The sequence below is a fragment of the Brachyhypopomus gauderio genome, chromosome 3 (assembly GCF_052324685.1).
Source record: "Brachyhypopomus gauderio isolate BG-103 chromosome 3, BGAUD_0.2, whole genome shotgun sequence".
Lineage (NCBI taxonomy): Eukaryota > Metazoa > Chordata > Actinopteri > Gymnotiformes > Hypopomidae > Brachyhypopomus > Brachyhypopomus gauderio.
Genome location: NC_135213.1, coordinates 19,113,738 through 19,175,282, shown reverse-complemented (window position 1 = coordinate 19,175,282; position 61,545 = coordinate 19,113,738). Strand labels below are relative to the sequence as shown.

Below are 61,545 nucleotides of genomic sequence, written 5' to 3'. Positions count from 1 at the left end.
CTTAAAATGTCTTAAATTTAGTTTTCCATATTCAAGGCCTAAAAATGTCTTAAAATGTCTGGAATTTTATGAGGGGAGGCATTAAATTATTATAAGTGTGTGTTGTTCAGTTGTTCTGGCGCGATGTGAACTTTGCCGAATCTAGCGCTAATGCAGAAAATAACCGCTCCAGGGTCCTAGTGCTAGATTCCTAGCGTTGGAGTATACGGCCTCAACAACGTCAACAATTTTCGTTCGCCAACACCCCCACCGTCAACAATTCTCGTTCGCCACCCCCCCCCCCCCCTTTCTTGTGAGAGGTATTAAAAAGGTCTTAAAAGTCATTGAATTTGAGATTTTAAAATGTGCAGATACCCTGGACTCACTACCTTGCATGACTATCTTCAGTACATGAGGGAGACAAGTGCAGCTTTCATTTGGTTCCTGTTATTGTTCTGAAGTTGTGTAGGAGCAGCAGAGGAACACTGCAAACATAAACATGGTGCTTAAGGGTTCAGTACTGCAAACATACACATGGTGCTTAAGGGTTCAGTACTGCAAACATACACATGGTGCTTAAGGGTTCAGTACTGCGCAAACATACACATGGGGCTTATGGGTTCAGTACTGCAAACATACACATAGTGCTTAAGTGTACAGTGCTGCAAATACATACACATAGCTAGACATGCTAATAATTTATTATTTCACAGAAGATTCAAGATCATAGCATTAGTTTTGAAAGTTACTGCTGAGTGCTGAGTTTTTATTCATTTCAGTTTTATCACTATTCTATGCTAATTATTATTTGTCTAAGTTTTTTTTCTTTTCACAAACTGCACTTTGGTTGTTCTAAATGTGCTCTGTAAATCATTTCTTACTTTGCATAGAACCCAGGTTCTTAGATTCTACTTAGAACCCAGGTTCTTAGATTCCACTTAGAACCCAGGTTCTTAGACTACACTTAAAACCCAGGTTTTTAGATTCCACTTAGAACCCAGGTTCTTAGATTCTACTTAAAACCCAGGTTCTTAGATTCCACTTAGAACCCAGGTTCTCCATTCATATTTCTATGTTTGCTTCCGATCCAACGTACCTTCCTGTGTGGTGGGTTACAGCAAAGCTGTGCCAAGTACTTCTGAGTTCAAACATACAGAAAAGTGGATGCTCCCCGGGTTCCACATGCAGATGTGGGAGTATTTATAGTGAAACATTTCTGTGGTTTTCAAGCTAACCCTGAAATAAAATATTAGGTGAAGAATTAAAAGGCTTTCAGCTTGACCTGAGCTCTGACTCAGAAAATCCCATGATTCTTAGAGTTTATGGAACATTTTTGCATTTATTTATGTTTCATGGAATGGTATGGGATTTATAGGGCAGTTCCTGTACTCTTTGTGTGGCACCTACATTTTCAAGCTTGGGCTTTATGATCAACGTGTCTGAGTGTATCTGAGTTTCTGTTTACTTCCTGGTAGGATGCTAATTTGGGGCTCATTCTTTGCTCGATGTGTAACAAACTACACGTGAACATAACCATGGCCTACATTTTATGTAAACAAGGTCTTAATCATCACTTTACCAAATAATTTCCAAAATTACCAAATTTCCAAAATAAAGGTATTTCCAAATCCAGAAATAAATGACCCCATCCCAGTCAATGCCTGAATTACATTTTCTTTTTTCTTTCTTCTGTTTTCTTCTTTTCCACTTAACAAATCTCTCAAGTCTATTGTGTTCCAGGCCTGGTTCCGAGAAACAGAATCAGTTTATTGCGTGTCAGCGCATATGCCAATGTAGACGTCCATTTATTGAAAGTGGAAACAGAAATACATCGTATCTACGGTGATTAACAGGATAAGAGATTAACAGGATGTTCTGTAGCTTCGCTTTAGTCTTTTCAGCATAAACTGCATTATTTGAGTTACCTGAACCGTGTCTGATTGAAACCTTCTTATCATCTTCTTTCTACTTGTTTTTTTAACTAACATTTTCTTTTGTATACAGCAAAAGTCAAACGTGGTCTACATCTGCACTTAATACAATGCTGTAATGCAGACCAGTGTCTACCATGGAATAGTCTGGCTATGCGTTTGATACGATGTGGTTTTCTTTATCTGTGAGAACTAACAGGGGCATCCGGCTGACAAACAATGAACACAATTGATGCGCCCACATCAGTGTGAGAGTGGCACAGATAACGACCTCCAAGAGTGCTGGCTCATTTTCTAGCGTTCCCTAAGCCGGGTGACTCATGGGCACATTCTGTCAGTGAAGCGGAGATGGGCGTGTTCCTGGGGGCTCCTCGCTCAACGGCTACAGGCGAAGACAACGCTCCAGTGGCGAGGCCGCGAGGCGAAGGTAGCAGCCGTGATGACGTGACTCATGCTGATTCAGGGTGAGCGTGCTTATTAGTAACCCAGAGAGTGGAGAAGGTGAAAGCCTAAACTCTCTCATTCGAGTGGGTATGGAGCGACTTGTCTGTGCAAGCCTACTGACTGTGTGTATACAGATCTGATTATATATCTGTCATATGAGTAACAAGACAACCTCACAGTTAAAATGCCATAGGCACATTCACACGCGCACTCTCTGTATTGTTTTCAACAAGATGTTTCCACCACCTGCTATTGAAAGTTTATTTTGTGTACAATTGTACAGTCCGTATAATACAGTATATATAAAATGTAAAATACAAAAACCATTTGAAGTATCAGTTGCATGTAGATATTATAGAACCAAAGTGATAGCTATAATTAGATGATACACCACAGCAGACACTCCCATGATCTCAAAGGTATCATGTAAAAATACCAACCAAAAGGAGGTGGTATAGATGGGCAATGCTACCATGTGTTCCATCTTTGCAGCAGAATCCAGCCTCACAGATTTATGTTTTAGGTATATATTACAAAGTTTGTAAATAAAAGTTTAATATTTTTAATTATAATAAAAAAAACTTTTTAAAAGATGAAAACATGTTTTGAAAACTAGCAAGGTTCACCTCCTTTTGCTCTCCAAAATACAAAATTCAGAAATCTGGTAAAGAGTGGCCTTGAAGCCAACATAAACCATGTCCATCTTACAAGAAATTAAAGGAAATGAGTTCAGTTGCAAACCCCTCCTGCTCATGAGTGCAGGCATCTGTGCTTTCCTTGTTTTCTGAAAGCATGTTTATGCAAAGTAGCCTAAATGAAAATGTTTACATTTGTGGGTCAAAAAATGTAAGCAGCCATTCACTGACCTACTAATCAGACCTGAAGTGTGTATACTGAAATATTGAGCCTTTCTTCAAGAAAAAAATTGTTTAGGTGTTTGAGCAATGAACAAAGTGAACATCCTCTTTGAACTGTGAATGTTCTTTAAGGTGATATTTCAAACCAATTATCTTTGGTCATTTAGTCTAATATGACTCATCTTCTGCTGCCATGGTGATTGTGATTTAGTCACCTGTATTTTTTTCCTTGAAGCTTGTTTCATTTAATTTCAATGTCCTTGTGTTTTGTTCTATTATTTTGTCTACACACAAAACCTTTTTTTCATAAAAAACAACAATAAAAGTGAAGGAAAAATGTTCCTTTCAGCCTGTTTCTAGTTGATGTTGGAAGGTGAAAGCTGAAAAAATTGTGATGCCAGCTCCAGAATGGATGAATTACTGAGTCACAGGTCTTACTGTAATGTGTCTATAATAGCACATTATAGAACACAGCAGGCACGAGTAATCTTACAATGTGCTTGGAACCATCTACATATAATCCTATTGTATCCATTTAGAAACCTGTTTATTTGACAAGGGCAACCACCATAGCTCGATTGATATGGGGGAGACCTTGTATCACAATATGGTGTAGACACTGTGGTGCTGAGCTCGTGCACTGACCACACTGGACTCTCCCTGCTCAAACACTTCTGAGTCACAGCTCAAGCAGAATCTGTTTAGAAATGGGGAAAAAACCAACATTTGCTGCTGATTGGCTCCAGGCCTTTTTCCACGTACCGACACTTGAATTAGAGAAAGGAGATGGGCTGAAATTAACACTCCAGCACGTTCCAACCTAATCTACCAAATCTGTAGCATATGGCTGTCATGTATGGCCATCTTTTATTAAAAAGGCGTCAGGCAATCTCAAAGCCGAAGTCAGAGAGGAAGGCACTCAACAGGGCCACAAGAGAAGTCGTAAAACAGGACACCAGAAAAGCAATGAGAAGCATGTCCCAAAACAGAGAAAACACTCAGACCCAAGAGGAGGCTCAGGAGCAAGAAGGAACAGCCCTTGAACACAGAGGGGAAACAGGAAACAGGTGGGGGACGGGAGTGGCCGGTCATCAGTGAGGCGGTGATGATGTATGAGGGAGTGTAGGTGGAGCCAAGACAATTAGAGAGTGTGACAATTACCACAGATAGTAACTCTGATGAGCAGTTAGACAAGAACAGGAAAATGTGAAGATTAGCAACACACAGTCTTCCTCAAACACATAATTAACTCAGTATTCGCTATATACACAGTGGATCAAGATTCGATTGGAAAAATACTTTATTGAAACAAATGAACCTTTGGTGTTTTGCAATAACTTCATTACATTCTCAGTGAATTCATGTGATTCATTTTACTTCTCAGAAGCTATTTTAATACTTAAATACCATGAATTTCTCCAAAATTGCTAAATTGATATGGTAGTTATTGCATGTGTATTACATGTGAAACAGGAGAGAACAATGCAAGAATATTACATTGTAACAATCACATGTAACATGTTTTATTAAGAAATAACACTTTTGACAAAATCAAATGGAGGTCTAAAGAAGTACAGAGTTACGATGCCATCTGGTGGTCATGCATTTTCCATCAATCACCAGGTTAGATTGTTGATTTCCTAATTTTTTTGATTTCCTACTTGATTTCCATGCTTTATAAAATTTCCTGCTGATGCTACAGCTACACTTAAAATGTGACATAAAATGGGACCTTTCTCCCAACCATATTATTTATATTTATTAGTCAATTAACACATTTGTTTATTAACTGTAGTTATAATAATCATAACAAGAACAAAAACCACAATAAGAATTTTCATCCTCTGACTGCCCTTGGTTTTCACACTCACACACACACACACACACACACACACACACACACACACACACACACACACACACACACACACACTGTTCATTTGTTCTTTCATACTGTATTTTATCAAAAAAAAATTATAAATATATATTTTATTGAAAGAGGAATATCTTTTACAATGAACTCTAATCTCTGAAAATGTGTCATATGGACTACTATTTCAGTAACAGGTAATTAAGCTGTAACAGGGAAATATTTAACAAAAAAGCATTATGTCCATCTTGTTAGATTCAAAGTACTGAGGATCACGAGGACTGGCTTTCTGCATGCGTTGCACTTTTTTACTGACTATGCAACTATGTTATCCTGTCTGAAGCACAGGGGTGGGGGGTCCCACAGTCCTCCACACACTTCTCACAGAGGGGAACATGGAAAACAGAAGACTGAGGGTTCTACCACCAAGCCCCCCAGCAGTAGATCTAAGAGAGGAAAAAACCTACGGGAATGTTTTTGCTGAACTTGAGTCAGTAGACTTGCCTTTGGGAACAACTTTAAGGTATTACTATCCTCATTAACATGAGTGAGAAAAGAATGATTTACATGAGAGCGCTGACCTTTGTACTGGCATTCTGCTTTGATATGTCAAGTTTAATGTGGATTGTTAAATATTTTTGCTTGAACAAGGAGGGAAATTCAGAAAGGCTGGAAAATCGGTATGATGTAGTTGCAAGCCTTTAGCAGATATTTGCCTTTTACGGTGCAGTCATTATCTAAATTTAGAAACCAGTTATTCTATTAGCACTGGTCTTCATAAATACTAATTAATGCATGTTATTAACTAGATACTAAAATATTACTGTATATTACTGCTGCTGCTACTGATACCACCACTAAAACAACAGTAACAACAACATAAACAATTAACATAACATATAGAATTAACGTATTACTATGTTATACAATAATAATTGTACTTGTCCATTCATTTGCTCTGTCAGTAACAATAGCATATTAATGATATTAGTTGTAGTATATGCTGTTAATTACAGCATAACTGAAACTGTGGCCTAATAATAGGTCATAACACCCAAGGCATCCTTAAGCCTTCTGAACGTAGTGAGCGTCTCACATCTCCCCCTGTCGGTCGACATTGGTCATTGCATGTTCAACCGCATTGTCACAAATTAGCACTGTGATGAATACAACTAACATGGCGGAGAATGAAACCTTGGAGTCTATCACCGAGCATGAACGCATATTGCAAGAAATCGAAAGTACGGACACGGCTTGCGTTGGTCCAACGCTTCGGTAGGAGATTTGGCTTGCCTTGTCTTTCCAGGGTTTTTTTTGTTTGTAACATTTTCCTATCTCCTCAGGAAAAGATGGATGGAATGGGGCCTTTGTTGGCTAAGATAACGTTAACTCACCCATGACAAATCTAGACTGCTAGGCAGCCACCAGCCCACAACAAAACATCTAAAACAAACGCAGCTATTTACCTTAGTCGAATAAGGGCAGCTACTGTTAAACTCAGCTAACGTTAGCCTACCTATTACAGACATAGGGCTGCATTTAATAGGTCAGGCCAGGGGTAGAAGTGCATCTGTCCACCTGGTAACACTTGGACTTGTGAGGCGTTTTCCGTTTGAAACGCCTCTAGGTGCCAAATGTGGGATTATCCGCCGCGTCGTTAAACCGGATTATATTCCCGGGTCCTTTTGTGAGTTTTCACACAGCGTACATTAGCCCAAGATGTGCGACATGGTGCACCTGGCGGCGAGTCTCGGACGTCTTCTCCCTTTAGCTCCACACGTTGTGGACGTACAGAGGAGGACATGGTGTACCGACGCCTCGGTGCCGGTCCCGGTGACCGGTTCACGGGTTTGGCGCTCGTTAACTGAAACAGGTGACCCGGTGGGTGTGGCAGCTGTGTTAGCACGTTAGCTAACGTGCTATGTTGCTAGCAGCCGGCTAGCTAGCTCAGCTAAGCTATCAAATGAACTGGATAGTGATGCAAGGAAGCACGTTTGTAAGACCTGCATAGATTAACTAACGTTATGTGAGTTACAACCACATTATTAAACACACACATCATATTGGGGTTGGTTAAGAGCAAATAACGGGTTGTTTACGTTAGTCGAATGAAAGGGAAGTCGAAATTTCCACCTGGACAGGGTTTGTATAGATTTAAACTACACTTTAAACTGCAGGCCACCTGCAAGGCCATTCCACCTGAGGCAGTTGTGCATGAAGTGCCTTGTTCAGTGGCAGTAGACATCAGCTGGGTTTGAACCCATGTCTCCTTATAAGGTGTAGCTTGCAGTGTTAGTGTGCCAAATCATGGCAGTCAGGTTTATTGTCAGCTGCTTGTCTCGGGTTTTAATTCAGAGCTAGATTCAGCCAGTGACTTGCGTCTCCTATGCTTGTAGAGGCGGGGAGTGGAAAAGGTGGGACCTGGTTGTAGAGATTTGTCTTCACTTTCCTGGCAGAAGGCAGGAGGAAGCGACCTTTTGATCTGTGGGCTGCAATAACAGGAAGGAGGAAGCACAGGCAACATGACTGCAGAACCTTGTTCTCTCTTTGTGTGTGTGTGTGTGTGTGTGTGTGTGTGTGTGTGTGTGTGTGTGTGTGTGTGTGTGTGTGTGTGTGTGTGTGTTGCCAGTCCATGTCCAGGTGCACCCACAAAATGGATGGGAAGTGAATTGTCCTTGGTCAAAGATCTGGAGCATCGTGGCTCTGGCCAAATGTTAAAATGTTTCGATGTTCTGTAGATGTGTTTGTCGTAACATGCCATGTTGTAATGTAGTTTCCGCATTCATGAAGAAATTCATGAAAGGTTTAGCTGTGAAGTATAGGAAGCTGTCAGTGAATCAGTGAGGATGATTAGCTATAAAGTGTAAGACAGGTAACACTGAGGAGGTTTCCCAGGAAACCTAATGGAACATCATTAATGTTGAAGGCTGCCATTCACACTTCAAACTATATTGGAAAATGAACAAAAAGGCGTTGCTTTGGCAACCTGGGCTTATCTGTTACCTTCTAAGTAAGGAGCTATGCAGGAACTGCTTGAAATAGGGAAGAAATGGGGCATTGTTGGCTTCTTGGGAGGAGTGGGTGTGCTGTGTGACCATAAAGGACCCTGAAATCATGGCAGTATTACAGCTGACAGGGCTGAAATCAAAAGGAGCTGTACCTTCTTGAACTGAGAGGCGTGCGCACTTATATATGTGCTGGATGCTCAAGCAGCAGAGGTTCAGCCTGGTCTTGGGCCGAGCCAATGGTGGAAACATGTTTACATTGGGCTACAGTCCACGTTTGGGAAAGGTGCATAACGGTGAGGGTAATGTTAACTTGTGTCCCCACCACACCCTTGCGTTGGTGTCGAGCAGCAGCCAAGGTCGTAGCGGAGGCCTCTTCTCCGCCCGCTGCTTCCAGAACAAAAGGTGGCATGGGACTCACAGGAAGAGCCAGTCTCCCACATATGCTTGGCTGCAGTTTCCACATCGTGGAAGGCTGTGTGTCACCCCAGAGTCCGAGTGCTAGGGTACACAGAATCAGTGCACCAGGATATGAACAGGCTAATAACATGGAATGACAATGCGTAATTGATCTGAGCATGCAACTCAGGAAAGCATGCCATTAAGTGTTTTGCCTAAGTGACAGCCGTGGGGAATGAAAGTGTGTATTTGAGAAACACAGCTGTAATTAAGTCGCTTTGTGTTTAATAATTCATAGTGGTTCACATTGATGGTCATGGTTCCATTTGAGATTGTGAGGGATTATTCACTCTGCAAAGAACTAATTTGGCATTAGTTGTAGATATTGGGGGAATTACCTTAATATCTCAGGCTTGCTTTCAGTAGAAAACTGGTATTTTCTTCCCTCATAGTAGCTGTATTTTTAGTAGTGTTTATTGTACTACAAATAAGTGTAAAGTGATAGATGTAGGCTGAGGAAAATTGTTTTGCCTGTCAAAAGTTCACTTGCAATTAATGATCAATTAATATACTTCCTGTTTGGCTATTGTAGTAGCTTGACATTTAATATTTAATGTTCGTCTCCATTGTCGTCCACAAGGAGGCGCACTTGAATTACGTATCAAATTCTCATTTGCTTTCTCCGCTCAGGGTTTTTCCAGAATTCTGTCAGCTGGTTTTCATAGTACTGGCAAGTTGTTTTAATACATTATTAATACAGAGGTCTAGTAATACATTAGGCACACTTGTCATTGATTTATAGAGTAATAGCTTGGTCCTTACAGAGTCAGTGGTTACTGTCTGAATAGTTTTTTCCCTTCTTATGACATTTTATCATAAACATGCAGTAAAATTTTTTAGCAAGCCGATATTTTATATTTTAAAGCCATCTGGTTTTATGGTACTAGCCATTTGTTGGAAGGCTGAACATGGCTACAGAATGGCAAAGTGACCGAACATTTTGTGTTCTACCTTACAGCTCACATAACAAAACAGGTTTTCATTCATTGGGGGCAGACATCTGATCCGCATGGGAGATTGATTATTTATGTATTTATTTATTTGTTTTTAGTGTTATAATGATGGTGCCTTTTGACCAGAAAGCACAATTTCATTTTTGGCAGAATATGCGGGATGAACAGGATAAAGGTTCAGGCAGTGCACCAAAGAAAAATCAACCTCCTCATAGCACCACAGCCTTTACAACCTCCTCATAGCACCACCTTTACAACCTCCTCATAGCACCACCTTTACAACCTCCTCATAGCACCACAACCATTACAACCTCCTCATAGCACCACAACCTTTACAACCTCCTCATAGCACAACGACCATTACAACCTCCTCATAGCACAGCGACCATTACAACCTCCTCATAGCACCACAACCTTTACAACCTCCTCATAGCACGATGACCTTTACAGCCTCCTCATAGCACCACAGCCTTTACTGCCTCCTCACAGCACAACAACCATTACAACCTCCTCATAGCACGATGACCTTTACAGCCTCCTCATAGCACAACGACCTTTACAACCTCCTCATAGCACCACGACCTTTACAGTCTCCTCATAGCACGATGACCTTTACAGTCTCCTCATAGCACGATGACCTTTACAGTCTCCTCATAGCGCCACAACCTTTATTTATAATGGGGAGGGGGCTCCAGACTGAGCTGTACAGCGCCGTCACTTGCTGTCTAACACCCACCATGGCCTCACACGCTGGCTGTAATTGGCCATCTGGAGCAGCTGGGGAGAGCCCAGGCCCTGCTGCCCCCCAGCTGCCCTGCTGCCCCCCAGCTGCCCTGCTGCCCCCCAGCTGCCCACACTATATTACATTAAACAGTATATTACAGTATTATACACTAAACACTAGGCTATATTTCACTATATTACACTTTGCATGCCAGTGTTACAGTATAGAATTCAAACAGTTAAGGCCTCATGTACTATACGTTTACCGTTATCTCTAAAGTGATGTAGCTGAATCAAATTTCTAATTGGAAGATGAGAAAAAGGACTCAGCACTATAATATGTGTATTATAGCATATATTATGTATAAAATAGTGTATACAGTAATATGTATATTGTAGCCTATATTATATATATATTATGTATAATATAGTGTATATTATATATATTGTAGCTTATACTATGTATAATGTAGTGTATATTATGGATATTATAACATATTATGTATAATGTAGTGTATATTATAGCGTATACTATGTATAATGTGCAGTTAGGCTCATTTTTATTTATCTCAAAATAATCCATCTAAAGAGATTGAATCAATGAATCGTCGGGCTCATAAGGTTAGAGCTGAGTAGCTGAAACTAACAATGCTACGATAATGAAAACCTTAACTGCTTTTATTGTACTGTTTTCGTATTTCATAGGATAGTCAACTCTTAAGTCTGTTTATGATGTAGAATTACTATGTTAGATATATACTACATGCATGTTCCAGCTATGTTGTCCATTACTGCAGTAACTCTTCCCAAACAATGTATGCCTAGACACAACCCTGAGACCATGGCAACACCATACACACAACTATTGATTGACCTGATGGTGCCATTGCAGATCTGTGTACGATGACCAGCCCAATGCGCACAAGAGGTTTATGGAGAAACTCGATGCCAGAATACGAAATCATGACCGAGAGATTGAGAAGATGTGCAACTTCCACCATCAGGGCTTCGTCGACGCCATCACCGAGCTGCTCAAGGTTCGCGCGGATGCCGAGAAGCTGATGGTAAGCGTGGCGAGCACCTCACGGGCTAGCCAATCAGGAGTCAGGGGATTTAACAGCGTACCTTTCCCAGAAATAGCACTACTTCAGGAGTGGCCAACCTGTGGCTCTTTGCCTGGTTTCATGTGGCTCCCCAGCCGGCCCGTGCTCTCACCTGCATAAACGATCTGTGCCGTGGCCCGGTTACCTCATCAGCTCTGAGGTCCACAGACTGCTACACCGTCATGGTGCGTGGTTTGTTTACAAGCCTAGCGAGCCGCCAATACTTTTAAAACCAGCGTAGTGGAAAACGGGAAACTAGCAGCATGAAGTGACTCTGCTTTGAGTCTCGTTGGTGAGACGCAGTCTTCTGTCACATGTTTTGGAATAAACCACATACGAGGTGCAGCAAAGGCACCGCAGACGACTGTCACTGTCAGTTCTCTTCTTCCTAAAGGTGAGCGCGGGTCAGTGGCGTTGTAACGAGTGTTGATAATGGAGTTTATCCACTTTTTACCTAGAAAACAGTTGCGTACATAACAGAGCTTGTAGTGTGCGTGCACGCATGTATGAGCAACCTCGAACCAGGCCTAGGAATTTAACCCAGGACCCTCTGGTCACAAGACCAGTTCCCTAACCACCAGACCAAGTTCTTTGTAAAATGTAATACTTTTTTTTTAAGAGAGATTGAGGTGGACATGAATAACTTGTGTCTAGTATAGTGTACTAATAAAATGATGGACAGGCTTCCATAGCGTCCGGCTTTAACAGCGTTGCCATTTAAGGAGCGTGTCTTTATGTTTTTGGTAAGGTCTATTATAAAGTAATTTACATTACCATTACATTTACATTACTCACTGCTGCTTATGACTGGTATGAAGTAACAATTATAGAGTTGTTAAAGGAGGCATAGGTTCACAGGACGTAAGTAAGAGCCATGATGCCGTCCTACCTGTAGTACAGCCAGGCTGCAGAGCAGGATGAGGCTGGGGTTCAGGGCTTGTTCAGCAGGATGAGGCTGGGGTTCAGGGCTTGTTCAGCAGGATGAGGCTGGGGTTCAGGGCTTGTTCAGCAGGATGAGGCTGGGGTTCAGGGCTTGTTCAGCAGGATGAGGCTGGGGTTCAGGGCTTGTTCAGCAGGGACTCTCCACAAGGAGTTTACAAAAACAGCAGTCAATATAGGCAGATCTTCTTCACTGATTATACTTAAAAGCAGACACACCCAGGTCATAAAGGCACCCTTGTTTAGATTTCAGTTATTTCTGCAGGTGATCCCTGAATCTGAATCTGCATATGACCTCATGTAGCCATAAGGCTGGAATGTCCTTGTGTATTGTTGAAACTCAATGTCCGTGCAGGGTGTGACATTCTGCTGGAAGTGAGACACACACAGAGGAGAAACCGCAGGTGACTGAAGGTGTGGCTGAAGGTCGCTATGGGAATTAAGTCATTAAGGGCTTTCTGACAATGTCTGAATGATTATTATATTAATTTTCTATTCATATACAAAATGTTCAAGAGACATGTACTCTATGTATGTGGGTGTGTACTCTAGGTGAGAATGTTCTCTATGTAGGTGGATGGTGTACTCTATGTAGGTGGGGGTGCACTGTATGTAGGTGGGGGTGTACTCTATATAGGAGGGGATGTACTTTAGAAGGCGGGGGTGCACTTTTATGTGGGTGGAGGTGTACCCTTATGTATGTATGAATGAATGAATGTTCAACTTATATAGCGCCTTTCTAGATACCCAAGGTCGCTTTACAATTTTAACACAGGTACAACTCTTACAAACCAATCACACACCGGCGAGATGCGGCAGCCAATTGCGCACAGCATACTCTCTACCGGGATCCACAGCCCCCTGGGGGACTGAATGGGGTGCAGGAAGGGGAGAGAGGACAGACCCTAGTGGCAGAGCACCATCCACCACTGGGCACACAAGCACACACACATTCATGCGCAGACACTCAGACAACTGCTTTTTTTACTGGACATGAATAGACATAGACACACACTCAGGGAGAATTTGTCAGGGAATCAGGGAATGCCAATTTACCTAACCTCCATGTCTTTGGATGTAGGTGGATGGTGTACTCTATGTAGGTGGGGGTGTACTCTATGTAGGTGGGGGTGTACTGTATGTAGGTGGGGGTGTACTGTATGTAGGTGGGGGTGTACTGTATGTAGGTGGGGGTGTACTCTATGTAGGTGGGGGTGTACTCTATGTAGGTGGGGGTGTACTGTATGTAGGTGGGGGTGTACTCTATGTAGGTGGATGGTGTACTCTATGTAGGTGGGGGTGTACTCTATGTAGGTGGGGGTGTACTCTATATAGAAGGGGATGTATTCTGTAGGTGGGGATGAAGTCCATGTAGGTGGGAATGTGGGAGTCCTTTGCTAGAGTAAGAGATGAGATGGAAATGTTTTCTGTAGAGGTATTGTGCAGTTCAGAGCCCCTTTTTGCATTACATTTAATTTGATATATTAACGTTTCATTTGTTAGTCCAAGTAAAATTTTCTGACGAGAGGCATAAAACATTTTGATGCAACTTTGGTTATATTCTACCATTAAGGGCCGAGACATCTCTCCTGCAGGTGAGACCTCCACTAGCGTGTTCAGACCCCTGGCGAGACCTCAGGCCAACCCCCCTTTAGCTCTCTGTCCACCGTCCGAGAGCGGAGCCGGTGCACCAAACGGCGCAGGGGTGGCCCACCAAAGTCTTTAATTGGAGCCACGTTAGAGACCAGCATATTCAGATAACGAGAGGGCCGCTAGCGTGTCAGCGGGGTCGCCGGACCTGCTTTGTCCCGGGATTAATGAGACTTTTAGTAATGCTCCCTTCGATGACCTAATGAGACTCTTCCTGTGTGGGAAAGTGTGCAGCGCTGGCCTCCCTGCTCCGCCAAGGCCTCCACTCTAATCAGCCACCCGGGCTTCCTAGGGGCTTTTCCCCCGCACAATGAGCGGCCCATAGACCTCATTGAGGTTATCAAGAAGGGACCAGTGGTCAATTGGGTCATTGATTTGAATTGTTTGACAGACCCAGAGGACCAAGCAAAGTTCAAAAATCCCAAGCAGAATTGAGAAGTTTGTCACAGAATCTGTTAGAAAGGGCTGTCACAAGCAATTACTGCACTTAAAAGGGCCCCGCCGACCAAAAGTTCAAGTTCCTGTTGCACATTTAATTTGAATTTGCCTCCCTTTATCCCTGATTCCTCATGGAGCATGATCTGATTACAAGGGATTATCTGATTACAAAGCAGATATAACAGAGGACTATGCTCTTCTGTATCTAACAAAAGTAATATGTTTTTAGGGCCAAGTGACCGACACCAATCGAAGACTCCAAGATGCCGGACGAGAGGTACAGAATAGTGATTTTGCCAACATGTCCTTCCACAGGCAGAGCAAAGAAATACAGTGTGATTAGACAGAGGCTGCATGGAGTGAGCTGTCTTGTTAATTCTGAGTGCTCTGCGCTCTTTGACCTTCTGGAAGGTGACAGTTCAGACAGAGGAAGTCATCCGCTGCAGGGTCCAGCAGAGGAACATGGCCACCACTGTGGAGAAACTCCAGCTCTGCATCCCCGGTAAGACCCGGTCGGCTGAAGGCTCCCACGCCCCAAACACCGTTAAAGGTGGCTCACTCTAGCATGACGCTGTGAATTCATTGGCTAAACCTAAGTAGCAAAACCGGAGCGATCCTGTTGGAATGGTGAGCAAGCAGTCAGGTACACTAGGCCTTTTTACAGTAGGACATTTTAATTTCTTCATCTGTTCTTGTGTTCATTTATTCCTTTAGATTTTTTTTATTCACACAACATAAAACATTAATGACATGTCAACTGTTTTAAATCTAAATTTGTTCTGTGAGAACATCGTGGGCCATCAAATTTTAAATGATTCTCATCACGTGTGCTGTTTTTGCTCTTTCCTATTCGTTGTGTTCTGGTCGTAGTTCTGGAAATGTACAGCAAACTGAAGGAGCAGCTTGAATCCAGAAGGTAAGCACCCACAAGGTTTTGAGGTAATAATGGTGCTTGGTCTCTCAGGTGGACGTCTGAAGTCTAAAGGAAGTGTGTTGCTTCAGTCACGTTGCTTCAGCTCAGCCAAAAACAAATAGAGAGTTTTGAAGCCGTGTTCCCAGGGAGAGCTCCCTTCAGCCGGCTAGGGGTGTTGGGGGGTGCGCTGTATGAGGTCACGCCAAGCCTGAAAATAATGACCCTTCTTTGTCCATCCTCATCATGTCGGCTGGTCATAGCACATCACGGACGGGTAAACAACTCAGAAGCAAAGACAATTGACCTTGTGTGCCCTCCTTCACAGCGCCGATCCGCACCAGCCCATCACGGGCCTCCTTCAAATGGAGGCACTTAGCAGGGTGCGTGCCTCCGCTAATCCACGGGTCGTCTCCTTCTCACTAATGACCCATCCCAAGTCCGACTCTGATCAGCGGGGGTTCCTTTGCGGTTCACATGTAACGCCGGCCTGGAAGGGAGCCCCATGAGCCCCTGGAACCGCCTTCCTGAGCCCATCTGTATTCCAGAGGTGGCGTCAGGAGTAGGATCTGGAAGCTCGGATGAGTTGAGTCGGCACTTGAAGGCCCCTGCAAGCCAGTGCAAATTACATATAATTGAAGCTGCTTACCCCATATTTACGTTAATGTGGGTAGTGTGGCATTTGTGGGTATGCTAAACCATGGTAGTGCTGCCAACAGTACTGCTACTGCTAATAGCCTTGACTCGGGAAAAGTCACAGGTATCATTCGCCACAGGTCTGCTCCATAGATCACCATTCTAAATAAAACACATTCGAAGTCCCTCGTCATCCTGAATTCACACTGTGGCAGCCATATGTAGATGTGAGCAAAATGAGAACTGGTCTCCCCATAATTGAATTACAGTCACACAGGTTAGCAACCTGACCACCTGAAGTGACCACCTTTTCTTGCTAACTGGCAAGTAGAGTCAGGTTTTCTAATATGAATCAGATTTTCCACTGGGTCAGTATGTCTAGGAATATGACATGGAATATGGATTCATCCAAGGAGTGCTCCATGGACCCCTACAATGCAGACCAGGTTTCCATGACAAACACTCTTATTGTACTGTATGGAAATGAAAAGGCTTTACAGATTGTTATAGAAATGAACAATTGAGGGTGCTCAACAGATACAGCTGTGTACTTGAATTTGAATGTAGAAATACGAAGAAAAATGTGTAGGATAGAAATTCTGAACAATTCTGAACAAACAACAATAAGTTTACCTTATTCACCAGAGCTTACTTGACTGATGTTTAATAGCTTTCATTGTATTGTCATTAATAATCAAGTTATGGTAATAGATTTATAGTTTATGAATATCAGTGTAGTGCATGCCTCAGCTAATCCACAATAATCCACCCACAGCTCTAATCTTGTGTTATTGCACATAAACAATGTTTCTGCAATATTCTACAATATCTACTCACGCTTTAGATGTTCATGTGCATGGAAACAAGCAGACATATTAGTAGCATCTTTCATAAAGAGTAAAGAGATTGCTAGTTCAGGTAGGTTGGTGTTTCGGTAACACTGTTTCTGTTGGCCTCTGTCAGATACTACGCTGCCCTGAAGACCATGGAGCAGCTGGAGAACATTTACATCCCCAGAGTCGGCCAGTACCGCTTCTGCCAGATCATGGCTGAGACACTCCCCAAACTCCGCGAGGAGATCAAAGAGGTCTCCATGTCTGACCTGAAAGACTTCTTGGAGAGCATCAGGAAGCACTCGGATAAGATTGGCGAGACGGCCATGAGGCAGGTGAGAGTCAGAATGGGTCCTGCTGGCGTTATTTGCATGTTTTGTATTAAAAATAGCCAATCAGGTCACAGGTCTCAAGGGCCTTCATGCAGTCAACAGCAGACTGTGAAAAGTGCTTCTGGCCAACCCTAGCTCCGTTTGCTTGTCACGTCCGGTGGAACGTTCCACCAAATCACCCCCCCCCCCCCCCCCCAACCCACACAAACCCTCACTGTGCCGGAATGTTCTTCTGCTCCAGGCGCAGCAGCACAGGACGTTCCTGAGCACCGTGCAGAAGCAGGTGAGCGCAGGCTGCACTAAACCCCTCTACAGCCTCAACGGGAGAGGAGCCTTCCAGCACAACGGCCTTGAGGAGGCTGTCGACGAGGACGAGGCGGACGACGAAGTATGGTCGCTCATCCACCACACTGCAACGAATACACTACCGAATAAATATAGCTTGAGAGAAAAGTTACAGAAGTTTCCAAAACAAACCTGTGGTTGAGATTAATGGCGTTTAAGTTAACATTGTTTTTGAGTAATGCCACAGCATTGTGAAGTCATGCTCAACCTGTTCACAGCTGTTAAGAAACAAGAGGCCTTACAGTGAGTCTTTGGGTTTCCTTTAAGGTTCTAACAGCACAAGACCTGGTGGACTTCTCTCCTGTCTACAGGTGTCTTCACATCTACACTGTGTTGGTATGTAAGTGCATCACTTCCCACATTATGGCTTTGTTTGGGGTTTCTTGTCCTCCTGTCCTGACTGCGGAGTGCTCTGCTCAGCCGTCCGCTTTCCGTGTGGCCGTTGTCTTATCAAACACTGCTCCCCCTAGTGGTTCAAACAGATATTAACAGGTTACACATGAGAAGAGATTTTCGAAATGAAATGAAATGAAATGTGCCATATTTTGTCAATTGTGATTTTTTACACCCCAATCGAAATTTGTCCTCCGCTTTTAACCCATCTGTGCAGTCAGAACACACACACACACTAGTGATTACTAGGGGGCTGTGGATCACACGTGCCCAGAGCGGTGGGCAGCCCTAGCCCGGCGCCCGGGGAGCAGTTGGGGTTAGGTGCCTTGCTCAAGGGCACCTCAGTCATGGCCTGTCTGGGAATCGAACCCACGACCCTCCGGTCACAAGTCCAGTTCCCTACCACCAGGCCATGACTGCCCCTGTTTCCTCAGTTTTCACAGGTGTGCAACTCCTATTATGTCTGCCTTAAACCCAAAGGCAATTGTATGTCATTCAGAGTGAGTCTGTTGGCACAGTACTGCCCTCTGTCTCTTCAGGGGAGAACTAGTTTTGTGTCCTTAAGAAGAAGTAGAGATGGTTGAGTGGAGGGGTGTGGTCAGCGTCCGATAGGCTTGACTGAGCATTAACCTCTGTTACGTTGTGAAAACAAGACGGGGAGAAAGGGCCAAACTGCCTTAGATGTGTCGCGTGGCCCCCGGTTTGACAGTGAGTCAGCGCCAATGGCTTGTCCCGAACGGCTACTTAGAAAACGGGAGCTTGGGACACTGGGGCCACAGCTGAGAAGTGGTGGGGAACGAGTTTGTGCTGCACAAATCATGTAGTATTTTACACATGGCATTGGATTTCAAGCATTTTGAAGCTCCCTAATTGTTTTAGGCAGTACAGCGATACACTGTTATTAGCGTCATAATGCATGTTTCAGAACATATTGAAAGCATCTGAGGTTAGATAGATCCATATCTGCTTTGCGTGAATAGTGCAGTAATTGTGCTTTATTGTGCGTACGATGGAGGTTTGTGAGCTGGAATGAGCTATAACCTGTGATGTGGCGTTCTCTCTTAGGGAGACAGAGAGACGTTTGAAAATTACTACAGAAAGCAGAGGAAGAAACAGGCCCGCTTAGTGCTGCAGCCCCAGTCCAACATGGTGAGGACTCTTTCAGCAACGCTCCACCTCCCTCGGCGAAACTGCCTCTTCACAAAGCTTCTCGTCATTTTATGTATGTGTCTGTGTGTGTTTTCCCAGCACGAAACTGTGGAAGGCTACAGGAAGTACTTTAACCAGATTGTCGGGTAGGTTTCGCCGTGGCATCTGCAGACTTCAAACCGTTCAGCGCTCAGTGCAATTCACAGATGGGGTCCTTCAACACGGCTCTTCTCTGCAGGTTTTTTGTGGTGGAGGATCACATCCTGCATGCTACCCAAGGTCTGGTCACCAGGGCCTTCACCGAGGAACTGTGGAACATGGCCCTGTCCAAAATCATCGCTGTCCTCCGCACACACTCGGTGAGCACTCCTCCGCCTGCTCCTCCTCCGGGCAAGAAGGGAGACGCACCCTCTCCCACATCTCCCTCCTTCCCTGTACCCCGAGCCCCTCTTTTTGTGATTGAAAGTCAGCTAACAGCGGGAGTGAGCCAGCTTGACCCCTTTTGTTCAGGCCGTCGGACCCAGGCTGTGAGCCCCAGCCACGGTGTTTTGCATAATCCCTCACCGATTTACAACTGACTGGGCCTTCCAAACACACGGTCAGCCCCAGTGGTTTAGAATATTCACAGTTAATCTGCTGTTATTGTTGCAATCTGTCCTCATTAGGGCCAACTGACCTCTCCATTAGATCAGATTGAATGGATGGCCCCTGAAAGGACTCGCCAGGAAATGGTTCCAATTATCATTCCAAATGCCTTGTTTTGAAAATAAACTTCACACACAAAAAAAGACTGAGAGGGCTAAGACCTGTTGGATCCTGGCCTGCTCTAGATGGGAGATGTGTTTTGCAGAAGTCAGAAAGTATTTTATTCAGAATGTATCCATATATATTGGGAAAATACTTTTTTTTAGAATTTTTTAGAACACTTTTAAACATGAATTATTCGGTTTTGGGGTTGATATTTTAAGCATTTATATAGGATTTATATTTTAATGGTTTAAATGTTATATGTCTGTATATGTGTGTGTGTGTGTGTGTGTGTGTGTGTGTGTGTGTGTGTGTGTGTGTGTGTGTGCGTGTGTGTGTGCGTGAGCGTGTGTGTGTGTGCGTGTGAGCGTGTGTGTGTGAGCGTGTGTGTGTGAGCGTGTGTGTGTGAGCGTGTGTGTGTGAGCATGTGTGTGAGCGTGTGAGCGTGTGAGTGTGTGTGTGCGTGTGTGTGCGTGTGTGTGTGTGAGCGTGTGTGTGGGAGCGTGCGTGTGTGTGTGTGTGTGTGTGAGTGTGTGTGAGCGTGTGTGTGTGTGCGTGCGTGTGTGTGAGCGTGTGAGTGTGTGTGTGCGTGTGTGTGTGTGAGCGTGTGTATGTGTGCGTGTGTGTGTGAGCGTGTGTGAGCGTGTGTGTGTGTGCGTGAGTGTGTGTGCGTGAGCGTGTGTGTGTGTGTGTGTGAGCGTGTGTGTGTGTGAGTGTGTGTGTGTGTGTGTGTGTGTGTGTGTGTGTGTGTGTGTGTGTGTGTGTGTGTGTGTGAGCGCGTGTGTGTGCGTGTGTGTGTGTGTGTGTGTGAGCGTGTGTGTGTGAGCGTGCGTGTGTGTGTGTGTGTGTGTGTGTGAGTGTGTGTGAGCGCGTGTGTGTGCGTGTGTGTGTGTGTATTGGCCTGTGTAAACGTATTGAGGTGTGCTGTCTGAGGTGTGGCCTGCTGCAGCATGTCGCTGGGGTGATTTACGCCCTCTCTCCCCTGCTCCTCAGTGGCGGCCCGGGGCAGGCCACCGCTCTGTGTGTCGGTGTTTAACGAGGGGACTGTGCTGGTGCAGAGGGGCCGTAAATCACGCCGCTAGTGTCCACGCGCTCTCCCGCTCCCTGTGCCACCAGCACACCGGTCTGGCCCCCTCCTGCTCCACACACGCTCACACTACACGGGAGTGCAGGCCGTGTTCGCCTTATTGAAGACGGCGCAGAGACAGAGAGGGAAAATATGTGGTGCTGTAAAGGGAATTCTGTCCCAGGATCACAAGGCCTAGCGTGGAACATGGAGTCAGACGTAGAGCCTGCGGATTGCGGCCTGTGAACCATAAGCAGGTGGAAAACGCGGTGATGAGAGGGAGGAATGGGGGTTGAATCCTGAGGTTTATTAGTAAGGAAAACACACATATTAACATGTAATGTTGACAGCTGCATAATTATACTGCTCCCCTAGTGGTGATTTTCGAGTCTAATTTGTAGCTGTGGGACAGGGTCTCTCAGTGATGAGGTTATCGGCAAGGTCGTGCCATGTTATGAATGATGGGTAAAAACAGCAAACTTGTCCTTTAAAAGACAAGATTGAAAGGTTGTCATCCTTTTCAATATTGGAATGACGACGGCAACAAGTAGCTTATAATATACTTTTAAAGGCAGGAGACCTGAAAACAGCTCCCAAGACTCAGCAAGCCTTGATTGATTTGGAGAGTGAGTGGAGAGACTCACTGTCTGTACGAGGAGCAAGATCTTGGGTTTCACCGTCCCTTCCGTTGCCCTCACAGAAGCTCAGGGTCCCTCACTCCTCGGGGATGGCGGGGGTGAGAGTAGGTCTGGAGGTCTGGAGGTCTAGGAGGTGATAGGAGGCCTGTGTGTGAAGGCATTTGCTAATCCAGTCAATCATCACTCCCCCGCCTGGGTGGAGAGCCACTCTCCCCTTCTCAACACCAGGACTCCTCCCCATCAGCGCTAAAGCTACAGCAGCCCCCACACACCAAGATGGGGGAGGGAGACGGCTGCTCCGCTCATTCAAACGCTAATGGCTTTTAAAGACTCATTAATACACCACGGTTTGGATCAATACGTGACTGGCTGCCAGATACCCATTTGGAGGGTAATGCGGAGGCCTAATTTGGCAAGGCTTTGTCTCGAGTGTCCATATATCAGGCATTAACCCAACAACACACTTCTGCAGTATAGATAAAACATGTACTCTTGTATGTTTTAACACATCACAGACATGAAGAGGCCGATTGCTTATAGACATTTGGAGTGTATTGGCACGTAATATTTGAACTAACTCGTGACCCCTTGTCTGTCCTTTCCCCGGCACCACAGTCTTACTGCAATGATCCGGACCTGGTCCTGGAGCTGAAGAACCTCATTGTTATATTTGCAGACACGTTGCAGGTATTTCACCACACCGTCCCAGCACGACATCCTTGCAGTCTGCAGCGTTCCCTCTGAAATATCTGAAATAACACGTACACACATTTTCTCAGCCATCCCACCTTCAAGCGTAACTCTTAGCCGTGTCCTTTGTCCTGTGCAGGGTTACGGTTTCCCGGTGAACAGACTCTTTGACCTTTTGTTTGAAATAAGAGACCAGTACAACGAAACCCTCCTGAAGAAGTGGGCTCTGGTGTTCAGGTAGAGCCTCCCTGCACGCACAGCCTAGTCTTGGAGTGAACGTGACACCTCCTAAGACCTCTCTATGTCATGAGGCTTGCACACTGAGCTGTTATCAGCGGCGTAAGTGCTGGGTTTCTTCTTCCTTTCGGTGAACCAGAGAGATATTCGAGCTGGACAACTACAGTCCCATCCCTGTAGAAAACGAAGAAGAGTACAAGTCTGTGGTCAGCCGGTTTCCCTTCCACGATGCAGAGATCGAGAAGGTTGGTCCGGCCTGTCTGGAAGCACATGCATGTTCATGACAAATGTTGGGAAAGCCCTCTCAAAACGCATGTCGTAACCTACACTCACACGTCTTGTGCTCCGTTCAATAGCAGCCATTTCCGAAGAAGCTCCCCATGTCTCAGTCTGTGCCTCAGATCTACATTCAGGTGAAAGAGTTCATCTACGCCAGCTTAAAGTTCTCCGAGTCGCTACATCGCAGGTCAGTGATCGTGCTATCATTACTACAGCTTCAAACCACTAGTCTGTCTCACTGAATTAAATCCACATGTACTCTTAATTAAAGCTTTTTTTTTAAACATTACATTCAAAAGGATCAGAACACAAATAAAAGATATGCTTTGAGTGTCAGCAGACGATAATGGTTATCAGACCCCCGCTGCATTTAAGATGAAACCAAAACATTGGTGTAGAGGGACGCGCGGGCTCATCGCCGGGTTCATCCGGGTCTGCTGCTTCTGTCATTGTTGCGCTCCAGCACGTAAACAAGTTTATCAGCGAGCGGTAGCTTCGCAAACAAGCGGCTCAGCTCTTCTCCCGAGCTGAATCTGAGAAACAGCTCAGCTGTCACTCACCTCCCGTCAGCTCCGCCCCCCCCACCCAGCTCTTATCTCAGATCGGGCCGCAGAAAGCGAGTGAGCTGACCCCCAGCAAGACTCTCCATGGGAAACCCCAGTCCATCCCGCCCCCTGCCCAGGAGTCTTGCTCATGTGCCCTGGATGCGCGGACGGGGCCCGGACTCCGCAGTCCCGCGACCAGATCCTGGCGCCATCGCTGAGTCCTGTGTCGTGTCAGTGTGGGCAGGCTGCTGGCCCGGGGTAGGCAGGTTGTGGGGGTGTTCATGTCTCCGCTGTTAGGCTGATGGAGCAGGTTAGGGTTGACTTTAACACCTCTGGGTTGGTCTTTCTTTTCTGGCTCTGTGGCAATCAATGCAAATGACCGCAAATTTCACACTCCACTCTAATTGTTTCTTTGTCGTGTTAAGCGAGTGGTAATGAGAGACCTCTGGACCTTTCTGTTGAGTGTTTGCTTACCTGACCCCTCCCTCCTAATCAACACCACGCATGCACACACACACACACACACACACACACACACACACACACACACACACACACACACACACAAACACACACACATACTGTCTGCAAAATCAACACACTCCTGTTAATACTCACACATGGATGTTGCTGCTAAGCTGGTCTGAGGGTTAAAGGCAGTTCCAAACCTCTCAATGTTCCTTTAATCTTGATTTGTTTGGAGACATGCAAAATGGCCTCCAGGCATGGTGTGTATTTTAAAGTTCAGTTTTCACTGACATTTTATGACACTATATCACAACCAGAATGTAAATGCACCAGTCTTATTCAGCATAATTTTTCTCACGTTAGTTAAACAGGCCCCAAACCAAAACCTGAAAAGTTCTGTCGTGCTGAAAGTACCTGTGCAATTTACCCACCTGACGTTTTTCACAGCTCCACCGAGATTGACGACATGCTCCGCAAATCCACCAACCTCCTGCTGACGAGGACTCTGAGCGGGTGCTTGCAGAACCTAATCAGGAAGCCCCATATAGGCCTGACGGAGGTCAGCGGCACCACCCTCGCAGGCGGAGGTCAGCCCTCACAGTCCCACCTAGACCGGCACCACATTGTGTCCTTACGCAAGTTCTGCTTTCCCCAGCTGGTCCAGATCATCATCAACACCACCCACCTGGAGCAGGCGTGCAAGTACCTGGAGGAGTTCATCACCAACATCACCAACGTCTCCCCGGAAACGGTCCACACAACCAGGCTCTACGGCCTCTCCACCTTTAAGGCGAGTGGCCCGGTGAACCGCGGCTCTGACTTGCTTTCCCTGCCGCGGCCATAAAATTGCCCGCTGTGACACCTGGAATGATGTAGTCATGTGCAGGTTATTGCTCCAGGAGCTGTCATAAACTTTACAGAACAGTTGCTCCTTTAGGGCATGTGAGTGCCAACAAGGCCAAGTGGCTTGATCAGAAGCCAAGGTGTTTTATTTCCTTTCCTGTAACAATCTGTAATAATATTATGGCAACTGGCCAGACTACACTTAGTGTCTCAGCCTCGAAGGACCAGTAACAACTTGTTTAGGCTGCAGAAGCTCTTTTATCATGGGCTGCTAATTTATACACCTCACAGCATGGTACTCATTTAAAAAAGCAACAAGACAATCACAAGTTTTATGCTTTTAGATCAGCACTCCAGTCAGGTTTCAGCACTTCATTCAGGTTTCATAACTCCAGTCAGGTTTCAGAACTTCATTCAGGTTTCATAACTCCAGTCAGGTTTCAGCACTTCATTCAGGTTTCATCACTCCAGTCAGGTTTCAGCACTTCATTCAGGTTTCATAACTCCAGTTAGGTTTCAGCACTTCATTCAGGTTTCATCACTCCAGTCAGGTTTCAGCACTTCATTCAGGTTTCATCACTCCAGTCAGGTTTCAGCACTTCATTCCGGTTCCATCGCTCCAGTCAGGTTTCATCACTTAATTCAGGTTTTATCACTCCAGTCAGGTTTCAGCACTTCATTCAGGTTTCATCACTCCAGTCAAGTTTCAGCACTTCATTCAGGTTTCATCGCTCCAGTCAGGATTCAGCACTTAATTCAGGTTTTATCACTCCAGTCAGGTTTCAACACATCACTCAGGCTTCAGCACTTTGTCAGGTGAAAATGAAAATGAATGCTGCATAATGTAGAAACCTGACCTGTGCGTCTGTGTGTCCAGGACGCGAGACACGCTGCTGAAGGTGAGATCTACACCAAGCTCAATCAGAAGATCGACGAGTTTATCCAGCTGGCCGACTACGAGTGGGGCATGGGCGAGTCGGACGGCCGGGCCAGCGGCTACCTCATGGACCTCATCAACTTCCTGCGCAGCACCTTCCAGGTCTTCACACACCTTCCGGTGAGGCTCCGCCCACCAGTGGGCTCGCGCCTGCTGCCACGCCCCCCCAGTACATGGTCAGCCTTGAGCGGGATTTTAAATGTGGTCATTGAGGCAAGCTTCTCCTGTATGTGGTATTCTGGTAGGACATCTGTCCTTGCATGGGTGGAGTTGAAGGAAGGGTCTTTATTTTGTTGTTGTTGTTTTGTGCCTTTTCATGAGGGCAGAAGTTCTCCAAATCCAAACTCATTGTATCAGTTGGCAAAGGAGCACAGTAACTGAGAAAGACATTTAGATGGCTCAACTGTATACTCTCTTACAGTAGTAGTAGAAGTCAGACACACAGAGATCACTTGCTATTGCTGAAAATAGCATTTTATTACTATTAGCTAACCAGAACAATCATTTTCTGATTCTTTTCTGTTTATTTAGCCTTTTTTGGTCAAATCAGCAAAGGTTTCACTGCTTTACAAGCTTTCAAAACCTCACACATTTAAACACCCCCATTAATTAAATGGTGTGACCGTAAACGTACCCATTTAAACACCCCCATTAATTCCATGGTATGACCCCAAACGTGCCCATTCAGCCCCAGGTACTCCCTAACCCTCCTCCTTCCTCACTCATCCTGTGTGTGAACTCATGGCGCTTGCCTGCTGTACTCTAACGCTGCCCTCCAGAGCCGGTGCTTTACCTGCACTTCCACTGCTATTCACTTGGTCGCTTTGGTTTTTCAGGAATGTCTTTTCTCTCTCTGTCTTTCTCTGGCCTTCCGAGTGACCGTAGCCTTGTGTTTCTTTCTACCAGGCATGCATAGCGGACCTTTCTTTATCTGTCCATTTATTCCTGCCACAATTTTTCTTTCCCTGTTTGTGTTTCATTTGGTTGGGGGTTCCGCTCAGAATAACAACAATGATCATGCCGCGATGTCGGTAAGTAAAGCCTCCCCGCTCCCCCGAAGGGGGGGGTGGGGGGGAACGCATGCCCGCCTCCGCTGTGTGGACCCGCCTCCGCTGTGTGGCCCCGCCTCCAGCCTTGCTTTGCTTCCTCCTCTACATGTCATGCCAACAAAAGAAGCCAACCAGAGCAACCGTTGTGGTCACCTGAGCCCTGCCCCCCCCCCCCCCCCCCCCCACCCCCCTCGTCCTGTCTCATGTGGATCCAGCATCTGCTGAACGTAGGACGGATTCTCACTTGAGATGCCACCCTGTATGAGATCTACTGCCCGTGTCCCTTGTGCGATAACTCAACTCAGGCAGCCCCATTACAGCATACCACACGTAGCACGGAAAGTCCTCTGTGTGTGTGTGCATTCAGGTAGTTGTGATTGAATGCTGTGGAAACTCTGTACCTACTTTGCAACAAAACAAAAGAAAAACATTACTTTGTGCACACTTAACATTAGCCTTTTACTGCCTGACACTTTTCAAAATCCATACCTATCTCAAAGCTCCAACTTCCATAGTGCTGGGTAATATAAAGTGAATTTTTGTCCATCGCCAGCAAATGATGTATTCCTCCTGTATGTTGGTGCTGTGAACCACTGTTGATTTGTAAACAGGCAGTGTAAACAGGCAGGGTTTTTTTGTTTTAAGTGTCCTCAGTATTTCAGTATTATTCAGTCTTTATTGTCCATTGTGCTTCCTGTAAAGCCTGTACCATTTGCTCATGCCCATTGCCGCAGGCTACATTGCCTATATTCAGTCATAAAGCTGCCAGTATCTCCGTCATCTTAGACGCTGTAAGCTGTTTTGATAACCCAAACGGTCCGTATGGAAGTGAAGTGTGCTCTGTGCTCTCTGGTCCTGTTGTGGTATTGACAGAATGCTTGAAGGGTCCTTATATCCTTCAGGAGAGGTCTTTCAAATACGCAGCATTTTAGTTCTGCATACGAAGCGATGAAACTCGCTGGACATGTTATGTCTGGGTTTGTTTGGGTGCCTTAGTGCTTGCTTTAAAATCTGTTTTTGTACAGTTGGGAAGCATGTCTCTTAACAAGTGGCATGGCTAATCTCTTCCTCTTACTCTCTTCATTACATGTATATAGTTGGTGTGAGGCTCGAGTGTGTGTTGGGAATGCAACCTAACCCAAGCATGTCAGTGCCGATGAAGTGTTTCTAATGAGCATTAATAACAACCTGTTAATGAACCAGGTTGTTGATATATGGGAATTGTTTTGTCTGTTTGTTTGCTGGAAGGTTCCTTGTTTGTTTGTTGTTGATTTAAGGGTCTTAAATGTCCAAGACCAAATTAATTAGTTTGTTTTTGTTAGTCATCGGCATGCGTGGTGGTGTAGCGGCTAGTGCATGAGTGTGTGTGTGTGTGTGTGTGTGTGTGTGTGTGTGTGTGTGTGTGTGTGTGTGTGTGTGTGTGTGTGTGAGAGAGAGAGAGTTTGGCTGGTCTGTCCCTCTGTACAACCTGCCCATTATGAGTCCTATAGGCCAGCATGATTATTATGAGTTGACTGTAAGGACTCATCATCTGACACATGGACTTTACTATTAAAGCATCACTCCTCAGAGTTATAGAAGGAGTCTAGTTTGGGTTTAGCCTTCCAGAAGCTGAAGGTCTGGTTAGTCTGATTATGGTGATCAGTGATGTGAAGATCCTGCTGATATTTACAGATCAATTTCCAGATCACTTGATACACAAACAAACAATGATTTACATATATACCGTCATATGGTATATCAAATCCAAAAGGTGAGAGAGCTTTGCTGTATGAAACTTTAACTTTTCTCTCTGTGATATGACTTACATCGACTCAGCTCTGCACAGTGCATTACCAAATGATCATACTGACCCTTATTAATTAGTCATATTTGTCAATACTTGTGTGGTATTGGTATGATTCGTTCATGCTATGTACTATTGTAAGTATTCAGAAATAGATAATGACTTAAAACAACTGTGTGAACAAGACAAAATGAAATTAATTAAAGTAAAAACTTAACATTTAAAAAACCAAGGTCAGGCCCTTAGTGACTTATAATGACTTATAGGACTGATTTGATATTTCTGCTGCTGTCTCCCTGTGTGTGTGCGTGTGTGTGTGTGTGTGTGTGTGTGTGTGCGTGTGTGTGTGTGCGTGTGTGTGCGTGTACGTGTGTGTGTGTGTGTCTACACGCTGTGTAGGGGAAAGTGGCTCAGACGGCCTGTATGTCAGCCTGTAAGCACCTCGCCACGTCTCTAATGCAGATGCTTCTGGACACTGAGCTCAAGCAGATTAGCATGGGAGCCATCCAGCAGTTCAACCTGGACGTCATACAGTGTGAACGTGAGTACTGCTGGACATCACATGCGGTGAATGGAGATACTGCCAGACATCATTTAGTATGACTGCAGTCACTGCTGGGCATCATACAGTGTGACTGTAGTTACAGAATCACCTAGTGTGGATCAACAAGAATTACTAGTGGACATCATGCAGTGTGACTGTAGTTACTGGTGGATATCATAGCATGACAGCCAGATATTATACATTGAGGTTGTGGTTTAACAGATCCCTGAATGGTCTGAAATGCCTCTCATTTGTGATTCATGGCATTGCTGCTTTCAGACAGCTATAACAGAAAATACAGATTGGAATGGTTCTGAGAGTTTACCTACCAGCACCACTACACTGTCCTCTCCTGCAAAGCAACAAACTGATACAACACTTAACTGCGATGTATGATCTCACAAAGTCTTAAATAGCCTTAACGTCTCGTTTCTAAAGTCAAGTTAACTTGTTTCATCTCTTGACAGTCAATGGAAAACAATCTGTTTTAAATGTTATATGGAGTAACATTTCCAGATGAAGGTAGGGGGTTTCCTCCAGTGAAAATATATTTATGTCCAGGACTACATTTAATCTGTGTCTGGAAACCATCTGTACAACCTCACCTTGGTATGTAGAGGAACTTCAGTGTAGATGTGTAACCACAGGTTGCTAAAAAGATGTTATCCACCAAAGAGCTGTGGTTTTCTCCACCCAAGAACGTACTCGCGTACCGTGTCACCTGCGTGGTGTCTCGGACGCTGCTCCGCCCGTTAGTGGACTCCACATGGCTCTCACCATGGTGCAAAGTAGCCTTCAGTCATTTGTTACAAGTCTTACCATTAATCTTGTGTTGTGGTACCCCTACATTGCACACATTATCTCCAGAGGGCCGTCATGTATTGTGGTATCCCCACATTGAACAGATTGATATGGCCACTGGACTCCCCAGTTCAAAGCCGTGAAAGGGCTCGTCAATTCGTAGCGTCAGCCTGAGCCTTACGGGCCAGTGAGTGAGGACCTGCGTCCTGGCACATGCATGCACATATGTGGCTCCTGTGTGACCCTGAAGCTGGTATCACAGGGTGAATCGGAGTTTATAGCCGAGTTCATGCACACAGGCACAGCATGAACTGGGCTATGAATCAGGCACAGTGGGGGAGGGGGAGGGGCTCTTCCTGTTGCCATCCAGTCGATTTCTCAGCTGGTTCACCTTTCACCAGTCCAAACTCTGGTACTGTTTCCTATCAGCAAACCTTTTCTTTAATGGCATTCTGTGTGTGTGTGTGTGTGTGTGTGTGTGTGTGTGTGTGTGTGTGTGTGTGTGTGTGTGTGTGTGTGTGTGTGTGTCTTATGTCTGTTCCACTCTAAAAGTTATCACTTCTTTTAGAACATCTGTAGTTGACAGTTGATAAGAACCTTATAAATAAACCAGCCATGTCTCCAAGAGCTACTCTAGAACTAAAGAGAGCAGGATGCAGATGACCCGGCTGGTTTGGAGGACTGATATAATACAAAACCCCATAACAAAAATAATATTGTATATAAAATTAATATTTTTAGTTAAACAGCATGCAGAATAGCAAATTCCTATTAATTAAGTTACTTTAGTAATAATTACCGGTGTCAACTTACTACTGCACCTGTGCCCAAGGTGAACGCCAGTCAAAACCTATATGTAATGAGACCATACGTATTAAAGACCAGAAGTTATAGACTATATGAGTAACGCCAGTGAGGACGGTACCTTTTCATGTAGCTGGCATCTAAAGCATTTGGAACTGTCACCAAGAGGAGATCTGCATAGTGGCACTGAGCTGATGACTTCACTACGTCTAAATCATGAAAGAGCTGCAGAATATGGCCTCTCCTCCTTCCGGTCTAACCTAAATTTGTGTTTCTATGGCAAATGTTTGTGGCATTCCGAGATACTGATCAAGCAAGTCACCTTCCTCTCTCTGCACACCTACTGTTGCAGTTGCAAAGTTTGCTGTCATGCATGCTCCATCCAAAATGTGCCTTTTTAAATAAATAGCTTGGCTAAATATGGTGCGTGTGCAGAATTTTGTTGGTGACTTGCATGCATGACAATGCTAGAAAAAAACAACAGAAAAAGATCACCCAATGTTAGAGAAAGATGACCCAGTCCACATTGGCCATGAGGGAGGATTAACTGTTCAGTCTAAGTTTGACACTAGAAAAGATAATACAGACATACAGTGCATACTGACATAATTTGCTACAAGGAAAGTAGCTGCACCAACTATCTAGAGAACAGGTGGAACATTACCTCAACATTACCATATTAGAGAAGCAAGAGGCTCAGGATGACATTGAGAACTCAGTATACTGGTTAAGCCTGTAGGAAGCATGGCTTTCCTTTTATTTCCCTGTGCTGGTGCAGAACATACCTGTGTGATGTATATAGTCTGTAGTCTGGTGTGTTTGAGCTTAAATTCACACAGGCGCCAGTGAGCTAACGGAAGGAGGTCAGTAAGTAGTGTTCGTTCTTGGGGGTTTGCTGTGTCCCCACATTATTACAAATGAGGAAGAGTGTTACAGCTGTACTATCTGCTCTAAGCATCACATTTAATCTGGCGGTAGTTTTCCTGTGTCATTGTCCTGTTAATGCAAGACTGGACATCCTGAAGAATAGCAAGGATCATCCTGTTTTACTTTGCGGTCTCTCCGCAGTGTTTGCCAGTTCGGAGCCTGTGCCGGGATTCCAGGGGGACACACTGCAGCTTGCCTTCATCGACCTTCGACAGGTATGTACCCTACCCTCCTCCCACCTGAGAGGACCCAGGACCTAGGTGTCTGTACAGATCTGCCTTTCTTTTAATGGGTAATTGTTGACACTTGGCCTTCTGCATGTCTGAACTGACAAGGCAAGCGTCTTTCCCAGACACCCTTCATCTGCATTTCCTCCTGCCGTGTCTGCTCCGACTCCAGCGTTCTGCAGATTTGAGCTTGTGTGCTTACTCCCATGGTTTGTTGGGCCTTTCTTATTTTTCATAGGCAATAAGGAATCACACAGAGTTTGCAGCATCCAGCCTCAAACTGTTTCAAATACAATATGTTTGTTCTAGGAGATCAAGCGGCTACAAAAGACATTCACCGCCACCTTCTCTTGTGTATGGTGCACGCTAGCAGTAATCTCTTATAGCAAACACATCATGAGGTTGTCACCGCAAGACAGACCCAACACGGCATGACACACCGAAGCTGGGTGCACCTGAGCTCTCTGCTGTCTGTCTTGGCCCAACTGCCATGTGCATCACCCTGCTTTGATCCTTACCAGGTGTTCAGGAGTCGCCGACAGATCTTCTCAAGTGCATTGTGGCTTCCATTCAAGCAGTGGGTGCAGGGAGAGCTCACTGGCCAGGGTCAGGGTCCCTCGGTCACAGATCAGGAGAAAAGAGTGCCGATGGTCAGGCTTTACCTCCTCACCCCACACCTGTCCAGCCCTGCACCCGCCCAAAGCCCCCAATCCAACCATACAAAGGTTAACCACTCATTCTGCACAGGGCGTTCACTGAATCAGCTCACCACCCAAGGACCAATCAAGGCCTAGTGTTGGGTGTGACCAATCAAAGCCCAGTCGGGTGGGGGTTCAGGTATCAATTTTGACAAGGGCCAAAGGCAGCAGACAAGATGGATCCACTGGAATTAGTCTGTTTGAGGATGTGCTGACCCCAAATGGAGAGGTCACAATGTTTCTGTCAGTCATGCGATGGCTAATGGAGACTCTTGTTTACTTTGAGGTGTTTTAAACAATTTTCTTAAGCCATTGTTACCTGCAACTTGATCCTGTGAATGTAGCAGAGCCCCAGAAGACTGCTAAAGCTAACCGAACCCTTTAAGCTCACACAAATCATAAGAGTTTCAAAGAGATTATTGGGTCTGTAGATATAGCAGTTTCTATTTTACTTTACTTTAAAAAAAAACATGACAGGGAATTGCAGCTGTGTAAAACAGTTTCTCAGAGGTCAGACGCCACCTCTATGAATATGTGTGAAGTCATTTCTCAATCTCAGCTGGAAAGCCCCATCTGATGATTTACACGCAATTTATCAGCTGTACTGGAGCTTTAATTAAACGCCCCGAGGGACCCACATTATTATCAGATATGTTACAAATTAGGAATGCGACCTGCATGCAGCAAGGCGATCAGGGTCATATCATAATGGAATCTCTTTGAAACCCCATATTCAGACACCAGTTGATCCTGATCGAGCATGTGTTTGCTTGAGAGGGCTTTTCATTCGCCATCGCCCGTCTCGGTTGTCACAAGTAATGAGGAATTCCGATAAAAGCCCAGAGATAATGAGTGGCTTGCTGCAAGTATGGGGGGGGGGTGAGCTGTGAAACAGCAGACTAGAGTCTGGAGGGGAGTCAGGCAGCCCAGTCACAGCCACTATAGGCCTTGACAGGTCGAGCATTGCCACTACTGTGCACTCAAACGGGGGCTTTCACTTAACTGTCGTGCCCTGTGGGTGAAATACAATTTAGAGGGGATTAGGATCAGCCCGACTAAGGCCTGGCGAGGATTCAGAGCTGCAGTGGTATCATGTGGAAGCGCTCAGCCGGCATGCGATGGGGTTCTACAGAAGCGTCTGTGCGGTGCCAGCAGACCTTTTCAACTTGGGTTAGGAAAGGTTACATGTTTCACTATAGCACTACCTGCTTTGCCTTAGAAAAGGAATTAGTGAGATCAAGGATATTTGGATTGGTTTTACAACATTACCAGGCCTCCACTATACCAATGCTAATAGCCTAGAAAGGCCAAGTTGTCATGGAACTTGCATGTGTTAGCATTTCCAGACATTTTCCCACTGGCCCAGGCCCATTGGCCTCTTGCTTTATTGGTGGCAATGCCACAGCTCATCAGGATCAGCAAACGGCTCCTCCTCATGCTCTGGCCAGCAGGCCTCCCTAACCCAGACCCAGCAGTTCTCCCCCTTTGCTTCATATGGGTTAGCGCTCACTGAGGGGAGCCATCTCAGCCCCTCACGATCTCACTAAGCACAATGCGCCTGCGGTCCGGCCACGCTTCACAGCTGAAGGCGCAGAGTGGTAGATAGGCACGTAGCAGCGTGACTGCAAGCCAGAATGTGTCCTTGGATTAGTGCCTGTAGAGGTTATCCAGAGGTCACCCAGGGGAATGTTCTTCCTTTTGCATTTAAAGGACCAGAACCCAGCTTCCCAACAAGGGTTCTAGCAGTAACCCCCACCAGCATCTCCAACCCCCCCCCCCCCCCCCCCCCCCCCACCTCACTCCAGCACCTCACCTCTCCAGCGAATTAGTATTACCCGCACTCCCGGATCGTCGTGGTTGTGGCGATTGCGCTTGTTTGTGTTACAGTTGTATCACAGTTAAATGGAGGGCGTGGTTCTTTGCGTTACAGCTGCTAGACCTGTTCATGGTGTGGGACTGGTCCACGTACCTGGCGGACTACGGCCAGCCCACCTCCAAGTACCTCCGTGTCAACCCTTCCACGGCGCTCGCACTTCTGGAGAAGTTAGTAATCATCTCACACATCCTATATTTCCTCTGTTCCATCCGCCACTTTCTAAAATCAGAACACTTTTTGGCATGTTCTAGAAAGGTGTAAATGTTGTTTAAGCAGCAGGTGAATGTTTAATGGTGTCACACATGATTTCCTTTCTGTTATTAGCTAATATGTATTTTTCCTCCTCTTTTTTGTCTTTTATTATCCTATTATTGCTAACACACCAGAGTGAACAGAGGGTATGTAGCAGCAATTTCATACTGCAATTCATTCTTGGAATGTTCTTATATGCTTACAAAAATGATTGGTGTTCAGTATTGACTTCAAAGTGTATTTAGTTTTAAATGGTCACCATCAGATGGATCATAGCGTGTGGACTCCGTGGACGCAGACGCCATTAGTTATCAGAGGTGTATAATCCAGGTTCAGAAAGTAAAAGTCCTCACCAGGATTTTGCTCAGGCTTCCTGGATTGTGTTGATTCCACTCATTTTACCTGGATTGCACTAATTAGAAAATCTAGCAAGCTTGAGCAAAATCCTGGTGAGGACTTTTACTTTCTGAACCTGGAGTATACACCTCTGTTAGTTATAGCAAACGAGCAAATGTAATTAAATGTATTGCAGCTAACGTCAATGCCTTGGTTACCTGCTTTCATATTAGACTTACACCTGCAGAGCAGAGATGAGAGTGTTGGGGTTAAGATTGCACTCATTTTAATGTACTAATGTATGTAGCCCCTAAAATGTTAGCAGTGCTCTGTGGAATGTGTTCCCTCCCTAAACACACGATGTGCAACAGAAAGCATCGGCAGCCACAGCTCATGGTTTCTGCTGGTGAGAACGTGGCGGTGCTGTAACGGCCTCCTTCTCCTCTCCTGTGTTGCCAGGATGAAGGACACGAGCAAAAAGAACAACCTCTTCTCCCAGTTCAGGAAGAACGACCGCGACAAGCAGAAGCTGATGGAGACGGTGGTGAAGCAGCTGCGGAGCCTGGTGAACGGCATGTCCCAGCACTCCTAGAACCCCACCCGCGCTCCACCCGTGGCTGCATGCCGCCCCGTGGCTCCACCCCCATCCTTGAGCTTTATTTGGAGGACGTAAAGGCGTGGTGCGGAGTTGTGAGCAGCATACTACACCGCGGCTGTCCACCTGATGCTGACTGCCCATCACCAGTACCGGTTTCTGTCTCGTTATGCAGTGATGTAGTATATTCAGACAACTTCGTATCTCGCGTCCTCTGCCAAAATGTCTCCCACTGTGTCACTTTCCATTTCTCACTTAATTGATATTGTAAATATGGGACAAAAGGGGGGGAGGGATCCGTTTACCAAACTTAAACAATTAAACAGTAATTTTTCTTGTAATGTATTTTTAATGGCCAAGAATTATGTTTTGTATATTGTGAAAGTGAACTGACTGTATCACTATGATGGAGTGTGTTCAGAATGCTGGCAAATGTGAATGTGAAGGATAATGAAGTCTACCTACAGGACTGATGTTCACTTGAAGATCTTTCTGAGATTATCCATAGTGTGATAGGGATTTATGTTTTTACTGTAAATATTTTTAAATATATTTAACACACTACCGTAAAATCTTGCTTCCCACAGGTGGGGTTTGAGTCACATTTGGCTCTGGTTGGAGGGAACTGCATGAGTATGTGTGTTTGAAGGGTTTCTTTTTTTTTTTGCTTGGGATTTTTTCTCGTTTCTTTTTTTTAATATTTGAAGGCCAGATGACCTTTTAGTAACTTATACACATATTCATAATCTTTTCTTCTTGTAAGGGAAGATGAACTTGACATTTCAAGTACCTGATATTCAAAGCAATTGTTCTATAGGGTTTTATTTCATTTTCATTTCCTCAGGGTGTAATGAAGGCTTTTAAGTTTTGAATGTTTTGAAATTACACACTAAGAAGAAACAAAATGAGCAATAATTGGTCCAGTCACTGAGGCAAAGCTGCGTTTCAGATTTCGATGTCCTAGGTCTTTCAGCATTTTGCACTAAATATTTAATTTGCCTGTTTTTGTTTTAATTTTGTTTTAATGGAATGTAGAGATTCTCTTAACACAAACATTGGGAAACTTATACTCCATTCCCTAAATCTGAATATGTAAAGTAGACTTTAAAATTGTATTGGAAATTCTCAGATGTCACATCTGTTGTGGCAGGGTGGTCTCGGTTTCCCCTTTTGTGTCATGACCGAACAGAACTACCTTATACCCCATTTATCATTTCAGTGTCAAAAAGTGAGAGTGCCCAAGAAATGTGCGAGTGGCAGCTGTAGCACCCTGCCATGAATGTCAGCGAGAGCACCCAGTAACTTCAGCTGTTTCCACAACCCAGTTGTTTTCTTTGTGTGCTTTAATAAAATGTGATCACCAAACTTCATTTATTCATTTGTCACTTGTTGCCACGGAGATTAAATAGGCTTGGCTGGGGATTTGAACAGCGGGAAGACTGACTGAAATAATGTGAAGACTGAAATGATGTGATGGATTGACATGTTTCATTTCAAACCAGTCTGGTGGCACAAAAGAGGCTGTGGAAAGGATTGACTAGACTGTAAAATTTCTATCTGGAAAAGTTCCATCAGATTTATACTAGTTTAAGAAACTTAATAAATCAATCGGAAATAAAAGGAACATATAACGTGATATTTAACCAAATATAATTTTTTGCACTATACTACTGTAACTACATCAGTAAAGGTGGAGCATTCCTTCCACCTACAAATTCCACCAATATGTATAGTCACTCAAACAAGATACACTACAAATATGAAGGCTCTCATCAAAGACAACTTGGCTGTTTTGTTTTAAACTGAGAATAGATCTAGTCTTGAACTTCCTACTTGTTTGATGGCAGTCCTATATAATAAACATAAACATACAGTCTTACCACTAAGGTACTGATGGCGTCCTGTATCCTCCAGTGACCCCCATCAGTTTGGTGAGGATACGGGACTGCTGAAGCCTAAACGTGAGCCTTTTAGATGGGAAACGTGCTCATGTTCCTGCTGCTGATAGCAATCACCTAGCAACTGTGGACCCTGCACTGGACCATAACAGAGCAAGGTGCTCCTGCCTAAGGGATATGTCTACCACTCATGTTTCATTGGCTGTTTTAGGCAGGCAGCACATCTTAAAATGTGAAGTAGATTGGAGACTAAAAAAGGCATTTAATAAGCATGTTGGTACTTCAAGGTAAATTCAGGCTTCTCAAATGACACTTTGATATTAAATTATTCAAAGAACTTTTGTTGCACTGACCACAACTAAATTCACACATAAGATACTTGCATGCAACCCCCCTCAAATGTATACTATTTTTAAAGAGGTCATGTTACCAGGAAAAAATAATGAAACGCTTTTAAAACCCATCTTGAAGCCAATAATATGCATCACTGGCTCAGAAAATATCTAAAATCATTTCGGGTGAGCACGACACTGTCTGCACACAGTAGACTCGTTTCTTTCTAGAGAAAAACACACTGAACTCATGGGGAACTTCACACAAAAACAATGAAAAGTAAGACAAATTTTAAAGCATTTTAAACTTTCATACAATGATGAAACATTTTGAGGTCACGTTCTGGATTGCAGCAAAAGTGCTGTTGGGTTTCAGCATCGAAAAAGGTGAAGTAACTCCAAAGTCATGAACTACCTCTTCTCATTCACAAAATGGTTCCTTAATACACTACATGTGTAATAATGCAACAGTGATGCAAAATTGTGATTAATGTAATTATTCACAGGCCCTTAATGTTCAGCTAAAATGTTTAATTAGCTTTTTATGTATTATTCTAACTATAAACCTCCGTATCCTTGTCAATCTGTACTTGATTGCAGTAGTTCCAGTTCTAGCAGACATATACAACTTGACTGCCATTCAAGTAATTGTGTTCTTTCATGTTAAGTAAGGGGTGTTCTGTGCAGCATAAAAGACACCCGGAGCTGGTCCAGTGAAGTAGTATGCCAGCAATTTGGACCCAGATGGCTTTCACTCAGAGTGACATGACAGCAAATACAGACACTTCAGTTCTGTTCCATCCAGTGGCAGCACACAGAGCTGCACTGGGAAGTGTGGTAGAGGCTGTTCATATGTTCTGACATCAACACACTCCATAAACGATTACGAACACTATGAGAATCAGAATATGGCAATACTTATATAAGTGGCAATATTCTCCACTCGACATCATTCGATAACTCTGTGATTATTTGTTTGAAGTCAAATGGGTCAGCAATATGACTTTAATGGAAGAGAGTATCTGGCAGACGTGGGTGCATATGGATGCAAAATGAAACCACTGAGATGTTAACTGGTTTGCTTTAGCATTCTAACAATAGGAGAGATGCTTATATGGCAAGAAGAGCTGCTGATTAATAACACAAGCTGATCTGCATTGCGATAAATGTAAACTAGTAACCAGTCAATAATAGGGGCGGTGTTGGCCATATGGGGAGAATGACTGCAGGCCCAGGAACAACATCCAAGATCTCCGTCCAGGTGGTAGAGGACCCAAGGCTGAAGGACAAAGACACTGCTCAGAGCCCAGAGCACCAGCACGGGATCACAATAAACCTTTTTTCTTGAATTATAAGCGGATTAAACCCCAAAACAGTAAAAAAAAATAAAAATCCTGACAAGCATTTGAGAAAAAAGGGGAAAAAAAGAATAAATACATTTGATTACAACAGCAAAGCAGGAGTCCTAAAGAACCACACCACCAAGTGCATCTTTCTTAATCTGTTTTTGTTGTTGTATTTTGATACTTTTGACTAATTATTTGAAATGTGACGCTATTGGGCAATGCCAGTACATTACCAGGCTATGGTGAAGTTATGCTGCAAAACAGCCCTTCCAACAGGGAGTGAGCGAGGGTCAGACAGAAGTTGCATATCTCAACTATATAGGCCTGGATTTATAATCAGATTAAGACTAGTCCTGTTTTTAAAGGTTTAAATTTTTTGGAAAGAATTAACACAATTGTTCAGCATTCATTTGCTCCTAGAAGATGTTGATGCCACTTCTCACTGGTTCCTATACACCAGGAAGAACACAAGCCGTTAGTATTAGTGTGAATCACTGAGACAGATCCTATCAATTAAAATTAAATTCAGGAATCAAACAACCCTTTTTGATTTCGGATTCCTCCCGATATTCGGAATCAATACTAATTTTACCAGCCGAGCACTGATGTAGGAGAGGTTTCACCTTTCAGACAGTCGGCAAGCTGACCCTTTAGTGAACTGTTTTTCGGCGCTCTCCTGACCCCCCCTCCCGCGGTGCGCGCGGTTCAAACCGCGTTCGTGGGCAATATGTCATGTAAACCAATAAATCAAAGACTGTCGTCGTTTGGTGGGCTGCGTAGTCAGGACCGAATTATGCCACGTGTCACGGACTTGAGCAATTACATGCAAGTAGGTTACAGCAAAAAGCGCAAATTCAAAAGTCTGTGCTGGCTATATTTACTCAGAATTATAGCCTATTGGCATATTTACGGAGATTTCTTTTTTTTACTACATACAAATTATGTTTGACCAAAATATAGATACATTCATTTGGTCAAGTTACATTAAGATAAAATAATCCGTCGTTCTTTAAGGAGAAAAACATGTGCACCCACGTGAATAGGCAGTTTATTTCTTGGCCCAATTAGAAGGCTACACTTCATGCGCTCTTTATTTGATTTTTGTAATTTGCAGCGAAAGAATAGATCGCAGTGTACATAATGGAGTTTTCCTGCTGTAATTACTGGTGCTCGGGCTGCGTATCTCGTTATTTGATGGACAGTGAACTTGGCGAGGTTTGCGCCAGAGTTCACAGAGATGTCAGGGTCCGCGCTGTAGGTCATAAGCGGGTCAGCGCTTGGGAACGGGGGAGAACCGTGGGGAGTAGAGCCCTCCAGCGTTAATAGCTGATGATGGGCTCCCGATGCCTTCTGCAGCACACGCAATGGCTATTAATGCCAAGTAATGTCAATATATTAGACAACCTATTACTGAATAGAAGGAAAAACTCACGTGTCACTTGCGCATCTGAAAAATTGACTCTGTTTAGGCGAAACTACAAACGATTGCTTTGGCATATTCTATTATAAGGGAATGTAGGTGACATTATTACGGCTGACTAGTGCTCACTGCATATATAACAACATAGATATGGTGACACTACTGAAAATGAATACATAATAATTTAAAATGACACTATTGAAGAATTGATCAAACTTTCATACTCGCGCTTTTAGCTTGGGCAAATGTCATAATATGTAATATGTCAAGTCCAATTTCTCAAGATCGGGCCCTATTACTGTCCAATACATTACTGTATTCAAGAGGGAGATGTTGAACCTACAGATACAGCTATTTACGCATTGTTTATATTGTGTAAATGAACTATACTTGAACTTCAGGTAGCATCCTTGTGGTACAGAGAGGGCAAAGTATGCTAATATTTAAGTAGCCTATTTCACACATTCCTTCAGTTCGTACAAGGGAAGATAGTGTGCATCATTTGGCTGCAAATTTCACAAAGAAGTCCAAGTTTGGATATTCACTGTGTGCATCTAAGTTTTGGTTACGATAAAAACACTGCATTGGCCACGCAGCCTAACGGTTTACCATATGAATGCGTTACTCAAATAAACACATGCCAAAAAACCTCCCCAAACATGCAAATCGTGCGCATGCCTTCATACCATTGGAAGTCACTACCATAAAGAATTAAAGGTGAAATGCCGGGTAATCGTTCCGGCAGCCACGTGGACACGCCGAGAAAGGGAAATCCATAACGCGTCGCTGTAAAATTCGGAGCCATTCTGTCTCTTCCCTAACTGCCCTGCCTGCTTCCCCCGTGTTATAGCTGTCGTAAAAAAGTACTCCTGAATGCTGTGGGTGGTTCTTCGTGTTTACGTTTCATGTACCGGTAACCTTGCTTCGCTCCGTCACTTCTTACGCTGACCCAGGTTTGAACCCGCCACCAGCAAGCTATCATATTTTAATATCCGCGTCACTCCACACGCCATTTCTCTTTCATTTGCCACGCAAGAAGACATAGTAACTGCGATTAAATTCCACGTTAGAGTCTAAAATAATATTCCACACTGCTCCTGAAAATAAATGTGTGTAAATGTGTGTGTGTGTGTATATATATATATATATATATATATATATATATATATATATATATATATATATATATTTATATATATTTATATATATATATATATATATATATATATATATATATATATATATATATATATATATATATATATATATATATATTTATATATATATATATTTATATATATATTCATTTATCCATTTAATGTAACATTTTAAACTGTAAAGTTTAAGAAGCCAGGTTCCTATGACCTAATACTTGAAGCTTTTAAATGGATTTAAAATATAAAGGAAGAGGTTTAACTTTTTAAGGTGCGCAATTAAGTGCAGCCCTTAAGCCGGAGTAATGAGTGTAAACTGCGGAATATTCTAAACAAAGAACCATGGATGCTTCCTTTTGTGCTGGGGAATTAACACCTTTTCAAAGTTAAATCCTCGGATTGTCTGGCTTCTACAGGAGGTGGTATTAAAATGCGCCTATAACAAATGGTTAAAAGTTTAGAGCAGCTTCTGCCCCATGGGCGGGGCGAGATGACACCACAATTAAAGATGAACTTTGTGTGAACTAATTTATCTGACCAAGGTAACAGGAGGCCGAGACATGGGGAATGGGTATAAAAGGCTGTATTACCCGTCCACTTTCAGTTCCATGTAACATTTATCTCCTAAGTATTTGCGGTGGTCGTTGCGCGTTCCAGTATGAGTTTGTACACTTTGGCTGTAACCTGGCTGTGCACCTTCGTGCTTCCAGTATTGCTATTTTTAGCCGCGGTGAAGTTGTGGGGAGTTTACACCATTCGCGGGCTTGATGGCAGCTGCCGGTGTCCCCTTCCTCCAGGTACCATGGGCTTACCCTTCATTGGAGAAACCTTGCAGCTCATTCTCCAGGTAAATCGACGTTTTGCGCAAAATAAGATTACACCTTATGCAGGCAAAAACTGAATATTATATGGACTGTATTTGTTTTAATGTATTTTATTCTGAAGTTGTATTTGCTCATGTTTCTGTAATCCATGCTCATTTTGCGCTGTATTTTTTCTGGATTCCAGAGAAGGAAATTCCTTCGGATGAAGCGTCAGAAATATGGGTTTATCTACAAAACGCACCTCTTCGGTAATCCCACCGTCAGGGTGATGGGTGCGGAGAACGTGAGACAGATTCTGCTGGGTGAGCACAAGCTGGTCGCTGCCCAGTGGCCCGCGTCTGTGCGAACTATCCTCGGTTCGGATACGCTATCCAACGTACACGGAACCCAGCACCGAAACAGGAAAAAGGTACGGTCGCAGTTCGGCTGCCGAACGAACCTTCTGTACGCGTTGTTTGAAACGTGGACTAAAGGTGAAGCGCGTGTCTTTCAGGCCGTGATGAGGGCGTTCTCTCGGGATGCGCTGGAGCACTACATCCCGGTGATCCAGCAGGAGGTCCGGTGCGCCATCACGGACTGGCTGCAGCGGGACTCGTGCGTCCTGGTGTATCCGGAGATGAAGCGCCTCATGTTTCGCATCGCCATGAGGATCTTGCTCGGGTTTGATCCCGACCAGATCAAAACGGACGAGCAAGCACTGGTCGAAGCGTTTGAAGAAATGATAAAGAATTTATTCTCTCTCCCTATTGATGTCCCTTTCAGTGGCTTTTATCGGGTAAGTTTTTCTTTTATCGGGTTATTGGTATTATATATTCGTGTTCGTTCATGCAAAACCTATTGTCTAATCGTCTTGTTTTAATTAACGAATGTTACAGGGTCTGAAGGCACGCAATTTTATTCACGCTAAAATAGAGGAGAATATAAGGAAGAAAATTCAGGATGATGACAACGAGAACGAGCCTACACACAAAGATGCGCTCCAACTGTTGATTGAAAACGGCAGGAAAAGTAACGAGGCGCTCAGCATGCAGGTAAGCGCGCGCTTCGCTGGACCTTCTGTTTAGCTGTGATTTTAAACGTGTTATTTAAAGTGGTATTAACACAGGTTGTGTTCACATTCAGGCAATGAAAGAGTCTGCAACTGAACTTCTTTTTGGAGGTCACGAGACAACTGCTAGTACTGCAACCTCTTTGGTGATGTTTTTGGGTATAAATCCGGAGGTGGTTCAGCGAATTAGAGAGGAGCTCACAGAGAAGGTACTTTAAAGATTTATGTGTTGTACATTTAATTTTGTGACATTTACAGGAAGATGTATTGATGGATCCTAATTTCCCAGCCTTCTTCTCCAACAGGATGTTTCCAGTATGGATTTGCCTGAAAAGGCTTTAACTGTAGAACTACTAGAACATCTCAAGTACACTGGGTGTGTCATCAAGGAAACCCTCCGACTTAATCCACCTGTGCCTGGGGGATTCAGAGTGGCGCTCAAAACATTTGAACTTAATGTAAGTAGTTTTAACAGGCATTATTGTTTATCAAAATAGTCAACCTGTGGTGAACTGAGATTAATAGATTTTGAAAGTGTTCTAATGTTTTTGTTTGGATGTATACTCACACATAAATGGTAGTCTTCTGTGTCAAAATGGTCACAGTGGTCAGATTTTTTAATGAGAATTTATTTCTCCAGGGATATCAGATTCCCAAAGGATGGAATGTCATCTACAGTATTTGTGATACACATGATGTCGCAGATGTCTTCCCCAGCAAAGAGGAATTCCAACCCGAGCGATTCATGGCCAAAGGCTTTGAGGACAGCCCCAGGTTTAACTACATCCCTTTCGGAGGAGGAGCCCGTATGTGTGTGGGCAAGGAGTTTGCCAAAGTCCTGCTCAAGATATTTTTGGTTGAGTTGGCACAGCACTGCAACTGGACACTTTCAAATGGACCCCCAACAATGAAGACGGGCCCAACCGTGTACCCTGTGGATAATCTTCCCACCAAGTTCACTCGTTACATCAGCAACTAGTATGTTAACTTGAAACATGTGCTAATTATTTGGAAATTGTATATATAACTTTTTTTTCTTTTAAGATGAATATGTATCAGATGGTTTTTATATAAGTGTATATAGCTTAATTCTTTTAACAAAGGGCACAACTTTCATGGATCACTGTATTTCATTGAGGTATCAGTGGTGTGTGTGTATATATAATGTAGATGTATGTATGTAAATAGATTTTGTACTGAATGCAACTTATTTAAGTTACTTTTTGCTTTATGAACTTTATTTAATAAAAAACTGTAACACTGAGAATTTGAATATTTTCGATCACTGCTGAACAGTGTTTGCAGTTAAAGTCTAAAATGGGAAAAGATGATGCAACAAGATATATTATAATAAAATACAATAAAGCAATTGTAATACAATAATATTGTAGTATTGAACTGGCTTAGAAGTGCAGGAAAAAAACTTCCAATTAAATAATAAAAACATTCCAGTTTAGTACACAGTAATGTACCTAGATGGTTCTGATGGGGAAGTAACATTATAAGCTCAAACTCATTTTGGAAAAACCTAAAATAACTGCAATACACCTTGTAACTAGTAAAGCTGTGTCCACTAAATTTGGAGCTCCATTTCAAACCCTCACATGCAGCCGGGCCAGTCCTGTATACACTGAGAAATAAGTAGACTTGGGCCACAGGGAAGGAGGAAAAGAAGCAGAAACTCTGTGAAGACATTTGGTGGGCCAGGGTGACCTTGGAGACGGTGGGTGCTGGAGGGTGGCAGAAAGTTCACACTGGAGGGAGGAAGGCAGGAGCAGAGCGATGCAGTGGCGATATCGCAACTGCCCGTCACGCCGTATTTCCCACAAAAGAGGCAATTTCATGTGAATGCTGGAACAGGAGGCGACTTGAATGGGATGATGAAGACTTAACGCAGTAAAATAACCGGCTTAACTGTTGCCTCGCCCTCCGCCTTACAGGAGCGAAATCTCACAAATTGCGACATTAAAGAGAAAAGAAAGAACAGAAGGGGAAACGAGGGTGCAAAAGCTGCAGAGGAGAGATGGTCTCCCAGCGCACGGGGGTCACGAGGAAGGGACTTGTCCTCGCGTGACACCACGGAGACGGAGAGAGGGAGAGAGGGAAAGAATGAGAGAGGGAGAGAGAGCGAGGGGGCCTGGCAGATGCCTCTGTGAGCCATTTCTCTGCCCCGTTCTACAGGGTCCTGATTTACATCCATCCCGCTACATGGCTGACACCTTTATGTCTGTCCCTCCTATCCGCGCAGGTCCAGGCCCAGTGATAGATGCAGCTGAACTTTTCCTCCTATTACCTTGTAAAGAACCTCCGCCTGGCCTATTGTGTAACAACGAGAGCTGACAACAGAACTTTTTACTTGCAGAGCCATTTTTTGTCTAAATTTGTGAGTATATACAGAATTTATAGCAGCCCAATGAAAGCGATTTCAGACCCTCTTGTTTTTACTCAGTTCCTCAAGCCTGAGGTCAAGTAAATCAACGTAATTGTAGCTGGACCTCCTTCGTAACAATTTCTGTTCAGACACACTGCTTTTGCAGTTTAAAGAGAAAGGGGTAGCTGTTTTTACACCATAGGTTAAAAAAAGACTTTTTTCCTTGCATGTGAAGCAAAACAAAACAAAAAAAAAATCTTTCCAGAGGCAGTGAGTTCTAAAATATGGTGATGGTTTTCATGTGCCTAGACAACTGCAAAATCTTAGAAAATCTCCCTTTGAACTCTGTGTGACTCCCCGTCCCAAAAGAAGTGACACCTCAGTGGCACTACAAGTGCCCCTGAACGTTAAGGGGCTCCGACTAAACTTCACTCCACGCTATACTAGACAGGGTGTAAAGGAGCTGTCCCACTGGCAGAGAAATGGCTCTCCGACATCTCAGTGAAAATGGCTTTTTCATTACTACAAAAGTCAATGAGAACATTCGTAATGGCATTTACATGTCTGCTGCACTCTTGCCCTCCTGCCGAATCATATCAGACCTTTCCAGCTCTCATTTGGATTAGCTATTAGCAACCCACTGCTATTATTGATAATCAAGAGGGGGCTTTTCACGGGTCCCAAGGGTCAGGAAAAGTTCAGTCATTTACAAAGAGGCATGACCTCACAGGCACATTAAATTGTCCATTTCTCAAGAGTTTGTGGTTGTGTGAGACCTATATTTGTCTGCTTAGAAACGAACGATGATGAAAATGGATCTGAAATTACTTGTAAGGCCCAAGTGACACAAAAAGAAAAGAAGTAAGAGGAATATGTCACTCTACAATTGAGAACTACCCAATTCACCGAAAATCACATAAAAAGGAGGTGAAAAATCTAACCTCAATAACAGCTGAAAGTGACATGGTTCACATGTCTAGTGCACCAATAGCAAAATACCTCAAACCATAATTCTAAGCCATTTCAATGAAAATGATGAGCACTGTGTCATTTTGTTTGTGTTGTTTTGTGCATATGACAGCATGTATCATTCAACGGAAAATCATTCTCAAATCACTAAATATCTGGGTGTCCTGCAAGAATGCCTTTGTGGGAGGGACATGGAGGCTTTAAAACTGGGTATTGAACTAACGGTCAAATGATTTCATTTCGTGAAAGTGCAAGGGGCCACGCCCTGACACGGTTCGATTGGCATCTGTCTGCAGGCCCGGCGAGGAGAGACGCAAGTCATCTGTCTCAGTTTTCAGCGAACAAGCAGCTTGGATGATATCCATATCCCATTCATCCTTTAGAATAACAGAGGAAGCCATCGACGATAAGACCAAACAGGTGAAAACAAATTCCTGACGTCCTTTGGAAAGTAAATACTAGAGCTACTTGAGCAAGGTGAGTGTGGTGATCCCACAGAGATGAAGATGAATGGCTTGTTCCTGCAACTGGGGCAGAGTGAGTCGCTCACACTTCTGCTCTTGAATTGCTGACTGCATGTTTGGTCATGTGATCCTATAAGAAAAAAAACATTCCTTTTACATGTATAATGCTAATCACTTTTTTTTGTTTTAATTGCTTGTAGATGCAGGCGTAGTCCATGAGTGAGTAGTTTTCAACTAGTTCCTCAGGTCACAGAAACAAACACTTTTGTTTCTGACAGTACACATGGTTTCTGCTCTCACTATGATGTTCAGATGACCCGGGCAATGCAGTAGAATTTATTCAAATCAGCGCCTGCAGTAAGATGAGGCTTTTGGAAACTCAAGCCACATCTTCAGCATGTAACATCTCTTCCCTCTCAACCAAGATTGCTTTTTCACCTTTCTTTCATTCATTTTTTCTTTCTTTCTTCATTTTTGAAACGATCCCAAAACACCCAACAACCAGACAAGCAAATAAAACAGGATACAATAATCCCAGGAAGACCTGCCAAGGTGAGCGATAATGACGGCTTTTTGTAAGACAACATCTGCTACTGCAGCATTCCAACTGTAATGTCTGCCACGCTTCTGAAGACAAGTTCAAACATTCCTCACAGTTCATGACTGACAATGGCCTCGAGCTGCTTCTCTTGAAGTTAGCGGCTTCCATATGTCGCAAATCCTGGCGTGAATGAGAAGAAGCACAACATTTCTTCACCCAATAACACCAAAAATACTACAGTGCTGCCAACAGGATATGCATGTCAAAAACATTCTCAAGACTTACTCAGTGACTCTACCAGTAACCGCCTCATGACTCAATAAACATTACTGAGAACATAATTAGAAAGAAGATGCTTCCTGTTTCCTTATTATTTTTCTTTAAATGAAAATACAAATTCAAGAGTTTGTAAACTTTCCTAAAAAATCATATATAAGAATGCAAAACGTTTTGGTGGTTGATATAGCTGTAGGCAACATGCATTAAATATTATACCATATGATGTATCAAAAAAGAACTGATTTGATTTGAATGGATCAAAATCATAAACTAAATGGTGACTCAGCTCTAGTTTTGACTTATCGGGTAACATCTCAGCTCTACTAATATCGTCCCGTGGTATTTGAGAATTAAGGTCAAAGTGAGTTCAAACCTATAAACCTTTTATGGATTTCTAAAGACTTTCTTTGTTGACTTACTGCACGAGAAGAGTGTTGTATGCACGTCCTTCGCTGTAGGTACTGTTCTATCAGCTCTCTCACTGCCAAACAAACCATAATCAATATGTTTGTGTACGTTATAGGTTAATTCGCATTCTAGAGCAACGTCACACATCACAAAGGTTCAAAAGTTCAAGCTAGCCGTGAACTTTGTTGAGTCTCAGTCGACCAAGTCGGAACAGCTCCAAGGAAGAAAGGAGAAAATTACTGAGGGACTGCGAGCCATAGTCTGAATTAACTGTCGCTGTTATCCTAACGTAAAGAGTAAATGTAAAATAGTTATACATTGTCTACTTAATTCACCGCAAAACTCTTAAATGTATATTTATTCTAAATAAATGTAAAATCAGTGTTTATTATGCGCATTTGGAATCCGCGTGGGGAGAGCAAAACGCAGTGAAAGGTCTCGGCTTTGCGCAGTTAAGGGGTTTGGTCCAAACAGGCAAGGTGAGGCGAGTGCATTTATATAACACTTCACACACGGTGGCAAGTACTTCAAAATCGCACAATTCATAAATTCCCACAATACCTTTATGTAAGGATGGAAATCAATTAATGTGTTGATGTATGTAGCCTATATTGGAATTATAAGGAATATTATAATATAATAACAATTCTAAGTCTGTCCTCAGTGTGTCTGTCAGGTATCACATGAGTGTGATATTAACATCGATTTGTTTGAAATCTTTATGGGGTTAAAGTCAGTCTAATGGAGACTACTTGTAAATTAGCCTTGAAAAGAATAGAGGAGACCTTGAGGAATCTCAAGACAGATGCAAAGTGGAGCCTTCAGAACTGGGAGATAAGAGGCCTGGCCCGTCTCTGTCTTTGTTGGATTTAATCTCTGGCATCAACACTGCCAGGCGTCGCCGTATACAGTCGCAGCACAACGTCGTGCCTTGTTTAACTCGCCATACGCTATATACACGGGGAGCTATCGAAATAACCAAAGCAGGCATAGCGAATTAAACTGCAGTCATAGTTTAGCGAGGGTAGTAAAATAATTCTAACTTCTGCAGGGTTATGGAACTCTTGAGGACTTTTTGATGGTTTCACCTAATAAGACAAATAAGTCATAAACGGATTCATGCATGTTTTGTGGTCAACGGTGATCCATTGCATTTTTTTTGTTTGTCATTTAAATGATTATTTGGTAGAGGCGGCATATAAATGTTTGGCAAACCAAAGTAATTGCGCTGTTTCTCCGTCGTTCAGTGGTGAGTGAACACCTGATATAGATGCTCTCCACTTATGCCATCGCCCCTCCCACTCCTCACCTACCTGGCCAATCATCTGGCCTGCACGTGACCCAACGCTGCCTCTGCCCCCTCTGCTCCCAGAGTAAGAGCTGTCTCCATGGACCCCACTGATGAGCTCCTGCCCATATAGGTACAGAATGGAAAGTTACATTCTGTCAGCGCGATGGACTGAAGCCCTGTAATGACATCATGCTTGGCATACTTCCCATAGTTCACTGTCATCTTAAATCATTTGATACTGTGAAAACGCCTGAGAGATGGAAGACAAATCTGTTTGTGCTGATTACATTTGCTGCCTTTGGATCAATTTAGTGGTCACAGTGTAGTTGACCGATTTGTTAGAATACTACAGATAAACCGAGTAGCTGTACTGGCTTCCTGATAGTGAAAAATTTATTTCCTTACTCTTCCTCAGAATGGCTTTTTTTTACAAGCATATAGTCTTTACTGACGTTTCTGACAAGAGAAAAACAATGTAATCCATCAAGATCACAGGTTGATAGGCGGGGCAATCTAAAGTTGTTTTGCCATGTGAGAACAGGTAATAGTGTTTCTCAAGGGAAAAAAATCCTGGCATATTGTTCGGCGGTTTAAGACAGCTGCCATGTCAGGACTTTGAACGCAGCAGAGAATGAGAGAATGAAGAAGACTGCTCCAGTTCACTTGGAGGGCAAAAGCAATACGGAGTGGTAAGCCTGCGAAACAGACACACACACACACACACGTGCATATACACTTACACACACACACACACACACACATGCTGAAAGAGTTACGTCTGTGCTGCTACAAATCTCCCACTCCCTCCACGAAGACAGGCATGCTTAGTCGAGCACCCATTATTGCCCCCTCTGATTCTCGCAGGGTTCAGTCGCATGTCAGACAGTGAGTGGCTTCATTTGTTACCTGTGACCATCATTGGAACAGAAAACCATGGCCCCTCTGGGAAGACTTAGCTCACACGTTCCCCTGCTCGCATTTTAGTTAAGGATCAGAAACCAGGAGTTATTATCTGTAAGCCACAGACGCTTTATCGTGCACTGAACAGTGGAATCTGGCCTGGTCTCTACATGTCCTAGGGGTAATGTAGTTCTTTTTTTATCTCTTTTAACTTGATCAGTGGTATAAAAAACTCTAAAGGTTGGTAGATTCACCTTAGCCACCTCATCTTTCATCCGGTCCATCTGTCAGGAGCAGCCGCTATCCACCACCGTCCCACTGATTATACCTGCCTTTGATTCCCTCTGAAGAGCAGAAGAGCAGAAGCTCTCTGGGCTACGACCAGCGAACTCTTCAGGAATGCACACAGTGTCTGCATCCTTTGAAAACTTCTGGTTGTTGCATTCCTGATGGAGCAGGATTTTCTTGGCGTGTGGAAGCGTGCACTCTTGTGGTCACAGCTGTGTTCCTGGGCTCCTCACAGAAGAAGTTCAATGGCATTTGAAAGTCTAATCACAGCATAATAAGGAAAGGAAACGCCACCGTCGGACTGAGATCTATTTCTAGAGTTCCTAGAAAACACTGAGCATTTACTAAGAGGTAATTATAGAAAAAGGATTTCTGTTTTTCACACAGGAAAAAAAAAAGATACTGAGGCTTATTGTACATGACAGTACTCGTGTACTGTAGGTTTGTACCGACAGGTTTAGGGGGCCCCGTACACAGGAGGTCCTGACCTGCTCAAGCTAGAAGGAGCCAATGTAGAGGGACTAGGCCTGGGGTGACGTGGGGGGGCAGGTGGGGCTGGAGCCATGTGGAGACAGACAGGGACAAATGAGGAAAGAGAGAGAGAGAAAGAGAGCTCACAGCTGCGAAACCAGTCAGGCCCAACATTTCTGGCCCTAACGGCTCTCCGTGGACTCTGCCACCCCGCTTAGAGCCCTCATGACCTGAGCTTAACCCTTGTGATGCTAATGCTTATTTATGGCCTATTATAGTACAATATTTCATCCTTTCCAACAGCACCTTGATTTATGCCAGATTCATCACACCTCACGTCTCTCTGACAGGCCTTACTTTCCTATTTGGGATGACACAGCTATTTTGGTGGTTTTTACCTGTTAAACCTTATGGTCAAGAATGAATAAAAATGTCAAATATGTGTGTTCTTTGGAGCAGTAGATGGAAATGCATGGATGGAAAGAGAATGAGAGAATCATACAAGTATGGAAAAAATCAAACAGAAGAAACAATTAAAACAAAGTACAATGTGGGCTCTTCTCCAAGCTTACGTTGAATGATTGGCTGTAATCGTGATAGTCGTTTCACCAACAGTCCTAAAAATGCCTAAAAGAATCAGATAGACAAAGAAAGTGTGTAAACAGAAGGGTGGGACCCTCAGAAAAAGCCGCAGTTTAATGACAGGGGCTTGGCACTTGGCCGTCTGAAGCCCTACCTGCTAAGTGCCATCATTAAGCTGGAGTCGAAGCGTCTGCATGGCCCGCATCCGCTTCCTGCCAGCCCCGGAGATGCGGATTGTCCTGGGGGCTCCGTGGTGAGGGGGCGGGTGGCCTCGGTAGGGCAGGAGATCGCTGAGGATGAAGGAGCAGGAGAGGAGGCAGAGAAATCCCGCTGGGGCAGATCTCCCGTCCCCGCTGCTACGTCTCGTCTGCTCCGATGCCCCACCCCTCTGTCTCGCCTTGTTTGAGGTTGGCGTGAGTCTTACAGTAGCGAAACACAGGGATGCCATACCTGCCGTTCGCGCTTTCAATTAGGGACGCGTTGTGTGGGACGACACGTCACCTCCATGTGAAAAGCAGGAGACAAAGAGGCAGGATGGCGGCTGGGTCTCTTTGAACTGCTGCCCCCCCCCCCCCCCCAACACCCCACCCCTTGCCCCGTCACCGTGCCTAGTTTGCATTTTACACCAGCACGAAGCCAGTCTGACACACATTCAGGTCGTAATGAGCCTCTGTGTGAGACAGGGGCCTCAGATCTTCAGTCTCTTTTGGGGGCTATAAAGGTAATACGACCAAAGATAGCCTCTGCTATAAACATGCTTTGATACACACCATTTTATGGGCCATGATTTGCAGGGTGAGGTAATTCTGTCTTACCCATCATGCATTTCATGCCAGATCTGGTCTTAAGCCCACCGATCAACATGACAGTTAGGACACATATGCACAGAGGGTGTTGCTCTTCTTGTAGGTGTTTCTAAAGATAAATATTTCCATTCTTACCAATGTCAGGGGGTCATGGTTTATCAGAATGTATACATTAAATTAACGATACCCGCAAGTTGCCTCTGAGTGGACACAAAGTGCACATTGTGGCATGACGGATCATGACTACATCCTGGTCTACTCACCCCCCACCCCCTCCACCAAGTTTCAGGGCCAATTTGCAGGACACCCCCCCCCCCCACCCCCAAAATAGTGCTTCTTTGGAGACTTCCATTAGCTTGCTCCTTGGGCTTGAAGACCTCCCACCCCTGTGTGCTTGGTCAGGCATTCATCATCCATTTTCACTTTTGTTGAGGCCATGCATCAAATGATCAATCATAGCCAAGTGTTTGCTTTAGCATCGACCATCTTTCATTGTCACCATCAAAGGACTGTCTTGTCTCCTTTCTAGGGGTGAGAGGAGAAGATAGAGGGGTTAAAAGACGAGAGAAGAGCCTTGTCTTTGGAAAAAAGGTACAATTTCAGGAGACAACGTTTACCATTGGCGGGGTGACGTGACTTGCTCTGCGCCTGGGTTGAAAGCAAGCTCGGGGTTTTCTCACCAGCCTGCCCTCCGGTTCACCTCGCCGGGCTGCAGAGAGCGCCATCCTTCTCCATCTGTCACTGGCAGAGACACTGTGTTCTACTGCAGCCAGAGCTGAGCACTGCAGTTCTGAGTTCAGCCAGAAATCATGAAGAATGCATTCATCCGATAGCCAGGCCACACGTGCCCTCTGCTGTTACCCCATCGCCCCTCCACTGTCACAACCGTCTCCCACTCTTACCCCCATCTCCCACTCTCCCCTCCACTCTTACCCCCATCTCCCACTCTTCCCTCCACTCTTACCCCCATCTCCCACTCTCCCCTCCACTCTTACCCCCATCTCCCACTCTTCCCTCCACTCTTACCCCCATCTCCCACTCTTCCCTCCACTCTTACCCCCATCTCCCACTCTCCCCTCCACTCTTACCCCCATCTCCCACTCTCCCCTCCACTCTTACCCCCATCTCCCACTCTTCCCTCCACTCTTACCCCCATCTCCCACTCCTCCCTCCACTCTTACCCCCATCTCCCACTCTTCCCTCCACTCTTACCCCCATCTCCCACTCCTCCCTCCACTCTTACCCCCATCTCCCACTCTCCCCTCCACTCTTACCCCCATCTCCCACTCCTCCCTCCACTCTTACCCCCATCTCCCACTCTTACCTCCACTCTTACCCCCATCTCCCACTCTCCCCTCCACTCTTACCCCCATCTCCCACTCTCCCCTCCACTCTTACCCCCATCTCCCATTCAGGAGGCAGGAGTGTGGACAGGACTGGGTTCAGGAGTGTGGACAGGACTGGGTTCAGGAGTGTGGACAGGAATCCAGTTTTATAAAGGAAATCTATTTAGGCAGAGGGATATATTGTCATAATACAAAATGCAGAAATATTACCACACCTAAAATTCAAATGGCAGATCGTACTGTTGATACTTCAGCATGATACAAAGTTTTATTGGCTCTGGCTTTAGTCTTTCAAAAGAAGAAATTCTTTATAATTATTATTTATTTCATACATCTCAGTTTTTTTTACCAGTGTAATGTTCAGTAATGTTCCCTGCACAAGGCGTGTAGTGTGGCCCATTAGGAGACTCCCTGACTGTAAGTAGGATGGTAGTTGTAGAAGGAGCTGACAACAGCATTAGCAGGTGAAGGCAGACAGAATGGAGACGAGATGGCTAGTGACTCTGATAAAGAGACCAGCCCCTGGCCTGGAGGGACTGAGCTGCCTTGGTGATCAAGTATGCTGGACTTTCAGTGAAAGGATTTAAAAGTCTCCCACCAAGGGAGGCCTTTGTAACATGTTTTATATAAAAATATCAGCGCTTGCATTAGCTTGCTGCTAATATCCATTTAATGGCCTCATGACATCATTGAAACGTGCTTACCACTTAGTACGGAAGACACCTTTGCTAGATCCTCAGGCAGGATTTCAAATTGCTTTTTATTATTAGTGGGCCGGAGCTTCAAAGTTGGCAAGCCTCGTTCTGTTTTTTCCAGCTGGAGCAGAATACTAATAATGGGCTTGTTCCTGCTACGGCAGCACATGCTCTCAGCTAATAGTGGGCTCACACAATTGTTATCTTAGACGGAGTTATGTGGAAGTCGTTTGTATTTCGCCTTTGAAAATTGAGGCAAGTCGAGTCTAGCGGTGTCAGAGGCTGTTTGGGCGCTTCGTGGGAAGACAGCGCTGGGTGTGAGTCGTGCCCTGACCTCTGGCTGAACCTAGCGCCACTCAGAAGCGTCAGGACACTGCCAACCTCCGCTGTCTCGCGACAAGCCAGCCGAACTCAGTGGGACCTCGGCGGGGCCGGGCGGCCATTGACGATTGAGTCTGGAGTAAGGGCTTCGTCCGGCCGAGCGGAGGAGGCTGCTTCCCAGACTGTCCGAGCTGACGGCGGTGAAATTGGGGAGGCAGCTGGAGAGTGTGATGTTTAACGCAGTCTGTTAAACCCAGTTCAGCCCAGTTGGCACGAATGTTGGTCACGTGTTTAAACTCTGTTTAAACTCTAGACTAAACAGACTACACTAAATTAGCTCGGGGCCGTTTCTGAGATTACATAATATTGGAGGCAGTATCACCTCATCCATACGACCAGTCCCCTCCCACTGAATGAGGGGAACTGACCTTCCTCCTGTCCTTTGAGGGCCCAGAAGGCAGCTGGGATCTGCCTCCAGGGCAGCTGACCAAGGAAGGGATTTAAAACCAGGACCACATGGCTTTCCTCCTGCACATGGTCTCAAGTCAAGAGATTCACCATAGGAATATGGGGGAGACAAACCTGCTGGAACTCAGCAGATCATACAGCTGGAGGTCTGATGACCCAGTCTGCTCTGCACCTACAGTTTTGGATTAAGCAGCACCCACTCGGCCATGGTTTTCTTAGGAGACCTAGTGAGATGGAGGTGGGGTGGGGGTGGGGTAGGGTGGGGTGGGGAGCTCCTCTGGTGGCCACTCAAGTGGCGAGATAAGGGGGCTTTCAGTCCATGTGCCCGCTGACAGGATGCTCCATTACACGGTGTAATTACAACCAGAAGCCACAGCGAGTGTGAAAGCGAGCGATAAGATGGGGTCAAGCCCAGAGTTCAGCGGGAGGGGGCAGGAGTGGAGCCTCCTCCCCTGACGTGTTCTCCTTTTCTCCTTGACTCAGCCCTCACGGTGCCATGCACATGTCCTCGGGCCGTCCTCCAGTTCCAGAGCCTCCTACAGCAGATTGAGGGCAGGAGGGGGCAGGGGGGGCAGGAGGGGGTTGGAGTTGGGACGGAAGGGGAGCTGGCACAGCACTGGTAGCACCTGCTCCTGCACCTGAAGACTATGGAGGTGAGAAAACCGGACACAGGTGAGGCAGTGCAGTCCTGCTGTGAACCCCACCACACTCCACCAAATACGCTCACACACACACAAACACACACACTCCCCTCAGTCATTTGAGGAGGGGAGGTCAGAAAAGGGACACTCATAGGAAACCTCTGAGAGATACACACCTTGGGGCAACCCTCCTTCTCTCCCCTCTCGCTCCTCTCTTCTCTCTCTCCCCTCTCATTCCTCTCTTCCCTCTCTCCCCTCTCACTCCTCACTCCCCTTCTCTCCCCTCTCTCCCTCTCTCTCTTCTTTCTCCTCTGCCTTATACTCACTGTCAGCCCCTTCCAGCCCAGCAGCATTTGATAATTCCACAATCAGATTTGTCCATTTCATTTTGAGGTCCTGACCCTGCCGCCTTTGGGAATGTGAACGTTCTTGTTTATTGGTGGCCGTCAGGCCTTGGCTTGTGAAGAACAGCTGTGTGCGTGCATGTGTGTGAGAAAGAGAAAGAGAGAGGGTAAAATTCCTCCATTTGGCTGGATGTAGATTGCTCCCGCTAAGTAACAAAACCTGAAGGGTCTGCCTGGATCAGCCGTGGAACAAGGGCCCATCCAAGCACTCCCACAATGCTCGGGTGCACCTCACACAGCCCCATGACCTGCTGTCTCAGCACGCTAAGCCAAAGACCAGCACAAGCCTCAGCTGAAGCTTTGCCACCCTGGACTTCCTGAATACGGCCGGAGGGGAGGGCGGGCTATACAAGCTGGCAGGGCTGGGGTGGGGCCAGGTATGGAGGTGCTGGAGTGCTCATAAGGGGAGGGGCCGGGGAGGGGCCGGGGAGGGGCCCGGGGAGGAGGCGGGTGGGGTAAGGGCGGGGAGGGGCCGGGGAGGGGCCCGGGGAGGAGGCGGGTGGGGTAAGGGCGGGGAGGGGCCGGGGAGGGGCCGGGGAGGGGCCGGGGAGGAGGCGGGTGGGGTAAGGGCGGGGAGGGGGTGGCGGTAGGCCAAGCATGAGGAGGTGCGCTGTTCGCTGTCGCCGGCCTCGATTTATGACGTGTGCTTTTGCTTTGAGGGACGGCACTGTTTGCTTAGCTCTTAATGCACGCTCATTTACAGACACACCCACCCACACACACACACACACAGCCTTCTATGAAACGGCCTTTGGCCCTGTGATCAGACTTAGGGTTTTTTCATGTTAAATATGTTTAATGGTGCTTTTACTCTGATGATGGGCATAATAAATGGGTTTATGGAGAGCAATGTGATTACAACATAGGGAAAACTGACCTTTTCACGCCCTGGAGTCTCCTGATAACAAGGCGACAATAACACCAGATAGACACTGTGTGTGCATCGGACTAACGAGAGAAAGAAAGGAGAGATGCCGCCATCTGCACCTTTCCCCACACACACACACACACACACACACACACACACTGTCTACTGCTACAACAGGAAGTCTCAGCAAAGTTCAGCCATGGGTCATTGTAGACATCACTCCTCCCCTTTTAGCCTCCCTCCCCCACACCAAACACACATACAAACACACACACACACACACCCACCCACCTGAGTGGTCTTGGAGAGGTCAGGGGGACTACCAAAGGGGGTGGGAAGCAGAGAAAGGAAAGAACTACCATATAATTCAGACAATTAAGGAAACATTTAGTGAGCAGCAGTAGACGCTGCTCTGCGTGTTAAGTGTGTGACTGACCTTTTCCTGAACCCATTTATGAACTCTGGTTCCTTGGATGTGTGTTTGTGTGTGTGCACACACACGCCTGGCACATATATCTCTCATGTCCAATCATCGCCCTCTCCTTATGAAAAATAATCTTGATTCTTTTTGGGCTAGGTAAGATAGACCAAAAAGGAATTTGACATGACAGTTGATGACATAACACCAGGTCACAGGAAGCATTAAATTAGAGTTCCTGGTTTCTAGATACAAATACGTGTCTGTTTATACATATGTCACAAATGCAGGGCATTTGTAGTCTCCGCAAAGCCCAAATATGAGCACACCTGGAGTCAATCGATTTATCTTCTTCTCATGTAAACTCAGAGACAAACATGGAGCTGTTTCCACAATGTATTCCTCGCTGCTGTGTCTAATGGATTAAGAATACCTGCACTGAGATGTATTTTACAAACCTGTAATGAGCTGGTCCTAAAAGTTATCTGGAGGTTAATAAGCCTATATAGCCTTATTAGGTTAAAGCAAGCATTAGGCTCATGTGTCAAAGTTATGCGAAGTTGTGACTTTTTACTAGATAGACACATATGAGTTAAGGAGAGAGAGAGGGGGGAGAGAGAGAGAGAGAGAATATGTGTGCATGTATGTAAAAAAAAGTTACAAATTTCCCAAATGCTGAACTTGGATCAGGCAGCAGACTTTAAGGAGGGATGGTCTCATGAGAGGACATGATTGTTCTTAGACACTGTCTATATGTTAATACATTTTGAAGAGTTGTGAACTACGGACTTCACCGTTTTAGGAGCAAAAGAATAACATACGTGTTATTATATCGCCTCCTAGTGGATATTTTGAGCTATTATTCTCTCACACCTTGTCATCCCTAAAAAGCATAAACTGTTAATAGTGAGATCAATGATTTATGTCAGGTCTCTTTATGCAGAATATATTATTTACCACTGGCAAGACGATCTTATAAAATGTTAAAATAACGTTCGTATTTCACTAAATCTATAGAATAGCCTTGTTATATGAGCTAAAGTAGATCTCTCATATTTGATTATTCATTAAAATAGCACAGACCAAGCCTTCCCTCTAGTGGTAAAGACAAGAAATAGACAAGACATGAGGCTGGGACGTGGATTTTCAAGAACTTCAAAACAGAACATTTTTCTTTTTCAGTTTGTTTCTTGAAAACTGAATCAAACCAATGTGGTAAATTCAGGGCAATTGCAGGGTATCTTTTGCAGAATCTAAAAGTGCGACCTCACGGACCTCCAGATCGCATGGTAGCCAGCACCTGATTATAGTGTGCGCCCAGGTAAAAACAGACCGCAGCCATAGGGCTGTGTCGTAGGTGTGTGTATGTATGTAATGTGTATTTTACACACACACACACCCCAAGCGAGAGAGATGGAGCAGCGCTTATAACGATTAGTGACAGAAACAACGGCGTCCTTCCCCGCGAGAGAGCAGGGCTAATTATACTTTATTGGAGCTCGGCCACGGATCAAGATTGCGATCTGCTGGCGGCTGCGTGTAAACCGACCCAGCTGGGTTACATGGAAGACCCTGTTCATTAATACTGATCACACCAGCAACCTCTACACGGAGCTGCCCAACGGTTCATTAGTGTAAAAACTCCAGATATGTTGGGGGGAGGCGGACAGACACACTTGGCCTTTAAACTTTGAGGGCAATGGATTGTTTTGCAGTCAAGGCCCTTCATACAGATGTCATAACTCCTTATTAAGGCGTGGCTTTCCTTATACGCCTGGGCTCAGTCAGCTGTGTGGGGCAGAACGTGTAGCTGTAACTGAATCTCTTTCTCCATCCCTTATTCTGGGAAGAGCAGCTGAGATCATCAGAAGGGCATCATGTGAGACAGGCCTGAGCAATGTTTGACGAAGCAGCCTGACCTTTAGAGCTTTGTTAATAGGGGAACTGCTTAAGAGAGACACTACACACAACAAAGCCGAGCAGCTTGATTTACAAACCTAAAAGTTTATTCAATCATACCAACACATTATGAAATAAAAAATCCAGGCAGGATCTTCCATACAGCCTCCAGCAGACAGTGAAAATGAACATTAATATGTATGTGTGGTCCTTTCTCCCCTACAGTCAAGGTTATCTTCTGCGTCAAGATGATATATTTTGATACATGATACAACCCTTGGAAGATGCAAGTTTAAAGCCCACTAACATTTAACGGAAATACCCAGTTTCCTTTCCCTCTGCTTGGGGGTTTACATGTAAATCATAAGGGAAACTTTTGGTCTGATTGTATTCAAGTGTGTCAATAGATCAGTGATTTAGCAATCAGAAAAATATATTGCAAAATACATAATCGACAAGACAGCACCACCCACACACACGCGCACACGCACACAGTATAAAACCCACATCCAAAGCAACACGCCACTAGCTTTCAACACTTTAGACCATACTGTACTCACTATAAAAATACTTATAAAAATAAAACATCTCAAATCTGAATGTCAGATTCAGAAAGAGAGACACCAGGCTTCAAAGCCCCCCACACTCACACCTAAGAATAAAGAAAGCCCCTGAAACTTCACACTCCATTTTTGCGCATAATATTGTTCCTGCAAATGTGCATGTTTGCTTTTGCTTAAAAGATGGATGTCAGAAATAAATAAATGCGGTGGCATTACATTTTTTAAAATAGGTGTTTTTCCTTTCCATAAACAAAAACAATGCAACCCACAGGCTTTCTGAGGAGCGGGTGTGGCCACTCCGAAGGTCTGGGTGGATTGGGCTCTCTGGAAGCAGTAGTCACTGGTCAGTGCTGGCACTGGTGCAGGTCACTGGTCAGTGCTGGCATTGGTGTACGTTGCTGTGTTCAGTGCTGGCCTCCGCCTCCCTTTGATCTTCAGAGATCCGTAGCGAGCCTGCAGTGAACACAGCACAAAGATTTACTTAACAGTGTGGTAGTCATCACCAAAACCAGTGAGCTTGTGCTTTACTTGCAGTTATGATCTCAATATCTTCCACAACAGAGTTTGAAGGCAAGGAAGCCACTCAAACAGGTGTAAATGCACGACAGCAGTTTAGCTCAAGCACTCCTGCTGAACAGTAACCACACTAGGATTCAGCAGGGGAGACACCAACAGCAGGCCGTCCCTGTGCTAAACAGCCTACCCCACGCCATGACACCCTCAGGTCATGGAGGATACTCAGTACTCGTACGTCTTTGCGGAGTTTGGAGCGTGTGAGTTTGACGCTCTGAGATCGTCTGACGCCACGCTGTGTCACGGCTTCGTCCTCTGAGAAGATCGCATCGCCATCCTCGTCGGTCCGGTCCTCTTGTTCATACTGGTAATAATCTGTGCACACACACACACACACACACACACACACACACACACACACACACACACACACACACACACACACACACACACACACACACACACACACACACACACACACACACACACACACACACACAGATAAGTCTGCAACCATAACAGTAGGATTAGGTCACATTTTATAATACATGACCTACAAGAAGACATTTTCCCAGTATTTTATCACAATATTGAGTAATTTCAAAGTTGAGTAGAATGTTGGAACAGGCATTTAAAAAAACATTATTCAATAAATGAAAGTTATGGCATATGTTATTTTTTACCAGGCACTTTATAACTCTAGCACTGTGTGTACTGACTGTA

The 61,545-nt window shown here is 44.7% G+C and overlaps 3 protein-coding genes across 7 annotated transcripts in view; 2 read left to right on the top strand and 1 right to left on the bottom strand.

The window, feature by feature from the left end:
- Positions 1-5,447: 5,447 nt before the first annotated feature.
- On the top strand, positions 5,448-36,672 carry exoc6 (exocyst complex component 6). Of its 4 annotated transcripts, none has more exons than XM_077000018.1 (23): positions 5,448-5,604; positions 11,114-11,285; positions 14,581-14,628; positions 14,763-14,853; positions 15,222-15,267; positions 16,861-17,065; positions 17,304-17,450; positions 17,675-17,743; positions 18,866-18,949; positions 19,049-19,095; positions 19,188-19,308; positions 22,016-22,087; positions 22,230-22,327; positions 22,467-22,572; positions 22,684-22,793; positions 24,067-24,178; positions 24,275-24,409; positions 25,340-25,519; positions 26,401-26,430; positions 28,634-28,775; positions 31,452-31,525; positions 34,166-34,278; positions 35,159-36,672. In XM_077000018.1, the coding sequence occupies exons 1-23, from the start codon at positions 5,477-5,479 to the stop codon at positions 35,289-35,291; spliced, it is 2,463 nt and encodes an 820-aa protein (XP_076856133.1). In that variant the 5' UTR covers positions 5,448-5,476; the 3' UTR covers positions 35,292-36,672. The 4 variants fall into 4 exon arrangements, with proteins under 4 accessions (XP_076856133.1, XP_076856135.1, XP_076856134.1 ...); XM_077000019.1 differs by lacking the exon at positions 5,448-5,604 and adding an exon at positions 6,199-6,356 and having other exon boundaries at positions 35,159-36,671; XM_077000020.1 differs by lacking the exon at positions 26,401-26,430 and having other exon boundaries at positions 35,159-36,671.
- Positions 36,673-42,003: 5,331 nt separating this feature from the next.
- Positions 42,004-44,647, top strand: cyp26a1 (cytochrome P450, family 26, subfamily A, polypeptide 1). Its single transcript, XM_076998586.1, has 7 exons — positions 42,004-42,291; positions 42,453-42,677; positions 42,762-43,043; positions 43,144-43,299; positions 43,391-43,525; positions 43,622-43,774; positions 43,957-44,647. Exons 1-7 carry the CDS (start codon positions 42,103-42,105, stop codon positions 44,293-44,295), a joined length of 1,479 nt encoding a protein of 492 aa, XP_076854701.1. The 5' UTR covers positions 42,004-42,102; the 3' UTR covers positions 44,296-44,647.
- Positions 44,648-59,831: 15,184 nt separating this feature from the next.
- Positions 59,832-61,545, bottom strand: part of reep3b (receptor accessory protein 3b) — a 16,074-nt gene continuing 14,360 nt past the window's right edge. For both annotated transcript variants that reach the window (XM_077000016.1, XM_077000017.1), the window contains 2 exons: positions 61,061-61,197; positions 59,832-60,762 (listed from right to left, as the gene is read on the bottom strand). In XM_077000016.1, the coding sequence (XP_076856131.1) occupies positions 60,676-60,762; positions 61,061-61,197 (224 nt within the window). In that variant the 3' untranslated portion in view covers positions 59,832-60,675. The remainder of the gene's footprint in view (positions 60,763-61,060; positions 61,198-61,545) is intronic.

Bases quoted from the DNA above. Each gene is read 5' to 3' on its own strand.
- exoc6 (XM_077000018.1), top strand. From the start codon at position 5,477: ATGGAAAACAGAAGACTGAGGGTTCTACCACCAAGCCCCCCAGCAGTA. The intron at 26,431-28,633 runs GTAAGTAAAGCC...CACGCTGTGTAG, and splicing joins ATGATCATGCCGCGATGTCG to GGGAAAGTGGCTCAGACGGC. The intron at 28,776-31,451 runs GTGAGTACTGCT...GTCTCTCCGCAG, and splicing joins GGACGTCATACAGTGTGAAC to TGTTTGCCAGTTCGGAGCCT.
- cyp26a1 (XM_076998586.1), top strand. From the start codon at position 42,103: ATGAGTTTGTACACTTTGGCTGTAACCTGGCTGTGCACCTTCGTGCTT. The intron at 43,044-43,143 runs GTAAGTTTTTCT...CGAATGTTACAG, and splicing joins CTTTCAGTGGCTTTTATCGG to GGTCTGAAGGCACGCAATTT. The intron at 43,526-43,621 runs GTACTTTAAAGA...CTTCTCCAACAG, and splicing joins GAGAGGAGCTCACAGAGAAG to GATGTTTCCAGTATGGATTT.